The sequence below is a fragment of the Felis catus genome, chromosome A3, assembly GCF_018350175.1.
Source record: "Felis catus isolate Fca126 chromosome A3, F.catus_Fca126_mat1.0, whole genome shotgun sequence".
NCBI classification, from domain to species: Eukaryota; Metazoa; Chordata; class Mammalia; order Carnivora; family Felidae; genus Felis; species Felis catus.
In genome coordinates, this window is record NC_058370.1 from 50481002 (window position 1) to 50553090 (window position 72089).

Here is a 72089-nt window from a genome sequence, read left to right on the forward strand (position 1 = left end):
CATGGTCAAGTAATCTCGCATCAGTTCTGTGTCCCCAAATTATGGTTTCCCCACATCTGGAATTTGGAACCAGGTAGGGCAGAGCCATGGCTAAGGTTAGGGTCAGGGCCTATTAAATGATGGGGACTATCTGCCAGCAGTGCAGAGCCTTCCTTGGGGGGCTGAGGTGAGGGTGAGTTTTAGGGGGAGAGTTATACTTAGGGTTCTGTTCAGGGGCTATGCTAATAGTGTGAGTTAGGGTAAGATTCTCCCTCAGACTAAAACTCCCTTGTTCCATCCTGGTTGTTGCAAATGGCATGATTGTTTTTTCTCTGCTTGGGGCTGAATAACTTTACATCAGTCATGTGTTCCATTTCTGTTGTTACCTCCAACCTGAGATTCAGGCTTGGAAAGAGTCAAGTCCACGACTACAGTTAGCTTTAGGCACTGGGAGATGGTAGCAGCATGCCCAGCAATGGTACGTTGCACTCCACAAAGGTCTCAGAGGACAAGTGTTAGGGTGAAGTTCAGGCTTATGGATAATGTTCAGTGTTAGGGTAATAAGTACAGCACACAATTTCCAAACAAACCACCTCTCATATACCACTCAAACACACTCCACATACACACCACACACACCAAACCTAAACCACATATACAGAAGACAGATGTACCCTACAGGGGGAGAAGAAGAAGAAGAAGAAGAAGAAGGGGGGGAGTCGGAGGGAAAGGGAGAGGAGGAAATGAAGGATGAAGAGAGGGAGGAGGACGAGGAGAAGAAAGTTTAAAACTGCGTGGAAAGATCTAAAACTATAAAGAACTTATCAAGCTCAGCACCCTCAAAACAAATAATCCAATGAAGAAATGGGCAAAAGAAACACATACAGACTTTTCCAAAGAAGACATTCACATAGTAACAGACACATGAAGAGATGCTTTGCATCACTCATCACCAGGGAAACCAAAACCACAATGACATACCACCTTGTTTGAATGGCTCAAATTAATAACTTGGGCAACTGCAGATGTTAGCAAGGATGCAGAGAAAGAGGGATCCTTTTGCACTTCTGGTCGGAATGCATAATGGTGCAGCCACCCTGGAGAAGAGTATGGAGGTTCTGCAAAAAGTTAAAAATGGAAGTACCCTATGACTCAGCAATGGCACTGCAAGTAATCCAAAGGGTACAGGAGTGGTGATTTGAAGGGGCACAAGCACCTCAAAGTTTATAGCAGCCTTATGGACAATAGCCAATGTATGGAAAGAGCCCAAATATCCTCCGACTGATGAATGGATAAAGAAGATGTGATATATAATGTAAAATGTAATATTACTTGGCGATGGAAAAGAATGAAATATTGCCATTTGCAACAAGGTGGATGGAACTAGAGTGTATAATGCTAAATGAAGTGAGTCATTCAGAGAAAGACAAATATAGCATGGTTTCACTCATGTGGAATTAAGAAACATAACAGTTGAAATTAGGGGAAGGGAAGCAAAAATAAGATAAAAACAGAGTGAGACACAGCATAAGTGACTCTTAACGTAAACAAACTGAAGTTTGCTCATGGGGTTTGAATGGGGGATATGCTAAATGGGTGATAAGCTATAAGGGGACACTAGTTGCGATGAACCTTGGGAGTTATATGTAAGTGATGAATCACAATTCTATTATTGAAATCATTATTTTACTCTATGTTAACTAGCTTGAATTTAAATTTTTAAAAAGTGCATGGGAAAATATTAGAATGAAAACATAATGGTCCAAAACTGCTGGATGCAGCAAAACAAATTCTAAGGTGAAATTTTAGCAATACATGTCTACTTCTAGGTGCAAGAGAAATGTCAGGTAAGCAACCTAATCTGGAATTCCAAGAAGCTAGCAAAGGACAACCATCAAACCTAGAACCAGCAGAAAGAAGGAAATCATGAAGATTGGAGCAGGTATAAATGATAGAGAAATGAAAGAAAAAAGAGGAAAAAAAGAAAGAAGACAAAAACAATAAAAGGGATGAAAGAAAGGAGAAGCTGGCTCTTTGAAAAAAATCAATAAAAATCAAAAATCAAAAAATCTTTCCAAACTTATCACAGAAAAAAAGAAAACACTAAAATACATAAAATAACAAATGAGTAAGGAGAAATAACAACCAACACCACAGAAATACAATCTCATGAGGGGATATTATGAAAAACTACATGCCAGCGAATTGCCAACCTAGAAGAAATTATTAAATTCCTAGAAACATATAAAGGACCAAAACTGAAACAGGAGGAAACAGAGAATTGGAATAGACTGGTACCCAGTAAAGAAATCAAGTCAGTATTGATAAAGTTCCAACATGCAATATCCAGAACAAGATGGCTTCACAGACAGATTACACCAAACCCTTAAAGATTTAACACCTATTCTTCTTAAACTATTCCCAAAAATAGAAAAGGAAAGAAAACTCTGAATTCATTCTCTGAGGCCAGAATTACCCTGTTACCAAAACCAGGTAAAGACACCATTACAAAAGAGAATTATAGGCCAATATCCCTGATGGACATACATGCAAAAAATCTCAATACAAGAATAGCAAACATCATGCAACAATGCATTAAAAAATCATTAACCAAGGTCAACTGGGATTTATTCCTGGGTCACAAGTGTGGTTCAATACTCAGAAGCCAATCACTGTGATACATTATATCAATAAGAGGTAAGGAACCATAAGATCATTTCAATAGATGCAGAAAAAGCATTTGGCAACGTACACCATCCATTCATTATATATATAAAAAAAAAAACCCTTCAGCAAAGTATGTTTAGAGGGAGCATACATAACTCAACATACTAAAGACTATCTATGAAAAACATAGCTAACATCATCCTTAATAAGCAAATACTGAGGGCTTTTCCCATAAGGCAGGAAAAACACAAGGATGCCCACTCTCACCACCTGCACTCAACGTAGGACTGAAATACATAGCCAAAGAAATCAGACAACAAAAAGAAATAAAAAGAAATCCAAAGAAGTGTGGAAGAAATAATCTCTCATGTTTCCAGGATAATATATATACCAAACCCTAAAGCCTCCACAATAAAAATGGTTCAGACCTATATGTGAATTCAGTGAAGTCTCAGGATCCAAAATCATTGTACAGAAATTTGTTTCATTTCCCAAGATTAAAAATGAAGCCACAAAAAGAGAAATTAAGAAAACAATCTGATTTACAGTTGTGCTCAAAAGAATAACATTCCAAGAATAAATAACCAAACAGAAGAAAGACCTTTCCCTGAAAACCATAAAACACTGATGAAAAAAATTCAAGATGGTACAAAGAGATTTTTTTTAATGTTTTTTTTTTTTTTTGAGACAGAGAAAGATAGAGCATGAGTGGGGAGGGGCAGTTGCTTAACCAACTGAGCCACCCAGGCGTTCCAAGATTACACAAAGAGATAGAAAGACATTTGAGCTCATGGATCAGAAGAACAAATATGTTTGTAATGTCTATAGTCCCGAGGGCAATCTACTCATTTAATGCAATTCCTATCATTTTTCACAGAACTAGAACAATCGTAAAATTTCTATGGAACCATAAGAGCCCACAAACAGACAAACACTCCTGAAAGAGAAAATCAAAGCTGGATGCATGGCAATTGCAGACTTCAAATTGTATTACTGGCACAAAAATAGACACACAGATCGAGGGAACAGAAGACATCCAAATGACTAACAGACACATGAAAAGATACTCAACATCACTCATCACCAGGGAAACACAAAGGAAACCACACAATGAGATATGAACTCACACCTGGCAGAAGGGATAAAATTAATAACACAGGCAAAAACAGATGTTGGCGAGGATGTGATGAAAGGAGAACCCTTGCACCTAGGTGGTTAAGTTCCTTAAGCGTCCAACTTTGGCTCAGGTCATGATCTTGCAGTTTAGGGTTCGAACCCTTTGTGAGGCTTGGTGCTGACAGTTCAGAGCCTGGAGCCTGCTGAGGATTCTGTGTCTCCCTCTCTGCCCCTCCTCCTCTCCCCCTCTCAAAAATAAATAAAAACAATAAAAAAAGGAAGGGGAACACTTTAACACTGTTGGTAGGAATACAAACTGGTGTAGCCACTCTGGAGAACAGTATGGAGGTTCCTCAAAAAAATTAAAAATAAAACCACCCTATGACCAAACAATTGCACTACTAGGTATGTCTCCAAAGGATACAGGAGTGCTGCTTTAAAGGGGCACGTGCACTCCAAATTTATAGCAGCCTTATTAACAATAACCAAAGTAGGGAAAGAGCCCAAATGTCCATTTACTGATGAGTGGATAAAGAAGCTGTGGTACACACACACACTGGAATACTTCTAGGTGATGAAAAAGAAGGAAATCTTGCCATTTGCAACAGCATGGATGGAACCAGAGTATATTATGTTAAGTGAAATAAGTCAGTCAGAGAAAGACAAATATATATGAATTTACTCATGTGGAATTTAAGAAACACAACAGATGAACATAGAGGAAGGGAAGGAAAACATAAGATAAAAATACAGAGGGGGGCAAACCAAAAGAGACTTTAAATACAGAGAACAAACTGAAGGTTGCTGAAGGGTGTTGGGAGGGGGGATGGGCAAATGGGTGATGGGCATTAAGGAGGACATTTGTTGGGCTGAGCTCCCAGTGTTATGTGTAAGTGATGAGTCACTGGGTTCTCCTCCTGAAACCAAAATTACACTGTTAGCTAATCAACTTCAAATTAACTAAATGAGGTTTAAGAGATAGAGCAGAATAGAAAAACAGATGCACACACAAATAATGTTCTATTAGTCTTCAAGTAAGCAGGAAGGAATACCCAATATCTTTTCATGGTGCTGGGAAAAGGGGACAGCATCATGCAAAAGAATGAAAGTGAACCACTTCCTTACACCATACACATAAATAAGCATAAAATGGATGAAAACCCTAAATGTGAGACCTGAAACCAGAGAAATCCTACAACAGAACACAGGTAGTAACTTCTTTGACATCAGCCACAGCAACTTCTTTCAAGATATGTCTCCTGCGGAAAGAGAAACTAGAGCAAAAATAAACTTGGGACTATATCAAATAAAGAGCTTCTTCACAGTGAAGGAAACAACCAACACTAAAAAGCAACTTATGAAATGGGAGAAGATATTTGCAAAGGACATATCTAATAAGTTGCTGATACCCCAAATGTGTAAAGAACTGATATAAAACAAACACCGTCCCTCCCCCCAAAATAATCCAGTTACAACCTGGGCAGAAGACATGAACAGACATTTCTCCAAAGAAGATATGCAGATGGCCAACAGGCACATGAGAAATGCTTATTTATTATGAGGGAAATGCAAATCAAAACCAAAGTGAGATACTACCTCACACCTGTCAGTATGGCAAAATTCAACAACAAAAGAAGCAGTGTTGACAAGGATGTGGAGAAAAGGAACTATTCTTGGGACTGCAAAGTGGTGGGGCCACTGTGGAAAACAATATGGAAGCTCCTCTAAAAGTTAAAAATACAACTACCTTATGATCCAACAGTAGCACTACTGGGTATTTACCCAGGCTATAAAAGAACACTGATATAGGATATATGCACCTGTGTATATATTGCATGATTTGAAATAGTGGAGATACGGAAGCAGCCCAAGTAGCCATCAATGAATGGATTATATATATATATATATATATATATATATATATATATATTCCATATATATAATGGAATAGTATTCAGCCATAAGAAGGAATGAAATCTTTCCATTTTCAAAGACATGGATGGAGCTACAGAGTATGATGCTAAGTGAAATAAATCAAAAAAAGACAAATACCATAAAATAATTTCACTCATATGTGGAATTGAAGACATACACAAGCAAAGGAAAAAATAAGATAGAGAAAGAGAGCAACAGCTAGGAAACAAATTATTAACAATAGAGAACAATCTAACAGTACTAGAGGTGGATGGTGGGAGGTTGGTGAAATTGGTCATGGGGATTAAGAGGTGTACTTGTCATAATGAGCACAGGGTGATATTGTAGACCTGAAAGAAATATAGCTCTGCACATTAACTGACTAGATTTGTAGAAAAAAACAGAAAATACACTGAAAAAAAAAGAAAATTAAATGAGGACCTATCCATTCATTTACTAGGTGAATTACATGAGAACTGAGTTATGGCACTCTTGCCATTCCTGCAGTGGGTTAAGAGCTACCTTGGAGTAAGTTACAGTGTCCTCTAAGGCACAGAGCACAGAGACTCCTCCTCATGTGGCCTCCTCCTGTTCCCTTGCATATAGAAATATTTAGCTGTAATTGTGCAAGCATTGAAGAAAACTCAGGATGAAAATAATCTACGGTTAGATAAAGGAGGCTTTGCAATGAATAACAGTGGGAAATAATCCACGCTTGCCATCATGGGCCTGTACTTGTGACGCTCTTGACCCACCTCAAATACAGGTTCATTTTGTGTGAATTTCTTTACCACCCATCCTTGCTCTGTGCCCACCACTATATCTTTATTACTGACCATGACAAAACTTGACCTGTGCCATGTGGAGATAACTTCCAATGAGGAAGACAGAAGTGAAAGGGGGGGGGGCCCATGGGGTTAGGAGGGATGGTAGACAATAGCAAAGGGTCATTTAAAATAGAGACCTGCACTTCAAAGGAAACTTCTCCCAAAAGGAAAATGTAGCACATAGGTCTTGTAAAAGGAATGAAGTAGAGCTTTTGGAAAAGTATATATATATTGAACAAAAGCTGTGTGATAATGTCACCAGTGTATTTACTCCTAGAACAAAAAATTAAACCGGAATGGACCGGGTACTCTCTGGCAATTTGTCTCACCAAATTATGGCATGTTGGCAGAAAACTTCTAGGCCTCTTTAATTTTTCCAACAGCTTCTCTAATCCTGTGACAATGAAATCATTCTCTTTGGAAACTTCCATTATGTCATCTTCCTTATAGACTTCCCCTTCTTTGTTTATGAAGCAGCTTAAGCAAATCCAGGTTACAGTTGCCAGTGGCTTTCTGTATCATTTGGAAAGACAACATAAGGAAAATGAAGAAACTAAAATCCTGTCATTCAAAGCTAATCACAGCCTGTACTATTTTTCGACATTTGAGCATTTTTTTCCACAAAGTGGAATCAATGTGAATTTGGTTATTTGGTTGGGTAAACTGTTTTGTTTTTGTTTTTGTTTCTTTTTTTATTTTATTTTCATTTTAACTGAGTAAATCCTACTCCATATCTTTAAATATCCATTCATATTGGTGTTCAAATTTTTTTCCTCTACTCCTCATAGGGAATAAATTTCACCTGCTCATAATGCCCTAGATAATACACAGAAATGACAAGTAACTATTTAAGGAGTGCTCTCTAAATTCTTACTTCAAAAAATCATGAGAGCGTGGTGGCACCAGTTTATATTTCAATCCGCAGTGCAAGAGTGTTCTCCTTTCTCCATATCTCACCAACAACTGTTGTTTCTTATGTTGTTAATTATAGCCATTCTAACAGGTGTAAGGTGGTATCGCATTATGGTTTTGCTTTGCATTCCCTAATGATGAGTGTTTGAGCATCTTTTCATGTGTCTATTAGCCATCTGGAAGTCTTTGCAAAAGTGTCTCTTCGTGTCTTCTGCCCATTTCATATCTGGGTGGTTTGTTTTTTGGGTGTTGTGTTTGATAAGTCATTTCTACATTTGGGATCTTAACCTTTTATCAGATATGATGATTGCAGAGGTCTTCTCCCATTTGGTAGGCTGCTTTGAGTTTTTTTCATTGTTTCCTTCACTGTGCAGAAGCTTTTGGTCTTCATGAGAGTATTAGTCACCAAAAAGCATGGATTCTTGCCATTTGTAACTATGTGGATAGAACTAGAATGTATCACTCTAAGTAAAATGAGTCCATCTGAGAAAGACAAGGATAATATGACTTCACTCATATGTGGAATTTAACAAATGTGAAGGTGAGGAAGAAAAGAAATGATAGAGCTTAATGATAGAGAACAAACTGGGGGTTGATAGAGGGAGGTGGGAGAGATTGGGTGGATGAGTTATGGGTATTAAGGAGGGCACTTGTGATGAGCACTGAGTGTTATATGTAAGTGATGAATCACTGAATTCTAATTCTGAAACCAACATGCTAACTAACTAACATTTAAATAAAAAAAAGAGGAAATGTCTTAATAGCCACTCATTTTGTCACGGTCCATTAAAGGGTTTTGACACCATCATTTTTAAGGGGTATATCATGGTCCTGCTCCCAGAGGTTTTGTATCCTCTCTGAGGAGGTATGCCACTCAGGGCACTTAATGTCAAAATAGAGATAACACATGCCTACATGAATTACTTGTGCAAATCTCCAACCACTGTCTTTGGTTTCTAGAAGCAGACAGCTCACCATCAGAATCAAAGGTGATGGCAACTGAAATCATGGCTACAATGACCCTCCAGTAAGAGAGTTGAGGCCCCTCTAACTACTGAAACATGTGTGCCCTTATTTCTAATGCCCAACAAGGGGTCTAGTTTCAGGAGTTTGGTGAAATATTTTGGCTGGGTGAGAAATTACAACAAATCCATTGTCCTAAGTTCATTTTTCTAATGATGAGTGAGGCTGGATGTTTATCACTTACAGCCATTTCCAAAATGTAGCCACTGTTATCACTTCTGAGTGATCCTACTGAACACACTCTCCTAGACTTCCCCAGGGGACAAAGACAGTGATCCATGTCTATTCACCAAACTTCACTCCTTGTGAAACCACTAAACTGTTACTGACTTCCTTCTAGCCAACAGAACACAGTTGGAGTGATCCGTTTCAAGATTTCATGGGATAAATTCTGCCACTTTCTTCTTAGTCTTGTGTTTTCTCCATCTCTGTCTGTCTCTCTCTCCTCTCTCTCTCTCTCTCTGTCTCCCTCCCTCCCTCTGCTCTCTGTCCTCAATTGCTTTCTCTCTCCTCTACCCCTAAAATGGGGGATCACACACTACTCGGGACTACTGTATGAGACCCCTATACAGGAGAGAAAGAAACAAGTTCCCAGGTCAAAAGATTGAAACATGTTTTCAGTTCAAACTGAATTGTGACATTGCTCGTGTGAGTGAGCTTGGGTTAAATTATCAGTCCGTTGAGTCTCCATTGGCAACACAGTCCTGGCTTCATAGAGACTTTGAGTCAGTGTCATGCAGCTGTGCTGTACCTGGATTGATCTCTCATAAAAATCTGGAGCTATTAAATATTTGTAGCTTTAATATTCAAGGTATTTGGATAATATTGTTACAGAGGAATGCATAACTAACAGTCTGCTAGGTCCCAGCTCTGGTCTCTTCTTTGCCTCCTTCCTTCCTCTCCCCTCCCAGGATCCCACAGACACGTTTTCCACCTTTCGAATGTTTCTAATGGACAAACTCAATTCTGTCTCCTATTCTCTACACCAGCAATATCGTTTCCTGACACACTGCAGGCATGTGCAGTGTGGCTCCCTCTTGTCATTCTTACCTAAGCAAATGTCACCTCAGTGAGGCCTGTCATACCTTCCAGTGTCTCCCCACTCATCGTGTCCTAACAGCACACTCATTGTTTTCACGATTACAGATCTTGCCCTTTTTTTCAAATATCTTGTTTTCATACCTTTGTTCATCTCCCCTCCAGCCAGAATGAGAGCAGCGGTCAGAATCAGGAACGACTGGCCTGTCCTCAGTGATAAGAAACCTTAGGCAAGTTCCCACTCTGGTGGTGTGCTGCCACACAGCAAGTAGTTTTTGATGTTGGGGAAGAAAGGTTCTTCTGTTACTGAGAACTTGGTCCCTGGCAGGACTTTGTTGACCCAGATGGTCACTGCCTGCTCTCTACTCACCTGAAATACCTGAACTTCCTTCATCCTGAGATACTAATGGTTTGTCGGTGCAAAGTCCATACCTTGCAGAGATAAGGATAGAAAAAAGTCAACTCAATAAGTAAAAGACCAGAGCACATTTCCTGGGTGTGAACCAGGAGCTAGACAAGAGCCCCTAAACCAACATTGTTCCATCACTGAAGGAAAGGAATGGAAAAGAGTGAAAGCCCTTTTGTACACAAGACTCTTAAGAGCAGCTAAAGGATGCTCCCCTTAGATCTGGCCAACTTATGTTGGTGAGGACACCGACTTTGCCTCGGGAAAAGTGCTAGTGTGCTCATGTGAAGCTTTCTACAATTTTCCTCTGAGATGAAGACGTTTGGCCCTTGGGGCATCCCTTCAGATTCCCTTGCTCTTTCATTAGTGAGGATTTCATTAGGGGACATTCACAGACATAATCTGGGAGGATTTTCTGATTTTAGTCACGGAGTTATGACTAGTTCCCTGTTGGAAAGGCAGAGTGGTATACTACAGCTGGTTGGCTTTTCTAGTCATATATTGTTAAGGTAGCACTCATGGAAAATACATAGATCTTGTCCTGAAAATCATTTAGATACTGTAACAACCTCCCATTTTACAGTTATTCATGTCTTTTCAAGATGCTTGAAAACTTGAGAGGATCTGAGGATCTGTCCGTGGCAAAACAAACACAAAAACAGGCCTGCGTGGCCAGAAACCTGAGTTCTGTGCCACTCATGCAGAGATGAACAAGCATACAAGGAAAACTATCCTGGTGAAGAGCCAGGGGTCCCTTGGCCAAACATGTGTCACATTCACAATGACTAGACCAGAATCCCCGGTTGAGGACCCAGGATATGACTGTAAGACAATTACATGGAATGGACTGCAGGGAGGACTCAGAGTTAAAATAGAACAAAGGGGTGAAAATGGCTGGAGGGTGTGTCAGAGTTCAGCATCAGGGATAAAGATGTGATGTGACTAGCACAGTATTCCTCAGTTCTTTGATTCACTCAGGAAGGACAAACACCTGTGGGATTAGTCAAATGGTGATGTCCCCACGTTCCACCTGAAAGCTCCATCGCCAAGAGCCCTGCCTAGATTCTTCCTTCAGAAGCAGAGGGAAAGAACTGATGCTAAGTATGTGTCCTGCCATTGCCAACAGTACACAGGGCAGCAGTGATATAGCTGTAGCCAAGATGTGCTCCTGGCTGATGGGCAATTGTTTGGAAGCAGGTCTTGGTGCAGGATTCCACCCAAAGGTACTTTCTGTGCCGACCAGATCCTGGAACAATCTGCCTATGAGAAACGTGCGTTTTGTCAAAAAGAGGGGATCTCCATTAGTCAGGGGAGGGAGTCGAACTGGATACCCATATGTGTACATACCTTGCCAGCTAAGCAACACCTTGTGCTCAGGGAGAGAAGGGACATGTTTCTTCTGGGATATTAGACCAATATACCTTCAATTTCCTCAGGATCTGACTGGGAAACTGGCAACATACATATAGCCATGGCTCCTAGACACGAATGGAGACCTAGCTAGAAAAGCAGCAATGGGATGTGCATGAATATTAGCAATACTGCATCTCCCAGGGGAATTGCATCCATCAGCGAAAAAATATATTTTGTAATCAACTCTTGATGCAGACAGGAAGCCGGATCCTTTCCTAAAACTTCTGGCTCAGACTACACACAAGCATTCTTTACTGGGCACTTGCAGATGGTCTAGGATTGGTGATATCCACAAACTCTGATAACCCAAACTGCAAGGCCCATTTGGCCACTCACCAGGGTGGTACCCAACTCAGAGCTTAATAGGAAATGATATGACTTTGAGACAAGGGCTTTGAAATGATTTCAGGGAGACCCTTGTTTCCAAGGAAGATAAATTATTTATGATTCTTATAATAAACTACTAAAAACCAAGAGCTCAGGGACAGGAGCATCAACTGCCCTCTGGGACATGAGAGAGAACCCTCCACTGGCTCAAGATCTGCCTGCAAATTCACTTCCCATCCTTGTAACTGGGCCATGTATGGGACAGTCACATAGACTCAGTGTGTAAATTGAGAATAAGAAAGAAAATAAAAAATGGGGAAAAATGACTAAAGGGAAATCAAAGCTGTGCTTTCAAATGACCATGGGGGAAAGTGAGAGAAGGTGAGTCTGACCTACCCTTCCTAATGTCCCACACAGGAGGTGGCATCCACGTTAAACTCGGGTTTAGCCTACACACAAGCCTTCCCCCGGGTACCTTCACACACCCTGAAAATTGGCAGAACCACATCATGCTGAAACCAAATTGGGTAGGGCCCAATAGAATACCTCTATTCCCAAAACAAACACACCACCAACCCACCAGGATGAAAGAAGAGGATATTATTGAGACACTGTACATGAATAATGTCCATGCAAACCCTCTTTAAACAATAGGGTGGCAACGGAGACACACACTGCCAGAGATCTTCACCACACATGAGATTTGGAGAAAGTTGAGAAAAAAGTAGCCAACACAGACTCCTATCGAGCAGGTTTACACACGAGTCCTAGGTTCCTCTTGTGATCCCCACAAATCCAGTCACTCAGAGTCATAGCACCGACTTGCAAATGTGCAGTATGGACCAGCTCTTGTGACTTGTGGCACATGTTAAGCCAAAGGGGCCCTGGCATTTTGTTTTCAGGACTCCATGGGCATCCGGGGTCCTAGGCCATTCGAAGGGGTCCAGCCAAGAACTGTGTGTATGGGTGGTCGGCCAGATGCAATGGCTGGGGGTGGGGGGAGATGGCCTCCCTGCCCAGGGAACCGAAGTTTAACATGTCCCACCCAAACTGGTCACATTCTCATTGGATGGAAATGTTGAACGCACATTGGTCCAGGCTGGAGCCTTTCTCTATCCATTACTGCCCTTCAGCCTGAGTCTTCATCCAACCTTAGGAGCCACGGAGCAGACACTCACTTCAGTGGGCACCAAGGGGTGGGCTTCGGGTTGCCACTCAGTCCCGAGCCCAGTGACAGCCATGAGCATCGGCTATCCCAAAGGAGAGGCTCCTATCGCTGAGTTTGGTGAATGGCGGTTTGTAACATGAGGTGAGGAAGTGAGCAAACTTGCCTCATTGCTCTGCCTGATGGAGGGGCCTTCCACCTGAAAAGCAGACCGTTCACACAGAAGCAGGAGGCTCCAGAGGCTGGTCAGCACAGAAAGAGCCCTTTACAGGGAGAGGGCCCCAGTGCCCTTTTCCACACATCAGAGGAAGACCTGGGGGCACCTGACTACACCACTGTCACTGCTCACTCCATTCAGGGATGGGAAAAGGAAGGGCAGCAACGTCCAGGGTTCTCTAGGTCCTTCTGAAGGAAGAAGGCAGGCCTCTTGCTGAAATGGCTCCCAGTTGTGGACGCTACATGGCACTGTTGCCTAAGGCTTCTGGTGTGTCCTCTTCTTCCCTCAGCCAGGTTGCCAGGAGCTGCTTCTGGACCCTCCCTTCACCACATAATTCCCCTTTCAAACTCTTAAGAGCTCTGACCCTCTTTCTCCACCTTTACACATCTTTGCTTTCTTGTAGAAGCAAGATTCTTCCCATCATCCATTCAGAGTCATTGTCTCACGGTCATATCCTCTGCCTTTCACTTGGGAGTCTGATTCAGTCCTGGCTGGAGACTGTGGGAAAGATTTTGGCCACAGGGCTCATTACTCATCAATTAGTTGGGTTCCAGAAGTATGTGGTCACTCGGAGACCCAGGCCAATGGAAGGGTCCCCTCAAAGGGTGTTCGTTTGTCGCTTGGGCGAGAGAGATTTGGGTAGGGAGCTGGCCTTCTTCTGGGCCAAGGGCAAACGAAGTAAGACACCTCCTTTCCAAGTGGCTCCCAACTCCTACTGTGTATGCCAAACTTTGGACCCCCTTATGCCCATTGCCTTCACCTTGCTGCATTTCCGACCTTTTGTTTTCTCCCTGAGGAGCTATGGAGCTATCAGAAGCTCAGGGAGCTCAAACGGTATGCATCAAACTCCCATTCTGCTCCTGTGCTCAGTGAGAGCCCTCAGGCTCTGAACTAACAAAGGAAAGATGGCCTTTATTCCCTGGAAGATTGGTGACTGGCCTGCTCTGGTATGGAAGGGGAAAAGGAGCCAGCTTGCTTCACTATCCTGGATGACTGCGTTGTGTTCCTTGTGAGAAGCAGACGGTTTGCCCATGAGCAGTACAGACAAGGTGAGGGTCAGCCCAGGGGAAGCCCTTTCCAGGACCAGGGGATGATTTCCTTGTTCCACACTCCTGAGTAAGAGCCAGCAGAACTAAGTACCTAGCTCAGAAGTGGGGCCTCGATCAACTGACAGAACGTGTGGGAGGAACAGACATAGCCAGAAATCTCTGTCTCCTAAAATCAGAATGCAGGGCACCCAGGTGTATTCCTTCAGAGGGCTCCCATTGCCTAACCCACAAGCACTGCTTATTCTGGCTACAGCCAGGCTGGTAGGAGACTGTGCTGGGTACTTATTCTCAAAATCCTCCACATCCCATATGTGAGGAAGCACTCTGGCAGTCTGGGTCTCAAGCTCCACCACTTACCGTTGTCTTCAAAAGTGGTGCTGCATGGTGTTTATCAGAGCCAGTGCCTTTGAATAATGTCGTCCTCTTTCAGCTTCGGTGTCCAGCATAGTCCTTGTGGTTATGCTCCAGGTATTGCAATGGGCCCCACTCTCGTTTTGGTTTCAGAATTATGTGACCATCCCCAAACCTAGGGTGTATGAAGGTTCCCAGGCGGAATGCTTGTGCTCGTGGTTAGTCTCAGACAGAAGGTAGGGCAGTGGATGCTGCGTCAGGTGTGCTTACCAGGTGAGGGAAGATGGATATCTCTTCTTCGATTTGACCAGGGGCCTTTTGAATGCAGAACTTTGACATCCCCTGGTAGTCATTCTTATCCCATTTCTGCTTTTCTCTCTTGACCTCACTTCACACAGCAAGACCATGGGGCAGCGGCCCTGTAAACAAGTGAGTTGCAAGGATGCACGTGTAGGTTCCAGAACATTCCTGAGTCTAGACAGGGCTCTCAGAGTCGGATATCACTGAAGAGACCTATACGTTCTGTCCGTGAGCCCTCAGTTCAGAGCAGGCTACTGTATCATGGGAATGGGTAGCCACATGGACCCCTGATCCTGATGGAGGGACATAGCCTCAGGCAGAGGAAGAGACAGGATGTGCCTATGCAGCCTGCTCCATGACTTGACCAGAGAACTCAAAGTCTTTGGAACGTCTCCTGCACCAGGCCTTGTTCTCATCACATGATCCTCCCATGGAAGCACCTTCTTCATATCTTGGTGTCACTGGGGCCCTCTCTTGTGATACGATGGGCAGAGAAGCACACAAAAGGCCACAGTTTCCCTCTACTTCTTGAGGAGGAATGTGGGTCTCTTGTTCACAGAGCTCCGAGTGGCTCCCTTTGCACAACACCTGTAGCCAAATCCCAAAAAAGGTCTTCTGATTTGTGAGCAAGCCAGCTTGCCAATATATCGTGCTCGTCAGTTTGTTCTAAACGTTATCCCATTCTCATCCTTAATGAAGAACCCTTGCCCTAGGCCGATCAAATCTCATGATACTGCTGTTTATATGTCAAGGTATGCCTTGGGCCCCATACGTTTCAGTCTTGCACAGTAATAGATCGGTCTTGCAAAAGTCCAGTGTGGACCAGCCCGTGGGTCGTATGTTAGAGGTGGAGGTAAAGGAGCCGGCATATTTGTTTCGGGACTACATGGACATCCGGAGCGTCAGGGCAAGGTAAGGGGTCCAGCCGAGATCTGTTTGTGTGGAGGATGGGCCAAAGGTATTAGGCGCATGCTGGCCTCCATGCTGGGCCAAGGGGGGAAGGAAGTTTAACGTGTCCGGTCCACGTTGATCACATTCCCATTCGCTGGAAATGTTGCACACTTGGGTCCTGGCTGCAGCCATTCACTTTCCCTTAATGTCTTTCTGACTCGTTCTTTGTTCACCCTTATGAACCATGGAGCTGGCACTCACTCAGCAGGCACCATGGGGCGCCTGGGTGGCGCAGTCGGTAAAGCGTCCGACTTCAGCCAGGTCACGATCTTGCGGTCCGTGAGTTCGAGCCCCGCGTCAGGCTCTGGGCTGATGGCTCGGAGCCTGGAGCCTGTTTCCGATTCTGTGTCTCCCTCTCTCTCTGCCCCTCCCCCGTTCATACTCTGTCTCTCTCTATCCCAAAAATAAATAAAAACGTTGAAAAAAAAAAAAAAGAAAGGCCCCAGGTACTGGAATCTTGAAAAAGTGACTTCACTTCCTTGGTGATAGGCTTCAACAGAACTTAGAACTCTGGTAACCAGGTGCCCACATTCTAGAGATGGCCTGCTTTCCAGCTCACTTGCCCAGAGTCATTCTAGAGAACAAAATGTTCTGTTGCTGTATCCCCATTTTCAGGATATGTGGGCTTAAGAAAGCCCAGAGTGAGAAACCTTTATGTCACTGTAGACATCAGCTCAGCCCTCATCTCCGAAGCTGTTGGTCATTTGGCAGGAGGTGCTCACAGGTAACACAAGGCAGCTCAGGGCAGCCCACTGGACAGAGCATGCCACAACTCTGATCCTGCCCAGAGCAGGCCCACACCTCTTGCCCCTCATTGTGTGTGTGTGTGTGTGTGTGTGTGTGTGTGTGTGTGTGTGTGTGTGAGAGGGGGGGGGCGGAGGTGACAGAGGACGAGGGCTATGCCCTTCATGAGCAGAAGCAAGATGTCAGGTGTTGAAAGCCTAGCACATCTCTCATGTTCATACCCCAGGTCTTGGCAGGCAGGAGAAGATGATTTCTGGGGACCAAGTTCAACTACCTATATGTTAATTACAAGCCCTAGAGTTTCTTCTGGTTTCCTCCTTGCCGGGTGTCTTTACAGCTTCCCCTCTTAGCCTGTACTGTAGAGAACACAATTTCTAATGGGGATGTCCCCTTGTGGCAATGTCCAGGGAGGACCCTAAGGTCTCTTGGCCTGACTACGGGGCACTGTACTTGCAGAGCTTCATCCAGGATATCTTTGAGGAGCTGGTCCATGGCTTCAACTACTGCAGCGCCCTAGATAAGTGTCAGGTGCAGAAGGATACCAAGAATCAGCGCTGCTCTGAGGTAAGAATGGGAAGAGGGTTTTTCACACCCAGGGCCTGCACATCAATATGGGGCCAAACCTGAGGCCCTCACATCATATTTCCACATGAGCGTCCCACAGGCCCAACCACAAAATAATCTGAATATCCAAACCTCTGCCACCAGCTATGTGGTAAGGTAGGAAGACACTCTTTACATATGTTGGAATGGTAGAGAATGCATGTATTGTGTATGTATTTTATTTTTTATATTTTGATAGAGAACATATTTAATGTTTTTAATTAATCATTTTTATTTATTTATTTATTTTTTATTTTTTTTACTTTTCATGAGGCCATGAGTATCTTTGCATTTTACTGCTGTTTTATTATTTTACCTACTTGCCCCAGATATCCTGGGTAGCACTCAGCTCCACTGTCCTTGCAGAACTTCTCCAAGCCCTTACATATCATCACACAAAACAGGGTGATTTAACACAAAATTAAGGGTGGGATGAAGCCATCCTATATGTTTCTGTAATGTCCTGTCTCTCAGAACACATTAAATTATTGTAGGCCCACCAAGTCATGAGCTGTGTTCTTATATGTCTTCATAATATTCCATAAAGGAGGTTGTGTGCCACTGTTTCAGCCTTTCAAGTCTGTTGGAACTTGACAGGATTCAATTCTGTTTTCATTTCAACAGTGATGCAGGGAAAATCTTAAGTGTCCTAAAAGAATGTTTTAGGTTGCTAGATCTGCCATAACATGGAAGCACAAATTGGGTGGAAGGACTTTGATGCCTCCTGGCTGAGATACCTGCCTCTGTCTTTTAAGAGTTTCACCCAGGAAATCTTTGATGAGCTGCTCTAAGGATTAAACTCCATCTCCCTTGACAAGCAGCAGGTGCATCAGTCCAGCAACAACATCAAGTGCTGGTATAGGGTCAGAACAGGTCCAGATTCATGTCCTTTCTCGGGACCTAGAGATGATCAGGGTAAGCCCGGAACCCAGACTACAATTGACTGGCTCCCTGGGGCCTGCTGAAGAAGGTGGTTTCCCCCAGAAACTTTCTCCCTGTCAGGAACAGACCAAGTTTCATTAGCTTAGAGGAAATGCAGCCCATGCTTTTGACAATTCTCAGGACTAACCTATATGATCTTGAGCAGCATTTGAAATTCTAACCCTCCGTTTTCTCATATCTACAGTAGGGGTGTTTGCTGATGACTCACTGGCATAACGCTCTTAATATAGGCTATTAAAAGAAGTGCTATTGTTGCTCAGCTAAGAGAATGCCTGGAAGTTACCAATGGTTTATCATTTCCCCCCTAAAACCAATTGCAATTTTAAGCCTAGAACCTTATTCTGTGTGGGCACTCAAGTCCCTTCTCTTTCACAAGTTCCCAAAGGGATGGGGGTCTCTGGTCTGAGAACCAGACCCTGATCTTCCTGGTAATTCATGGCATTGTAGCTGACTACATGCCCCTCCTTGTCTACCTGGTGTTAAAAGGAATCAACCCTGTCCCTGGATGAGGCCTGTACAATGCTGAAGCTCAAGGAAGGCACAATGGAAAATTGTTTACAGTCCCTGCTACAATCACCTTTCCAGGATAGAAACACCTCAAACATCACATCCATTTTCTGCATATACCAGGTGTTCCCCATGGCCCAATTAGTCCTGGGACAGCAGTTCAAAAGGTGAGTGCCTGCCTCATACACAGCACAGGGGTGAGCCTCCCATTTACTACTTGTGTATCTTGGGAATGTTACTGCACCTCTATGAGCTTCACTTTCCTCTTCTGGAAGTGGGGTGGTAAGAGGATGAACCTCACAGTGTTAACTGTAGGAAATTATGGGAGAAAAGATGGCATGGGCTTATCTTGTGCCTGGCTCTGTAGAAAGGGCTGCTGGACATGCTGAGTATCTTTAGGTTTAATAGTTCTCTCTCTCTCCAGTGAAGAAGCTCTCAACCTCAACCCTCACAGGCCTGTGGCACTTCTGAATTTAGAAAAGCACATGGAAAGCAGAAGTTGTCCTGTTTGCAAAGGACTTCTGAGATTCTAGCTAGCTGGGCTTGGTATTTTTCCTTTATATGGCCAGACTAGGGCTTGCTGGGGGACAGGCAGAGGCACCCATGGCCCACCCAGTTATCTGAAAAGTACTGGTTGGGTTAATTCAATCAACATTATATGTTAATCGCCTAGTAATGCAGGCACTTTTCTAGTCACTAAGATAATTCAGTGAATAAAGTAGACACAATGCCTTGGTGTCAATTCTAGTCAGAGGGTAGGCAATCACTGTACACATCATAACCACTCATGTTCTTGGTTCATTATATGTGACATTTTCATGGCGTCCTCTGGGTATGAAAGGATTGTCCCTTATTTGACCATTATGACAGACTACAAGACCAAGTAAACATGAGTGGGTCTTCAGGTTCAGAAGGAGGGCCTCCTGCATCCACAGAGCAGCATAAGAGACTATAGGGGTTGTGGCTGGAGGAGGACTTTCAGAACCATGGAACTCACAGATCTCTTGATTTCCATAGGAGGGCTTATGTTTGGGGGCTTCCTGTGAAGAAGCAAATGAGTCAAAGAGAGCTGTGGATGGGGCCCCAAAACTTCTGGGAAGCAGAGCACAGTCTGGGTTCAGTTGGTGCCTAAGAGACCCATCCCTTCCACTGTTCCATCTGGCTCTGCCTGTTTCTCTCCATATCTACCTCTGCTAACCACAGCAACTAGGGCCAAGAACAGAAGGTTTAGTGAGAAGACTGCTCATAAATCGGCCTCAAACATAAGCCCTATTACTGGTCTGTACTGAGGATGGCGTTGACTATGCCCAAGGCCGTGGTGAGAAGAGTATCAGTGAAAAAACCAGACTCACACAGGTTTTCTGGATGACTAGGCCTTCCACTGCAAAGGCGGGGTTGGAAGTGGGCTGGGCCATCCTCTGGGATCCATAGAGAAATAATGATGCTGTGGGAGTACAGTGTGGAATAAAAGGCCAGGCCTCTGATGCTTCTCCACACATGACTCTTCCCAGCACCCTCTCTCCCATCTTGAGTACATGGCCTGACCAGAAATTGCAGAATACCTGGCAGTCTCTGAATTTTACCAGTTTCAAAGTAAAGACAGCCTATGTGGATATGAAGCTGCATGACTGGGACCTGAAGAACCACACCGCCCTTATCCTGGTGCATCAGGAAACTCTGGAGCCCACTGAGGCAGAGTCAGATGGTAAAGGGGATTAAAATCTGGGAAGACTAACTGGGGTGGGATTCATGGGCTGAATATTGTTTTGAAAGCAATGGTACCTGTCCTGTTTTTGGGAAGGCACCTGGAAAGTCAGTTATGTGGATGAACCTTTCTCTTTATCCTGATCCAGTGCCAGCCCCAGGGCTCCTTCCAGTTGCAGAGCCAGAAAAGGAGTCTACTATGGAACTAGAGACAGCACCAGTTATGTTTCAACCATCATCTCAAGTGTCAGAGCCAGCATCACCTCCATCAGCTGTTCCAGAACTGGAACAAGTGTTAACATCTTCTTCAGCATATGTGCCAGGTCCACAGCTGCAATCAGCTCAATCATCAGCTTTACTTAGAATTTTAACTACAGCTCTAAAAATAGAGACAGAGCCAACTCCAGCGCCAGAGCCTTCCTGCCACTGGCATGTAACCCCAAAGAACCAGCTGAATGAGGAGAAGCCCAGCCTCATGGACTTCCCTCCCAAGCTGGTGGCAGAGCAGCTAACGTACATAGATGCGGTAAGAAGCTGGGCTCTCAGGGCAGGACAGGGCAGGGCACTTTCTACATTTTTGCCGTCAGCTAACCCAGACCTGCCTTTCCCTGATGTGGACTACTATAGTCCGGGTCCAAATTTCAGCTCGACCACTTATCAACCATGTTACCCTGCCAAGGTCCTTAAATCAAGCTTTCACTGTCCAGCTGCAAACTGTAGAGATAGGCACTGATAAGAATTGATGCAGAGTTACTGTGTAGATTAAATGAGCTTAGAACAGCTAGAAAAATGGGTAGGCCCTGGTCCTTCAGGTGGAGGAAGACAGCTCACTGGGTGCAGCCAAGTCCATGGGTCACCCACCCATCTTCCTTGGAGGCTTAACACCCTGTGCACTTATTAGGCATCTGACATGTACATAACTACAAGGGGAAACAGAGAAACCTGTGGTTGTAACTGTCATGGGGGAATGTGCATCGAAAGGAGAGTAGGACCAAAGGGAAAAACAGGTGGAGTGGAAAAGGCCCCCTTGTGAGGAGTCACATTGAACTGTCATCTAGAGGCTGGGGTTAGCAAGGATGACCAGGGTCCAAATTCTCTCCTTCCTTCCCTGCCAGTATTCACTCCTAGGTCTTCCTGTACTTGACTCCCTCAGTGAAAATAGAATGGAATGAAATCCAGGGATTCCAATCAGGCTCAGGCCACATTCTCAGCTTCAGGAACTAAAGCTCTGACCTGGTAACCTCCTACCTAGGACATTAATCCTGAATGTGAAATGGCTGTCTGAACACCCCTCCCCTCCCCACCCCATTCTCTAGGAGCTGTTCAAGAAGGTGCGGCCTCATCAGTGCCTGGGCTCCATCTGGTCCAAGCAGAATAAGCCTGGTAATGAGCACCTGGCACCCACAGTCTGTGCTACCGTCACCCAATTTAACAGTGTGGTCAACTGTGTCATCACCACCTGCCTTGGAAACCCAAGAATGATAGCCCAGGACAGGGCCATGGTGGTGGAGCACTGGATAAAGGTGGCCAAGGTATTTTATGGGAGGCCAAGATGAGTCACTCTTCTGAGCCTTGGAAACTGATATTTCCTTTATCAATTCTCAGGGTTGGAGTCCCTAGTCTAAGCCCTAGGGTCTGCACAGTCCCTAGGCTCTTCCCTCCAGGGACATGCTGACCTTTACTTGCATGTCCCAATGGTGGAACGCTCAGTTCCTACCTGGCTCCTTCCTTGGAATGAGCTAAAATCTTCCCTCTCCCCAGCAGTGTTACTCTTTGGGTCTTATATGTGCCCTTCTGCAGGCACCTGGATATCTGTCATCTTGGAGGGAAATTTTAAACTGAGGGAGGCTGATACTTTAGAGCAAATAGGACTCCTGCTACCCACATGACCACTCATTCTCTTCCCTCCCCAGGCCTGTCAAATCATGCGGAACTACTCTTCACTGCATGCCATCCTCTCTGCTCTGCAGAGTGCTTCAATTTACCGTCTGAAGAAGACATGGGAGAAAGTTTCCAGGTGAGTATGCCTCTCTCCATAGAAGGATCAGGGAGGATGAGGGATTTCCCATATGCACATCTTTTCCCCCTCAGTAACTGGGACCCTCCTGGGAGGCAGCAAACCCTGGCAATAGAACCTGGGCTGGTGTATAGGTCTATAACCCACCCTGGAGAATAGTCCACCCTGACTCCAGCTATAGAAATAGTTTTTCTTAAATATCACGCACTGAGTTGACCCAAATTAAATATTATCAAATGCTTCCTTTACAGCAACAAAACTCTCTGCCCAATTGAAACCACAACTGACTGAAACAGAGTTGCTCAATTAATATGGAAATGGTGGCACTGGATGACCCACGTGAGAGCTCCCTCCATGTCCTACAAACACCTTAGTTCTCAGAGGAATCCAGAGAAAACCCTAATACTGGCAGTTTGACTTTTTGGAGTACTCAAATAAGAGGGACTTACATTCAAGCCACATTATTCCTATAATTTTTTCTGCCATTTTTTCCTCTATTCAGGAAGAGCTTTCAAAAATTTAAAAAGCTGTGCACTGAAGATAACCCACAGAGAAGGGAACTGCTCCTGAAGGTATCATGGGAGGAGGAGGTTTGGGAAGAGAGAGGGTGGGGCCTGAGGGAACAGGGTCCTGAGTGGATGAAGAAAGACTGCTGTGTAGGGGAATGACATGAAGCATTCCTTGGGGAGGTGAAGCCTTTGGTATGAATATGGTTACAGTTTGGGGTGAAGATTCCATTGGGCGTGGAGTAAGAAGGTGCTGTTCAACCAGATGCTAGAGACACCCTGTCTCTCCATATTAACAGCTAGTCCAGATGGGGACCTGTATACAGCTTGAGAGCCCAGAGGACAGCCCTCTGCTCAGTAGTGAGGTTGGGATGGATGGAGGGAAACAATAATGATAGTAATAGGACACTGAGTCCTCAGAAGACAATGTGACATAGGTGGTGTTCTCACTTTTCTCAATGAGAAAACAAGCTCAGGAAGGCCAGGCTGCAAGTTCAGCCCACTCCATTCATGGCAAGTTCAGTCCACTTCATTCATGGAGTGAATGTTGAAGCTGAGATTGTGCTAGAATCACTCACAGCATGCTTAAGGATAATATAGCATTGGTACCAGCTGACTTGGGTCAGATGTCCAGGGTCTCAAGTCAAAGATGGTGGGGGCGGGGGGGAGTGGACTGAGGATATTATGGTCTCAATGAACTTGTCCTTGACCCTGCAGGAGCGGCCATCTAAATGGGCCACCCTGATGATGAGCCTCCAGAGAGCCCAGAAAAGGCTGCAGAAGAAGGTGAGTGTTCCTGGGGAATAGAGCCTCCAGAGTGAGAGGAGAAGGGCTCCTCTCTGACAGCTGGAGGCCTCCATATCAAGACAGGTGGACCTTTCTACTCCAGCTCCTCCTCTTGTTGCCACAGCTTCCAAAACTCTTATTTTAAAGTGACTAGGAGGAGGGTCTATCCAGCTGGATGCAGAATGGATTTGTGGGTGGGGAGGGGCCTAGGACTACATACAATTTGATTTTCTAAAAGCAGGCCCTGGTGGTGATTAGGAGAAGTCTGATATTCTTGGAGGGTGAGGGTAAGGGGGAATTGAGAGGCGGCTGCTAGGGATCCTAGGCTGCTCCATGTGAGAACATGGCAACATTTATCTTAAATAGTAAAAGCTAGATTTGAATATTATTATATTAAAGCCTTCTTTTATAGCCCAAGAGTTTGGTTTGGTTCTATTACTTCCTACAGCAATTTAAATGGTGTACAGACTCTCATAGTCTTTCTTGAACTAAGAAATCTTACAGAGTCATCAGCTATTGTATGTGGGAGGAAGGAGAAGAGCCAGCCCTCCTCCCAAATTCCTCTTACTCAGAGAACAGGTTAATTTCAGTATAATGAATTTGGGTTAAAAGAAGAGACAGCCCCTCAGAATTACTGAGATTTAGAGGTTGAAGTTACTTTCACAGGAATGGCAGCAACCATTGAAATTGGATGTCCTTAAGTGTAACAATTTCCAGGACTACTACCTGCCCCAGGACAGTGGCTGCTTTCTACACTTTAAAGGAAAAGGTTTGTTTCCTGCTTCTTTTATTGAGGTGTCGTTTTTCGTTTTGGAGTTTTTTTTTTTTTTTTACCAAATATTTGAAACTTTGAGTTTTCTAGTTCAAACTCTGGAGTTGCATTAGCAAAAAAACATGTAAAGAGGTCAAACCCTACATGTGGAAAGGATAAGGACAGGAGAAGGTAATTTGCAAATTGACTAAGGGCAGGCAGGACTTTCCATTATCATTCTTCCTCTAGGCGCTCCATGTTAACACTTTACCTAGATTTAAATCCTCCAGGGATCCTTTTTAATGACCTCTGAATCCCCTCCCCTGCTTGTTTTGTATTTGGGGAAAAGATGTGTGATGTACTTTTATGGCCACAGCTGCTGAATATGGTCCCATAAACATCTATGCTAAGAGCTAGGATGTCTAGCATTCCTGCATTTCCTGATGCAGCTTTTTTTTTACATTAGTTAACATACAGTGTAGTCTTGGTTTCAGGAGTAAAACCCAGTGAATCATCTCTTACATTTGATACCCAGTGCTCATCCTGAAAAGTGCCTGCCTTAATGCCCATCACTGATTTAGCTCACCTTCAAACCCACTGTCACCCTTAACCCTCAGTTTGTTCTTTGTATTTAAGAGTCTCTTATGGTTTGTCTCCCTCTCTGTTTTTATCTTATTTTTCCTTCCCTTCCCCTATGTTCATCTGTTAAGTTTCTCAAATTCCACATATGAGTGAAATCATATAATATCTGTCTTTCTCTGACTGACTAATTTTGCTTAACATAATACCCTCCATTTCCATCTATATTGTTGCAAATGACAATATTTCATTCTTTTTTATTGCCAAGTAGAATTCTATTGTGTCTGTATGTGTGTGTGTGTCCCACAACTTTTTGTTTTAATGTTTATTTTTGAGAGACAGAGTGTGAGTGGGGGAGGGCAGAGAGAGAGGGAGACACAGAACATGAAGCAGACCCCAGGCTCTGAATTGTCAGGACAGAGCCCGATGTGGAGCTCCAACTTACAAACCGTGAGATCATGATCTGAGCCAAGGGGGAGTTTAAACAACTGAGCCACCCAGGCGCCCATTTTACATTAGTACATCTTCTTAATCCATTCGTCAGTTGATGAGTTCATGGACATTTGGATTTTTTCCATAATTTGAGTATTGTTCATGGCTCTGCTATAAACATCAGGGTGCCTGTGCCCTTTCAAATCAGCATTCCTGTATCCTTTGCATAACTTCCTAATAGTGAAATTGCTGAGTTGTAAGGTAGTTCTATTTTTAATTTTTTGAAGAATCTTCATACTGTTTTACAGAGTGACTGCACTAGTTTTCATTCCCACCAACAGTGCAATAGGGTTCCCCATTCTCCACATCTTTGCCAAATCTGTTGTTTCCTGAGTTATCAATTTTTGCCATTATGACACGTGTGAGGTCGTATCTCATTGTGGTTTTGATTTGTATTTCCCTGATGAGGAATGATGTTGAGCATCTATTCATGTGTCTGTTTGCCATCTGGATGCCTTTTGGAAAAGTGTCTATTCATGTTTTCTGCCCATTTCTTCACCGGATTATTTATTTTTTGGGTGTTGAGTTTGGTAGGTGTTTTATAGAGTTTGGATACCAATCGTTTATCTTATATGTCACTTGAAAATATCTTCTCCCATCCCTCAATTGCCTTTTAGTTTTATTGATTACTTACTTTGCTGTGCAGAAGCTTTCTATCTTGCTTGATGAGGTCCCAATAGTTACTTTTTGTTTTGTTTCTCTTGCCTTTGGAGACATGTCAAGTAAGAAGTTGCTGCAACTGAGGTCAAAGAGGTTGCTGCCTGTTTTCTCCTGTACAATTTTGATGGTTTAATGTCTCACATGCACTTTGAATTTATTTTTGTGTAAATTGGAAGTGGTTCGGGTTCATTCTTCTGCATTTTGATGTCCAGTTCTCCCAGCACCACTTTATAAAGATACCGTCTTTTTTCCATTGGATGCTCTTTCCTGCTTTGTTGCAAATTAGTTGGCCATATACTGTGGGTCCATTTATGGGTTCTCTATTCTATTCTATTGATCTATGTGCCTGTTTTTGTGTCAGTATGATACTGTCTTATGATTACAGCTTTGTAATACAAGTTAAAGTCCAGGATTTTGATGCCTCCAGCTTTGGTTTTCTTTTTTAACATTACTTCAGCTATTCAGGGGGCATTGGGGTTCCACACAAATTTTAGGATTTTTCTAGCTTGTGAGGATTGCTGATGCTATTTTGATAGGGATTGTGTTGAATGTGTAAATTGCTTTGGGTAGTTGTGACATTTTAACAATATTTGTTCTTACAATCCATGAGCATGGATTTTATTTTTCATTTCTTCTGTCTTCAATTTCTTACATAAGCCTTCTATAGTTTTCAGCATACCGATCTTTTACCTCTTCCATTACGTTGATTCCTAGATATCTTATGGTTTTTTGGAAATTGTAAATGGGATTGATTCCTTAAATATACCCTTCTATTGTTTCATTATTGGTATATACAAATGCAACCCACTTCTGTACATTGATTTCATACACTGTGTCTTTGCTGAATTCATGTACCAGCTCTAACAGGTTGTGTGTGTGTGTGTGTGTGTGTGTGTGTGTGTGTGTGTGTGTGGCATATTTTGGGTCATCCATGTACAGTATCATATCTGTGAAGAGCGAAAGTTTGACTTATTCTTTGTCAATTGGATGCCTTTTATATCATTATGTTGCCTGATTGCTTAGGCTAGAACTTCCAACACTATGTTGAACAACAATGATGAGAGTGGACATCTCTGTCATGTTCCCGATCTCAGGGGGAAAGCTGTCAGTTTTTCCCCATTGACGATGATATTAGTTGTGGGCCTTTCATATATGGCCTTTACTATCTTGAGGTGTATTCCTTCTATCCCTACTTTGCGGATTTTTATCAATGAAGAATGCCATATTTTGTCAAGTGCTTTTTCTGCATCTATTGTCAGGATCATATGACTTATCCTTCCTTCTATTAGTGTGGTGTATCACGTTGATTGATTTGCAAATATTGAACCAGCCCTGCAGCCCAAGAATGAATCCTACTTGATCATGGTGAATAATTCATTTAATATACTGTTGAAATCAATTTTCTAGTATCTTGTTGATAATTTTTGCATCCAGGTTCATCATGGATATTGGGCTATAATTCCCCTTTTTAGTGGGGTCTTTGTTTTTGGAATCAAGGTAATTCTAGCTTTATAGAATGCATTTGGAAGCTTTCATTCCATTTCTATTTTTTGGAACAGTTTGAAAACAATAGGATTAACTCTTTTTAAATGCCTGGGAGAATTCCCCTGGGAATCCATTTGGCCCAGGATTCTTATTTGTTTGGAGATTTTTGATAACTGATTCAACATCTTCATTGGTTATGGGTCTGTTCAAATGTTCTTTTGTTCCCATTTGGGTTTTTGTAGTATGTGTGTGTCTAGGAATTTTTCCATTTCCTCCAAATTGTCAGTTTGCTGGCATATAATTTTTCATGGTATTGTCCAATAATTGTTTGCATTTTTGTGGTGTTAGTTGTGATCTCTTCTCTTTCATTCATGATTTTATCTATTGGGGTCTTCTCTTTTTTCTTTTTGAGAATCCTGGCTAGGGATTTATCAATTTTGTTTCTTCTTAAAAAAAACAACAGACCTTAGTTTCATTGATCTGTTCTACTGGTTTTTTTTTTATTCTATAGTGTTTATTTCTGCTCTAATCTTTACTATTTCCCCTTATCTGCTGCTGTTGGGTTCTATTTGCTGCTGTTTTTCTAGCTCCTTTATGTGTAAGGTTAGGTTGTATATTTGGGACCTTTCTTCCTTCTTGAGATAGGCCTGAATTGCAATGTATTTTCCTTTTAGGACTACCTTTGCTGCATCCCAAAGGATTTGGACTGTCCTGTTTTCGTTTTCATTTGCTTACATTTTTAAAAATATCTTCTTTAATTTCCTGGTTGATCCATTCATTCTTTAGTAGGATGTTCTTTAACCTCATTGTATTTTCGGTTTCCCAAATTTTTTCTTGTGGTTGGTTTCAAGTTTCATAGTGTTGTGATCTGAAAATATGCATGGTATTATCTCAATCTTTTTGTACCTGGTGAGGCCTGTTTTGTGACTCAGTGTGTGATCTATTTTGGAGAATGTTCCACGTACAATCAAGAAGAATATGCGTTCTGCTACTTTAGGATATAAAGTTCTGAATATATCTTTTAAGTCCATCTTGTCCAACGTGTCATCTTTTCCTTATTGATTTTCTGCCTAGATGATCTGTCCATTGTTGTAACTGGAGTACTAAAGTCACAATAACAGTATTATTATCAGTAAGTTTGCTTATGTCTGTGATTGATTGAATTATATATTTGGGTGCTCCACTTTGGAGGCATAAATATTAACAACTGTTAGCTCTTTGTGATGGATAGACCCCTTAATTATGATATGATGCCTTCATTAATGTCTTGTTACAAGCTTTGCCTTAAAATCTAGTTTGTCTGGGGCGCCTGGGTGGCGCAGTCGGTTAAGCGTCCGACTTCAGCCAGGTCACGATCTCGCGGTCCGTGAGTTCGAGCCCCGCGTCGGGCTCTGGGCTGATGGCTCAGAGCCTGAAGCCTGTTTCTGATTCTGTGTCTCCCTCTCTCTCTGCCCCTCCCCCGTTCATGCTCTGTCTCTCTCTGTCCCCAAAATAAATAAACGTTGAAAAAAAATTTTAAAAAAAATCTAGTTTGTCTGATATAAGTATGGGTACTCCAGCTTTCTTTTGATGTCTGTTACCATGATATATGTTCTCTATCCTCTCACTTTCAATCTGCACATGTCCTGTGATCTGAAATGAGTCTTTGGGCCAACATGGCAGAGAAATAGGGGGATTCATACTTTCCACCTCTCTCAAACAAAGAGGTGCTGAAGCCAAAGCACTTTGAACTCCAGAGTCTGGTATGAAGAGACTGAATCTACCAAGAAGAAAATGGGAAAACCGGAGAAAAGATAGGTGGGTGATTGCAACCTGGGGGAGATTAAAAAAGTCCATGTGAGTCTGGAAGGTAGGGACCCCCTTCTGCGGAGAGACAAAGGGAAGAGAAAGAGCAGCTTGGGAAGTGTAGGACCGTATCTGGGCAGGAGAAAGACCTCAGTCTTAGACTGAGAGGGATCCTATCTCTAATTGCAGGGCTTTCTTCAGACTGGGGCCGGCTCCCTGTTCTTGCACCTGGGGAGGAGGGGAGCCAGCCCTGGGTGTGGTGGTAGGTCAGGGTGCATGCAGTCCACAGTGGGAGAAAGTGGTCCTCTCCCTGGAGGGCTGTGTGATAGTACAAAGCCTGTGTCTGCCACCCCTGGGCTCAGTGGCTTGGCCTAAGGTGCAGTACACAGTTGGAGAAAGCATCCCCCTCCCTGGAGTGCTGCGGGAAAAGACAAAGCCCGCGTGCTGACTGCACCCGCCACCCCCAGGTCTCAGCAGCAAGGTTGGCAGTGCAGTCTGGAGTAGGAGAAGGCAGTCCTCCCTGAAGTGTGCCAGCACAAAGACAGCCGGGACCACATATCGGGCTGCACTAAGAGGCGCTTCCCCAGTGCCAGAGTGTACAGAGTGGGACTTTGAATCCTAGCCAACCACAGAGTCAGGGGAGTTGGCAGAGTGAGAAGGACCATCCCATCTGCACCCATGGCACAGAGAGAATGACACAGTCCACTGGGTCTAACTCCGTGAAGAAGACACTGGGGGATCACCATTCCCCCTCCACCACCACCACCAAGGTGGGGCCTCAGGGATCAGTCCCGGGGCCCATAGTGGAGGTGGGTCCAGACTACACCAAATGATACCCCTTCACACTAGGTAACTATCTAATGGAGCTGGACAGACACTGTGGACAGCTCCCCCAGACCAGTGCTGCAGCACTGCCTGGATTAACTCTAGGTCACCTCTGGATATATAGATATATTCTCCCCCATCTCCCCTCCTTATCTCTTCCCTCCTCTAGGCTGGTTAGTCTTGTTTATGGTTTGTCTAAATGGATATATTTAATACATTCTCTTGATACATGTTCTACACCTCCTTCTTTACATTCCTTCCTCTCTCTCTGGAATAATCAAGCCACATAGTTTCTCTGTCTAGGTAACTTTATTTTGTTTTTTTTTTCCCTGCATCTTTCTTTATTTTCCTCTCTCTCCCTCTAGATTAAGCCTTTTAGTTTCTCTGCCTAGTCAATGTTTATGTTTTCTTCATCCCTGCTCCTGTCATTTCTCCTTGTCTGTGTTCTCCCATCAGGACTGCCTCCACCATGTTCTTTACTTGTAGTTGGTGTTTGTGGGTTTTTTGTTTTAGTTTTCAGTTTTTTAGCTTTCTTTGTTTCTGTTATTTGCTTGCATGTTTTTGTCTCCTGTTTGTCTATCTGTTTTCCTTTACAGGGCTACTCCATGTAACAAATCAAAGCGCACCTGGTGGAGGGTGAAAATATCACTAGAGTAGGGAAATAAAATAACCAACATCACAACAGAGAGCAAGTAAAAATCTCCAAAAAAAAAAAAAAAACCTCCTGAAGGGCCAGACCCTGGACAGTGTGTGACCTTCCATTTAATATTGCAGTGGTGACAGGTGCAGAGAACACACAAGCTTTTAAAATGCATAAGGAACAACAACAACAACAACAAAAACCTAGCCAAAATGACAAAACGAAAGAATTATCCTCAAAAGAAACTCCAGGAAGTAGCGACAGCTAACGAATTTATCAAAACCAATTTAAGCAATATAACTGAATATGAATTTAGAAAAATACTCATAAAATTAATTGCTGGGCTTGAAAAAAGCATACAGGACAGCAGAGAATCTATTGCTACAGAGATCAAGGGACTAAAAAATAGTGACGATGAATTTTAAAATGCTATAAGTGAGGTGCAAAATAAAGTGGAGGTGGCCACAACGTGGATTGAAGGGGTAGAGGGGAGAATAGGTGAATTAGAAGACAAAATTATGAAAAAAGAGGAAGCTGAGAAAAAAGATTAAAAAAAAATCCAGGAGTATGAGGGGAGAATTAGAAACCTAAGTGATGCAAAGAGAACACTATCAGTATCATAGGAATTCCACAAGAAGAGAGAGAGAAAGGGGCTGAAGGTGTACTTGAACAAATCATAGCTGAGAGCTTCCCTGATCAGGGGAAGGAAACAGGCAGTGAAATCCAAGAGAAACAGAGACCTCCCTTCAGACGTAACATGAATCGATCTACAAGACATATCATAATGAAACTGGCAAAATACAAAGATAGAATTCTGAAAGCAGCTAGGGATAAATGGGTCCTAACATACAAAGATAGACACATAACTGTAGTAGCAGACCTATCTACTGACACTTGGCAGGCCAGAAAGGAATGGCAGGAAATCTTCAATGTGATGAACAGAAAAATTATGCAGCCAAGAATCCTTTATCCAGCAATCCTTTATCTTAGTCTGGCATTCAGAATAGAAGGAGAGATGAAGGTTTTCCCAAACAAACAAAAACTGCAGGAATTCATCACCACTAAACCAGCCCTACAAAAGATCCTAAGGGGGATTCTGTGAGTGAAATGTTGCAAGGACCACAAAGTACCAGAGACATCACTACAAGCATGAAACCCTACAGATATCACAATGATTCTAAACCCATATCTTTCTCTTTTGTTTTAAATAATTATCATTGATTTGTATTTTTTTAATATGAAATTTATTGTCGAATTGGTTTCCATACAACACCTAGTGGTCATCCCAACAGGTGCCCTCAATACCCATCCATATCTTTCAATAATAACACTGAATGTAAATGGACTAAATGCTCGAATCAAAAGATACAGGGTATAAGAATAGATGAAAAACTAGACCCATCCATATGCTGTCTACAAGAGACTCATTTTAGACCTGAGGACAGCTTCAGATTGAAATTGAAGGGATGGAGAACTATCTATCATGCTACTGGAAGTCAAAAGATAGCTGGAGTAGCCATACTTATATCAGACAAACTAGAGTTTAAATTAAAGGCTGTAAAAACAGATGAAGAAGGATATTTCATAATAAATATAGGTTCTATCCATCAGGAAGTGCTAACAATTATAAATGTCTATGCACTGAATTTGGTAGCATGCAAATGTATAAAACAATCACAAACATAAGCAACCTTATTGATAAGAATATGGTAATTGCAGAGGACTTTAGTAATCCACTTAAAGTAATGTATATATCATCTAGACAGAGAATCAGTCAAGAAACAATGGCCCTGAATGATACATTGGACCAGGTGGACTTGACAGATATATTTAGATCTCAGCATCCCAAAGCAACACAATATACTTTCTTCTCGAGTGCACATGGAATATTCTCCAAGATAGATCATATACTGGGTCACAAAACATCCCTTAATAAATACAAAAGAATTGAGAACATATCAAGCACACTTTCAGATAATAATGCTATAAAAGTTGAAATCAACCACAGGAAAAAGTCTGGAAAACCTCCAAAAGCATGGAGTTGAAAGGACATCTTACTAAAGAATGAATGGTAAACCAGATAATTACAGAAGGAACTTAAAAATATATGGAATCAAAATAAAATGAAAATACAACAATCCAAATGCTTTGGGATACAGCAAAGGTAGTCCTGAGGAAAACACATTGCAATCCAAGCCTATCTCAAGAAACAAGAAAAATCCCAACAAGAAAAATACAAAATCTAACAGCACACCTAAAGGAAATAGAAGCAGAACATCAAATACTTCACAAAACTCAACAGAAGAAGAGAAATAATAAAGATCAGGGCAGAAATAAACAATACACAATCAAAAAAAAAAACACAGTAGAGCAGATCAATGAAAGAGTTGGTTTTTTGAAAAAAAAATTAAACAAAATTAATAAACCTCTAGCCAGGCTTCTCAGAAAGAAAAGAGAGATGAACCAAATAGATACAATCATGAATGAAAATGGAATTATTACAACCAGTCCCTCAGAAATACAAGCAATTGTCAGGGAATACTATGAAAAATTATATATCAACGAACTGGACAACTTGGAAGTAATGGACAAATTCCTAAACACCCACACACTACCAAAACTCAAACGGGCAGAAATAGAAAACTTGAACAGACCCATAACCATTGAAGAAATTGAATCAGTTATCAAACATCTCCCAACAAATAAGAGTCCAGGACCAGACAGCTTCTTTGAGGAATCCTACCAGACATTTGAAGGCAGAGATAATACCTAGCCTTCTCAAGCTGTTCGAAAAAATAGAAAGGGAAGGAAAACTTCCAGACTCATTCTATGAAGCCAGCATTACTTTGATTCCCAAACCAGATAGAGACCCACCAAAAAAAGAGAACTGCAGGCCAATATCCCTGATGAATATGGATGCAAGAATTCTCAATAAGATAATAGCAAATCGAACGCAAGAGCACATAAAAAGAATTATTCACCACGATCAAGTGGGATTCATTCCTGGGCTGCAGGGCTAGTTCAACATTTGCAAATCAATCAATGTGATACATCACATTAATACAAGAAAAGATAAGAACCATATGATCCTGTCAATAGATGCAGAAAAAGCATTTGACAAAATACAGCATCCTTTCTTGATTAAAACCCTCAAGAAAGTCGGGATAGGAGGAACATACTTCGACATCATAAAAACCATTTATAAAAAGCCCACAGCTAATATCCTCAATGGGGAAACACTGAGAGTATTCCCTCTGAGATCAGGAACATGCCAGGGATATTCACTCTCACTACTGTTGTTTAACATAGTGTTGGAAGTCCTAGCATCAGCAACCAGACAACAAAAGGAAATCAAAGGCATCAAACTTGGCAAAGATGAAGTCAAACTTTCACTTTTTGCAGACTTTCACTTTTCATAAGTGGCTTTTATGATGTTTAGGTATGTTTCTTCGATACTGACTTTCTCGATGGTTTTTATTAAGAAAGGATGCTGAATTTTGTCGAATGCTTTTTCTGCATCTATTGACAGGATCATATGGTTCTTATCTTTTCTTGTATTAATGTGATGTATCACATTGATTTGCGAATGTTGAACCAGCCCTGCAGCCAGGAATGAATCCCATATGGTCGTGGTGAATAATTCTTTTTATATGCTTCTTCATTCAATTTGCTAGTATCTTATTGGGAATTCTTGCATCCATATTCATGAAGGATATTGGCCTGTAGTTTTTTTTTTGCTGGGTCTCTATCTGGTTTGGGAATCAAAGTAATGCTGGCTTCATAGAATGAGTCTGGAAGTTTTCCTTCCCTTTCTATTTTTTGGAACAGCCTGAAAAGGATAGGTATTATCTCTGTTTTAAATGTCTTGGTAGAATTCCCCAGGGAAGCCATCTGGTCCTGGACTCTTATTTGTTGGGAGATTTTTGATAACTGATTCAATTTCTTCACTGGTTTTGGGTCTGTTCAAAATTTCTATCTCTTCCTGTTTGAGTTTTGGGCGTGCATGGGTGTTTAGGAATTTGTCCATTTCTTCCAGGTTGTCCAGTTTGTTGGCATATAATTTTTCATAGTATTCCCTGACAATTGCTTGTATTTCTGAGGGACTGGTTGTAATCATTCCATTTTCATTTGTGATTTTATCTATTTCAGTCATCTCCCTTTCTTTTTGAGAAGCCTGGCTAGCGGTTCATCAATTTTGTTTATTTTTTCAAAAAACCAACTCTTGGTTTCATTGATCTGTTCTACTGTTTTTTGGATTCTGTATTATTTCTGCCCTGATCTTTATTATTTCTCTTCTTCTGCTAGGTTGGAGGTGTCTTTGCTGCTCTGCTTATATTTCCTTTAGGTATGCTATTTGACTGTGTATTCCAGATTTTTTTTGTTTCTTGAGATAGGCCTGGATTGCAATGTATTTTCCTCTCAAGACTGCCTTTGCTGCATCCCAAAGCATTTGGATTGTTGTATTTTCATTTTCTTTTGTTTCCATATATTTTTTAATTTCTTCTCTAATTGCATGGTTGACCCATTAATTCTTTAGTAGGGTGTTCCTTAACCTCCATGCTTTTGGAGGTTTTCCAGACTTTTTCCTGTGGTTCATTTCAAGCTTCATAGCATTATGGTCTGAAAGTATGCATGGTATGATCTCAATTCTTTTATACTTATGAAGGGCTATTTTGTGACCCAGTATGTGATCTATCTTGGAGAATGTTCCATGTGCACTCGAGAAGAAAGTATATTCTGTTGCTTTGGGATGCAGAGTTCTAAATATATCTGTCAAGTCCATCGGATCCAATGTATTATTCAGGGCCCTTGTTTCTTTATTGATCCTGTGTCTAGATGATCTATCCATTGTTGTAAGTGGAGTATTAAAGTCCCCTGCAATTACCACATTCTTATCAATAAGGCTGCTTATGTTTGTGATTGTTTTATATATTTGTGGGTTCCCATATTCGACACATAGACATTTATAATTGCTAGCTCTTCCTGATGGATAGACCCTGTAATTATTATAAAATATCCTTCTTTATCTCTTGTTACAGCCTTTAATTTAAAGTCTAGTTTGTCTGATATAAGTATGGCTACTCCAGCTTTCTTTTGGCTTCCAGTAGCATGATGGTTCTCCATCCCCTCACTTTCAATCTGAAGGTGTCCTCAGGTCTATAATGAGTCTCCTGTAGACAGCAAATAGATGGGTCTTTTTTTTTATCCATTCTGATACCCTATGTCTTTTGGTTGGCGCATTTAGTCCATTTACATTCAGTGTTATTATAGAAAGATATGGATTTAGAGTCATTGTGATGTCTGTAGGTTTCATGCTTGTAGTGATGTCTCTGGTACTTTGTGGTCCTTGTAACATTTCACTCACAGAATCTCCCTTAGGATCTCTTGTAGGGCTGGTTTAGTGGTGATGAATTCCTGCAGTTTTTGTTTGTTTGGGAAAACCTTTATTTCTCCTTGTATTCTGAATGACAGACTTGCTGGATAAAGGATTCTTGGCTGCATAATTTTTCTGTTCATCACATTGAAGATTTCTTGCTGTTCCTTTCTGGCCTGCCAAGTTTCAGTAGAAAAGTCTGCTACTATTCTTATGTGTCTACCTTTGTAAGTTAGAGCCTGTTTATCCATAGCGGCTTTCAGAATTTTCTCTTTATCCTTGTATTTTGCCAGTTTCACTATGATATGCCATGCAGAAGATCAATTCAAGTTACTTCTGAAGGGAGTTCTCTGTTCCTCTTGGATTTCACTGCCTTTTTCCTTCTCCTGATCAGGGAAGCTCTTAGCTATGATTTGTTCAAGTACACCTTCAGCCCCTTTCTCTCTCTCTTCTTGTGGAATTCCTATGATACGGATATTGTTCTCTTTGATTGCAGCACTTAGGTTTCTAATTCTCCCCTCTTACTCCTGGATTTTTTATCTCTCTTTTTCTCAGCTTCCTCTTTTTTCATCATTTTGTCTTCTAATTCACCTATTCTCTCCTCTGTCTCTTCAATCTGAGCTGTGGTCACCTCCATTTTATTTTGCACCTTATTTACAGCATTTTTTAACTCCTCATGACTGTTTCTTATTCTCTTGATCTCTGTAGCAATAGATTCTCTGCTGTCCTGTATTCTTTCTTCAAGCCCTGCTATTAATTTTATGACCATTATTTTAAATTCTTGTTCCATTATATTGCTTAAATCGTTTTTGATCAAGTCGTTAGCTGTTGCTACTTCCTGGAGTTTCTTTTGAGGAGGATTCTTCCATTTCATCATTTTGGATAGTTCCTGGAGTGCCACGGAACTGCAGGGTACTTCCCCTGTGCTGTCTGGAGTAACTTGTGTTGGTGGGTGGGGCGCAGTCAGACCTGATGTCTGCCCCTAGCCCACCGCTGGGGCCACAGTCAGACTGGTGTGTACCTTATCTTCCCCTCTCCCAGGACAGGACTCACTGTGGCGTGGTGTGGCCCCTGTCTGGGCTACTTGCACACTGCCAGGCTTATGGTGTAGCGTGGATGGGATCTGGTGTATTACCTGGGGTGGATCTGCAAGGTGCACAGGGGCGGGAGGGGCAGGCTCCGCTCGCTTTGCTGATGGTGGTCCCCTGCAGGAGGGGCCCTGTAGCACTGGGAGGGAGGCAGGCCCATCGGAGGGATGGATCCACAGAAGCACAACATTGGGTGTTTGTGCGGTAGAAGCAATTTTGGTGATGGAAACTGGTTCCCTTTGGGATTTTGAATGGGGGATGGGAGAGGGAGATGCTGCTGGCCTCCAAGCTGACCTCTGTCTTCTAGGGCTCAACACCTTTCCTTCCCGGTGTCCACTTGCACTTCCACTCTCCGAGCAGAGCTATTGACTTATTCCAGATAAGTCCTGCTGGCTGTCAGAACTCATGCAGTCCTGCCCCTCTGCTTTTGCAAGTCAGTCATGGGGGCTCTGCCTTGCCGGGCCAGCTGCCCCTCCATCACCCCACCTCCTTCCCACCAATCCATGTAGTGCACACCACCTCTCCACCCTTCCTACCCTCTTCCGCAGACGTCTATGCTTGGCTCCAGAGAGTCCATTCTGCTAGCCTTCTGGAAGTTTTCTGGGTTATTTATTTAGGCAGATGTGGGTGGAATCTAAGTGATCAACAAGACGTGGTGAGCCCAGCATCCTCCTACGCTGCCATCTTAAAGCCCACACAGAAATCTTGACAATTAGGTGTATATACATAGTTGGAATACATGCATATACTTGCTTGCACAGTCTATTAAACACATTTAGTTCACACATGTAAGATTTTAATACCATTCTCTAATATGAGGAGCCAGGGTTCTTTGAAGAACTTGTTGACACTAGGACTGAGACAGTAAATAAAAAGCCAGGATGATCTTGAAGTATCAGAAAATAAGGCAGAACCAAGGGGGAAAAAATCCACAGAGATGCAAATATGTCAAAGGAAAATAAGAGTCAATGGATAATGCTTTCAATAGTCAAAGCAGGAAAGAACTGACAACCAAATACAGGAGTGTTGGACTATAACCAAAAGATTGAAATAACTACCCAGATATTTACACTGGTAAAAAGTAAATTAATTTTTTTATGAATGGGGTTAAATACCCCTCTCCAATGCAGAAGAATTACAAATAATTGATGTAAACACTCAGCTACCCATCAAGGAAATGGAGTTAACTCCCCTCTCCTAAAGTGTTGGTCTGCATATGTCTTCATCCTAAAGATACACTGTATGTACATGGGGAAAAAGTAACTTTACTGTGGGGAAACCTGACATACACTATGATAACCAGGAGACCAAAGTTAACACTAGCAGTGGTAAGGGGTCTCCAGAACATGTTCCCTTGATAAAAAGTGATGAGAGAGCACATTAACTCCATGATCTGCTTCCTCAAATTCCCAAATCCCAATATAAATGAGGAAAACACCAAGCAAAGCCCAACTCAGGACTTTCTACAAATATCTGACTAGTCCTCCTGAAAACTACCAAGGTCATTGAAAGGAGGCAAGTCTGACAAACTGTCAAAGCCAAAGCCTAAATAGACATGACTAAATGTAACATGATGCCCTGCATGGGATACCGGAGTTGGAAAAGGTAGAATGAAGTAAACCTGAATAAAATATGGGCTTAGTTAAAAATAATGTATCAGGGTGCCTGGGTGATTCAGTAAGTTAAGTGTCCTCCTCCTTATTTCAGCTCAGATCATAATCTCACGGTTTGGAAGTCCCAGCCCCATGTCTGGCTCTGTGCTGACAGTGCAGAGCCTGCTAAGAATTCTCTCTCTCCTTCTCTGCCTCTCCCCCACTCACGCTTGTGCATGCTCGTTCTCTCTCTCTCCAAATAAACTTTAAAAAATAATGTATCAATATTTGTTCATTAGCTGTGACAATTCTGAAGAAAAACAGAGAAGAGAAATTCCAAGTCAAGTAAGAGAAACCCACTGCATCACACTGGAAACCTAAAGGAGTTGGGTGATTTCCTAGTAAAAATACACCTTAACTAAACAGCTCCTAAAATAAGGAAAATATAAAGAGGTTAACTAGCTGCCCAGGGATCTCTTTCCCTGATGCTTCTCCTCTCATTGTGCTGGTGTTTCCCTCTCCAGGGACAGGGAATAGACACGGACAGTGTTGTTCCTCAGCTCCACCAAGACTTGACCATACCTACTGTCTCCCCCAGCTATGTCCCACCCAGTAAGGACACCATGCAAGAAAGTCTCAGGGATTATGGATTCTGTGTAATAAATAAATAAATAAATAAATACTTACTTTTGAAATTGTGGAAGTAAATTAATGCTTCCAAGTGGCAAGTTTAAGAGTGGGTTTGGATCTGACAAGTCCAGGGGCTCACAACCTCACAATGTGACCTGGATTCTCTCCACCCTCCATCTTGCTAAGTGCTTTTGAGGTGGCCCCATTCTTAGGCATAGCATCTCTCACTGTATCTGGAGCCTCCAACAACTCCAGGCTGAAACCCACTCAATGCAAATCTACTGGGAAGGGTTTCTCCTTCACTCAAGTTCCATGAAAAGTCATGGCTTTATATTTCTTTGGCCTGGCTTGGGTCACATTCTCATCCTTGGAACCATTAGAGCATCCTAAGGATGGAGTTGGCAAGACTTGGCTAGATCATACATTCATCTTAAAGGTAGGTAGAATGTGGGGTCTGTCCCCTGGAACTGTTGGGATGGGATGCAAATGAGATATATTTCCCAAAGGAAAGCTGAGGTGCTGGACTTGGGCATGAGAATAGATGCCAGGTTGGGAAAGCAGCAGATTCCACATCACTGATGGCTGACCACACAGCTGTGGAATCTGAAACCCAAGGAAGGAAGGGGTTCACATCAGGTCAGGGGATGCAGCCCTCCATCCAGTACTCTTGGTGGCATGGCAGCCCTCCATCCAGTACTCTTGCCATGATGGCAAGAAGCTATTTTTAATTTCTGAAAAAGTAACTTTGCTCTTGGTGGTCAAGGCTTCTCCTATCTTTGGCATCAGGTTCTCGAATCTTAGAGGCTGGGAGGCAAAGAAATCTCATTTATTTCCCTGGGAAAAAGAGCCCAGGAGAAACACCTGGCCTCTGGACACCCATTACTAAAGAACAAATTAATTCATGTTTCAGTCTCTTCTTTCTCCTTTACAAGAAGAGAGATGAAAAGCTAAGTTGGTAATGAAAATATTACTCAATGAAACAGGATGAGGCTCAAGGATTATTCCATACCATAGAATCCACAGTTATCTGGGTTTCTTAGACCACTAAGGCTGGGCTTATGGCTCTCCAAGACCATGAAGTCTCAGTGAGAAACTTCCTATTTGGAGATGTAGTCACTCTAAAAGACTGACTTTTTTTAAATGTTTATTTTTAAGAGACAATACAAGCAGGGGAGGAGCAGAGAAAGAGAGGGAGACATAGAATCTGAAGCAGGCTCCAGGCTCTGAGTTGTCAGCACAGAGCTCAACACAGGGCTCAAACCCACAAACTATGAGATCATGACCTGAGCTGAAGTCAGATGATTAACCAACTGAGCTACCCAGGCACTCCAAAGATGCAGTCACTCTGTATGTTTGATTCTTAACAAGCACAAATGTCAAAGGTTTATTACAACTGGAAGGCCAAAGGATTAGAGGGCCACAGTATTCTGTATGATTGCCATGGCCAGGGTCAGATTTAATGTTTAGAGGGTTATGACTTCTCTTGGCAGGCTAAAAGGCTATGAGAAAAGAAGCACCTATCTCAATCACAGATGTTGGGAATTGAAACATCCCAAGGGACTGTCTATGCTTCCCAGGTAGCTGTTAAATTGCCCAGTGGTATGGTCAGCTAAGTAACTGGTCATGGGGCTTGACAGTACCCGTGTTAGTCTGAGCTGGAGGACTATGGATACCTGCCAGCATAGTCAGAGGCCAAGGGCTGTACTGTCTAAAACCCTACTGTCTACTGCTGCCCGTTAGAATGGGACAAAGGATCCAGCCAGTCCAAGAGGACTCCATCAATCCTCCAGATGACTGCGTATGGAGGTTAACAGGTTTATGCAACCAGTCCTGTATAAATCCACATTTGTCTGACTCTGTTTATGTGTCAAGGCTGTGCTGAAACCTCCTCTGCTGAGGCATAGTGGGGCCAAAACCACTCTTCCCTGGTGGCAGGGTGAGAAGACTTAGGCCTTTGAAGAGAAGAAAAATTTCTCTATTTATTAAGGTCTTCCAGCTGGACTAAGTATTAAACTGACAGACAGATTAGCAGGATAAAATATTCAAAGGTTTGTTATGTGCACCCAGATACAAAATAAAGAAATTTTGACTCAAGGAAATGGCCAAGCAAGGCAGTTTGTATACTTTTTGGCAGGGAAACAATAAATTGGTGAGGAATTTACAGAATAAGAAAACTTAACTTGTGAGCCTCAATTAATAAGGGACTCTAAGCAGATTTTGGGATGCGGCAGTAAATTTGTAAAAAGTAACAAGGGTTGCTGGGAAGATAGTGGAGAAGGAAAATCCTGATTTCATCTCATCCTATGGACACACTGAGGTAACACCTACATCTGTGAAACTAACTCTGAAAACTACATGGAGACTGATGGAACATGCTTTCTACAGTTAATCACAGAAAGGAGGCCACATCACAAAGGGTAGTAAGGGTAATAACATAGTTGGGAGCCAAACCATTAGCAAAAATATCCACATATGTGGCAGGGGTGGGGAGCACCACAAGCACAAAGAAGCAAAAGGAGTCCCCACACCAGCCCCCCCCCCCAGGAATGGAGAACTTGCACTGGGAAGATGAGTCTCCATAACATTTGACTTTCAAAATGAGTGGGGCTTAACTTCTCAAATTTTTACAATCAATGTAGCTTAATTCCAAGTACTTTAAAAATCAGTGGGATTCACTCTTGGAGAACCAGAGGGCAACAGGAAACTGTGTCACCACCCTTAAAAAGCCAGCCTAACAAACAACCTGGCCTAGACAGACAAGTAGCAGTTTGAAAAGTCCCTGTGGTATATAATTTTATTTACTAATCTCAGAACATGTACTGGAGGGGAAGAGATCTTAAGGAGACTTCCCCAAGAACAAAGGAGCTGGCTAGCACCTTTTCTCTTTCCCTCCTAGGCCTAGGTACTAGAACACTGGCAGGAATAAGCTGGAACCACTCTCCACATGTCTTGTTAGCACTGAGCACCCTGACCCACATTCTCCTAAAGACTGGCCCCATCAAATCCCTTCCACTCATCAGGAATCCCTTTAATGTTTCTCCTTTCCCCATACACCCTTCACACAGCCCTGGCATGGAGCTGAGCCACTCCACAGTGACTACTGCCACCAAGAAGAAGGGACGATAACCACACACACCAGAGGACACACAAATCCAGCACTTGATCTTTAGAGCTGGCAGCAGAGAAAGTATACCCTGCCAATTGACGCCAGCAGATGGACTGGGGTCCCTGCAACTACAGCACCAGGAGTCACACTACAGTCAGAGATGCAGTCTGACTGCTGACACCACCCATTGACAAGTCCAGGGCAGCTCGAGACAAGGCCTCTTAATAGTGGAAGAGAACATGTGTGGCTTGTTAACAAGCCACATGTGTGGCTCTGGCCCAGCCTCCACACAAACACTTCTTGGCTGGACCCCTTCCAATGCACTAGGGCTCCGGATGTCCATATAGTCATGAAACCAAAATGTCATGGCCCTTTTGACTCAACCTGTTCTGCAGTCACAAGGGCTGTTCCAGATTGGACATGTGCAAGCTGAAGATACTACCCTGAAATACTGAATTTTTATGTATCCCAAGAGGATCCTGGGATAAAAAAGAAATATGGTGAAAATTGATACACAGAGGGCCAAAGTAATTCATTAAGGATGAAAATTGGGTACTATTTAGAATAAACTGACTAGCATCATATATTAGCAAGCTCACTTGGTGGGGAACCAGAAGAACCTTTTGTCGGCTTTCACAACAGGAGGACTCCAAAGGATGCCACTTGAGAGCAAGAGACCGACATTCTACCTTAAAGGAATAGAGTGAAACTTTGGCTTTTGCAGTGCTTCTGCCCATTGTTTCAGTAACAGGGGCAGCAGTGACTGAGATATGAGGAATGTACTTCCAAGTGATGATCAAGAGATGGAAACGAGGGATTTGTGCACGATTTATTCAAAGGGCTTTTTGTGTGCTGCTCAGGTCATGGAGCATACTGCATATGCACAGACTAGTTGTTCTTCAAAATGAAGCTATGTCCTACAATTAGGGGTGTGATTCCATGTGGCTACCCATTCTCTTGATTACTGCAGCCTTCTAAGCACTGAGGGCTCAAGGACAGGAGGTCTAGCTGTCTTCTGGAATAGCAGACTCTGAGAGCCCTCCATTGGCTCAGGAACTTCCTGGAGACTTACCTTCAATCCTTGGACTAGGTTGTGTACAAGACCCCATGGATTTGGAGTGTACCTGAAACCTTGTTAGAAACACAGCAATTACAAGCAATTACAAGATGAGTGAAAGTTCTGCATTCAAATGGGCACGGGTCCAGTCAAGGAAGGAGATATCTATCTTCCTTTCCTCTTCCGCACACAGGAGGTGGGATCCTACCAAAATTCTGGCTTATCCCACACACAAGCATTCTCCTTGTGTACATTCACACACCCTAAGTTTGGGGATGGCCACAGAGTTCTGAAATCAAATTGAGAAGGGCCCAATGCAATACCTATAGCACCATCACAAGGACACTACCAGACTCCCAAGAAAAAAGATGAGGATGGTACTCTATGACATTGGCGCTGAGCAGATTCCATGAAAATCCATTTTTTTAAAAAAATGGCTCATTGGTGGAAATGGAGACACACACTGACAGAGTTCTTCATCACACATGAGATTTGGAGAGTGTTGAGAATGAAGTAGCCAACACAGTCTGTTTGTCTTTTGTCCTAAGTCCATTTTTCCCCAGACCTCAACTGTGGGCCCCTCTTAGGGTCAGAGCCCAAGGTAGGGTTACGGTTAGGTCCCAGGAGGTGACAAGTTTGGAACTCTAGCAGCACAGTGGTCTCCTTGGACAGCTTCAATTTAGCGTGAAGGTCAGGCTTAGTGTTTGGGTTTAAGAGCTGGCCATGGTGTTGCCCAAGGTTGGGTTTGGCTTCAGAATCCCCCTAGTACGGCTGTATCCCTGCTTTGGACATGGCACAGTGACTTTCCAGGTTCCATGCTGAATAATCCTGCCCCAGATAGGGGCTCCAAATCTGTTCTGTTCTCAGACCTAGGAATTGGGCCTCCACAGGGAAAGGGCATTGGCTAGGGTGAGGGTTATGTCCCAGGAGATGTCAGCAGCTAAACCAACACCAGGACATTGACATCCATGGAGGGCTGTGTTGAGGATGCCTGTTAGGGTGCAGAACAGATAATAAGGTTTTGGTGCAGTGGATGCCTGATTGTGTGCTCCCAGTTTAGATTTTGGCTTCAGATTCCATTCTGAGGCCCCATGCAGGCCCTGAAAATATCATGGTTAGGTCCTGGGTCCCTGTTAGGTCCTAGGATGTGACAGGTCTGAACCCAGGCAGCATATGGGCTACCAGAAGGCAGAGTTGAGGGCGCAGTTTTGGATGTGGGTCGGGCTTAGTCTTTGGATTCAAGGGCCGGCCTATAGGGGGGAAGCCAAGCTTAGGTTTGGTCTCAGGATCTTCTTTGTGCAGCTCCATTCCTGCTTTAGAAATAGCATGGCCACTTTCCAAGTTCCATGGTGAAAAATCCTGCATCAGTTATGGGCTGCAAATCCGTTCTGTTCTCGGACCTGAGAATTGGCCCCCCCAAAGGGAACGAGCCTTGGCTAGGGTAAGGGTTAGGTTCCAGGATATTTCAGGATCTGAATGAACAGCATTCCGATGACCTCCCTGGAAGGGTGAGTTGAGGGCGACTTTAAGGATGCAAGACAGGCATAGGGTTTGGTTGCAGTGGACGCCCGATTTTGTATCCCAGGTTTAGATTTGACACTAGGTCTCCTTCTTATCTTCCATTTAGGCCCTGGAAATATTATGGTGAACTCCTGAGTTTCTTGCTAAGCAGTTTGATGCCTTGCATTGATCCTTCATCTTTTTTTTAATCTCAGACCTAGGAGGTGGGCCCTGTTCGAGCCAGAGCCATGGCTAGCATTGGTTTTGGCAACCAGGAAGTGCCAAGGACAGAACCACCCACAATACAGTGATCTCAGTGGAGGGCTGAACTGAGGGTGCATGGTCGGGTGTGGATCAGGCTTAGAGTTGGATTCAGAAGCCAGAAGATTGGGTGGGCCAGGGTTAGGTTAGGTCCTACAATCCCCTCCTGCAACTCCATCCCAGCCATGGAAATGTTATGGTGACATTCTGGCTTCTACCCTGAAAGATTCCATATTGGCCATTGGCCCCAAATCCATTCTTTTCTCAGACCTCTATGGTAGCCCCCCTTAGGGCCAAAGGCCTGCCTACGGTTAGGGTTAGGTCCTGGGAAGTGCCAGATGCTAAGACTGCAGCCGTGCAGTGATCTCCCCAGAGGGTTGAGTTGAAGACGTGTGGTAGGGTGTGGGCCAGGCCTCACTTTCCCCTTTGTGCAACTCCATCCCTCCTTGGAAATGTCATGGCCATTATTTGTTCCCTTGGGATTAACCTGCGCTGGTCACGGCCCCAAATGTGTTCTTCCTTCAGACATAAGGGGTGGCACCCCTGAGGAAAAAGCCTGGGGTAGGGTTATGGTTAGGTCTTTGGAGGTGCTAGGGCCTGAAATGACACCATTTAAGGGCTCTCCCTGGAGGGATGAGTGTCAGGTACTGTTAGGATGTGGGATACCCTTAGCATTTGTGGGCAGGTGACAGATAATTGTGTGTCCCAGGCTTAAGTTTTGTCACTGAATCCCCTTCTGCAACTCTCTTCTGACCCTGGAAATGTCATGGCCATCTCCAGTTTTCCTCGTTGCATAATTCTGTGCTGGTCATGGGACCCAAAGTGTTCTTTTATCTGCATTAGTAGGTGGGCCCCTTTCGAGCTATTTTCCAATTATCAAAGAAACCACTACACATATACCACATAAACACACTTCACATATACACTACCCACACCAAGCTTACACCACATATACAGAAGACACATGTCACTTCCTTTACACATATACTACACATATACCACACACACTGCATATATAGATACAAACATGACACAATACACATCCCTACACCACACCTATTCTGTACACAGCCCACACTTTGTACAAACACATACATCACATAACACAAGATTATCACACAATCACATCCTACATAAACCACACACACCACACAAATATCTTCCACAATTTACTACACATAATATACATATAACACACACACACATGTAACACACAAACACACTCCACATATACAGCACATACATACCATACACGCACCACACACACCACAGTTATATTACACAAACTACCCATATGCCACACCACAAAACCATACATGCACCAATGACACAACACATGTGCCATGCAGAAATCTACGTTACACGTGGACACGAATACCACAATCACAACATATACACCACACTTACAGAACACATAAAGACACAGCACCTATATATCACTAACACCCCATACACACACCACACATGCCAAACAAATGCCATACACAGACACAAACCACATATACACAACACATACCATAAATGCAGAAGAGACAAAGGTTCTCAACCACAACCATTCCAAACATATACCAAACACACCACACATGTACCCCCGGACTCATACCAAGACACCACACACACCTTGTGATTAACTGTCTGAAACTACACTTTTCAAGTGTCTTTCACATTCATCTCATAGGAAGGTTGTTGAAACATTCTTTATTAGTGTGTTTGGGAGAGCTAATATGGCAGAAGTGTATCTCATCCCTTCATATGAGATAGCTTGATAGCTAGCACATCATTCTATTACTCCAGAAATCACCCTGAAGCCTGACAGAACAAAGTCCACAACTACATGGAGAGAAGAAACCACATCAACGAAGGTAGGAAGTGCAGAGAGGTGGTTTGGGGGGAGAAACAGATAAAGGGTGCTGTAGAGGAGATGTAGCCTGCATTGGGGAAAAGGGGGACAGAGAAAGGAGCACACAGGGGAACACACAAGGTGAATATTTCCCCAAAGACACGTGAAAATTTGATCAACACTCCTCATCAGGGAAATACATATCCAAACTGCAATGAGATACCACCTCACCTCTGTTAGAAGGACTAAAATTAACAACACAAGAAACAACATGTGTTGACAAGGATGTGGAGAAAGGGAAACCCTCTGACACTGTTGGTGGGAATGCAAACTGGTACAATGACTCTGGAAAACAGTAAGAAGTTTCATAAACTGTTAAAAATAGGACTACCTTAGAGCACCTGGGTGTCTCAATCAGTTATGCATCTGACTCTTGCTATCCACTCAAGTCAGGATCTCAGGGTCATGGGATCGAGCCCTCTTTGGGCCCTACACTGACATTGTGGATCTTGCCTGAGAGTCTCTCTTCCTCTCTCTCTCTCTGCCCCTCCCCCCTTCTTTCTTAAATAAATTAATTACTTTGAAAATCGCCCTTTAAAAAGAACTATCCTATTATCCAGCAACTGCACTTCTAGATATTTACCCAAAGGATACAAAAATAACAACTTGAAGAGATACAATGTTTTTAGCTGCATGATGAACAATAGCTAAAATGGAACAGATTTAGGTATAGATATAAAGAGTGCACTTTGTAATGTGCACTGGGTATTGTATGGAAGGGTGGAATTATCGAATTCTACCCCTGAAATTAATATTACACTGTATGTTAACTAAGTGGAATTTAAATAAAAACTTTAAAAAAAATTCTATATTAGCCATAGAGAAAGGTCCTGTGCTGAAGTGCCTAAAGAATCACTGTGCTTCAAGTGACACTCTTTTTTAAAAAATATAATTTATTGTCAAATTGACTTCCATACAACACCCAGTGCTCATCCCAACAAGTGCTCTCCCCAACGCCCATCATCCATTTTCCCCCTCTCCCCCCCCCCCATCAACCTTCAATTTGTTCTCTGTATTTAAAGGTCTCTTATGGTTTGCCTCCCTCCCTCTCTGTAACTTTTTTCTCCTTCCCCTTCCCCTCCCCCATGGTCTTCTCTCAAGTTTCTCAAGATCCACATATGAATGAAACCATATGGTATCTGTCTTTCTCTGACTGACTTATTTCACCTAGAATAATACCCTCCAGTTCCATCCATGCTGCTGCAAATGGCAATATTTCATTTTTTCTCATTGCCAAGTAGTATTGCATTGTTTATAGCAGTACTTTCAACAATAGCCAAATTATGGAAAGAGCCTAAATGCCCATCAACTGATGAATGGATAAAGAAGATGTGGTTCAAGTGACATTCTTGTCCCTCATAGACATATATAGTAACACTTTCCCCACAACTTCTCTGTGTAAACACTTATGCTTTACTGCTGAAAAGTACCCTTTGTTCCAAAAGGGTTTTGAAAGCTTCTTGGGGATATGTAGTCAAAAGTATTCTTAAACCCATGTGTAGAAGTACTAGGAAATGGCCTAGCTTGAGGTGCCTAAAAGTACAGTGTGATAATGCATTCTTCACACAGCATTAAGTGTATATATAGTAGGAACTTACGTTTAAACCCTCTGTATTTGCACGAGGGAATGTCCATGTTCTTTGTTCCCAGAAAAAATGCTTTTCTTTTTCTTCTTTTTTAAAATTTTGTTTTAATGTTTATTTCTGAGACAGAGAGAGACAGAGCATGAGCAGGGGAGGGGCAGAGAGAGAGGGAGACACGGAATCAGAAGCAGTCTCCAGGCTCTGAGCTGTCAGCACAGAGCCCGACACGGGGCTCGAACTCACAAACTTTGAGATCATGACCTGAGCCGAAGTTGGTCGCTCAGACGACTGAGCCACCCAGGCACCCCCAAAAATGCTTTTCTTAAAGCATTTGTGAATTAGCTTCTCATAAATATCCAGTAAGAAGTTTGCCTTCATCCATCTGTGTAAGAACTAGGGAAGGCCTATGTACTGAACTACCTGAAATAGCTGTGTTCTAAATGAGGATTTCAAATTCCTTTTAATTACATATAAGTACAAGTGTTCTTAAACTTGTTTTTATGAATGCTACGGAAGGGACTTATATTTAACTGCCTAACTACAATGTGCTTAATACATCTTTAATTTGGTGTTTAATTTGCATCTAGTTGGGTATTTTGTTTAAAGTTTCTTTATTATCAAATGGCTATGCACTTAATTGCCACAAACACCATTGTGGCTAAGGCCATTTGAGTTAGCTTCTTAGATTCATCCAATAAGAAGTGTGCTTCAATCCTCTGAATAATCACTAGGGAATGTACAGGTGCTTTGCCTGAAACAGCCATGCACTCAGTAAAATCTCTAATATGAAAAAAAAAACATGAAATAACAAGTTTCTTTGTATAAACACCTATACCTAATGGCTTAAAACTACCCTGTTTCAAGACTGGTTAATGACTTTCAATACATGCAAATACAGTCATTGGAACACTCTATAGGAGAAAGAGGAAATGGCCAAGGGTTTAAGTGCTTAAAAGTACAGTGTTCTCCGTAGGGCTTTCACGTAGGATTTCATGTATATGTAGTTGGGCCATTTGTTTAAATACTCCATATTTGTGACAGGCTGATGGCAATGTGTTTAACTTCCTAAAAGTAAAGGCTGTATGTCAAGTGGCTTGCATAGGCCTCTTACACAGAAATGAAGTGCTTAGAGTAAAGCCCTAGAGAATGGATATGGCCTTAACTCCTTGAATCTGCAGTGTACCTAAATTCAGTTAGCATTTTTGGTCAATGTAGGATGAAGTTCTAACACCTGTGTATGCAAACTAAGGAATGGTCTGCTTAACTTTCTAAAACTACTTCGCTGAATGTGTCTTACATGTAGCTTTTCACATACATCTCACTGGAACATTTATTGAAACAGTATATATTAGCAATATAAATGGCCATGCGCTTTACCTCCTAAACACATACTGTGTTTCAAGTGGCTGTCAATTCCCTCTTTAAAGTTTTTTTTTTCATTTTTTATTACTTATTTAATTCCATTTAGTAAAAATAGAGTGTTATATTAGTTTCAAGTGTATAATCAGAGTGATTCAACAATTCCATATATATCACCCAGTGCTTCCATATATATCACCCAGTGCTTATCAATTATCAGTTATCAAAAATCTCCCATCAAACAAGAGTTCAGGACCAGATGACTTCCCAGGGGAATTATACCAAAATTTTAAAGAAGAATTAATACCAATTATTTTGAAACTGTTAAAAAAAATAGAAATGGAAGGTAAACTTACAAACTCATTCTATGAAGCCAGCATTACCTTGATTCCAAAACCAAAGACCCCTCTAAAACAGAGAATTATAGACCAAAATCCCTGATGAACATGTATGCAAAAATTCTCAACAAGATACTAGCAAATTGAATTCAACAATACATTGAAAGAATTATTCACCATAATCGAGTACTATTTATTCCTGGGCTGCAGGTTTGGTTCAATATCCACAAACCAATTAATGTGATACACCACATGAATAAAAGAAAGGACAAGAACCATATGATTGTGTCAACACATGCAGAAAAAAAAATTTGACAAAATACAGCATACTTTCTTGATAAAAACCCTCAAGAAAGTAGGGATAGAAGGAACTTACATCCACATCACAGAGGCCATATAGGAAAGACCTCAGCTAATATCATCCTTGATGGGGGAAAGCTGAGAGTTTTCCCCCTAAGGTCAGGAACATGACAGGGCTGTCCACTCTCACCACTGTTGTTCAACATAGTACTGGGATCCCTAGCGTCAGCAATCAGACAAAATTCAGAAATAAAAGGCATGCAAACTGGCAAGGAAGAAGTCAAACTTTCACTCTTCACAGATGACATGATACTCTATAGGAAAATCCAAACGACTCTACCAAAAACCTGCAAGAACTGAAATGTGAATTCACCAATGTTGCAGGATATAAAATCAAGGTACAGAAATTAGCTCCATTTCTTTACACCAATAATGAAGCAGCAGAAAGAGATATCAAAAAATTAATCCCATTTACAATTTCACCAAAAATCATAACATGCCTAGGAATAAACCTAGACAAAAAGGGAAAATACCTGTACACTGAAAACTATAGAAAGCTTATGAAGGAAATGGAAGAATTATTCCATGGAATAATGGAAATGGAAAAATTATTCCATGTCCATGGGTTGGAAGAACAAATATTGTTAAAATGTAGATACTACCCAAAGCCATCCTCACATTAAATGCAATCCCATCAAAATAACACCAGCATTCTTCACAGAGCTAGAGCAAGCAATCATAACGTTTGCATGGAAACACAAAAGAATCCAAATAGCCAAAGAAATGTTGAAAAAGGAAACCAATTTGACAATAAGTTTCATATTAAGAAAAACTACAACTATAAAACCTCCAAACAAAATAAATAAAAGCCATGACAAATTTTTTAACTCTAGGTTATAAAACCGTTTTTAAAGATATGACAGCAAAATAAATGTCCATAAAAGAATAATAAATTGGACTTTATTAAAATTAAGTCCTTTGAAAAAAACTTTAAAAAAGAATCAACAAAGTTTTTGACTGGGAGACAATTTTAGAAACATAAAGAAAGAGAGAAAGAAAGAAAGAAAGAAAGAAGACCAAAGCTGGAGGCTTCACAATGCCAGACTTTAAGCTGTATTACAAAGCTATAATAATCAACACAGTATGGTACTAGCACAAAAACAGACACATAGATAAAGGGAATACAAAAGAGAATTTAGAAATGGACCCAAAAATAAAAAGTAAATTAAACTTTGTCAAGCAGGACATTATCCAATGGAAAAAAGATGGTCTCTTTAGCAAGTGATGCTAGGAGAACCGGAGAGCAACATGCAGAAGAATGAAACTGGACCAATTTCTAACACCACACACAAAAATAAATTCAAAATGGATGAGAGACCTAAATGTGAGACAGAAACCTACAAGTAGGTTTCAAGACTGGAAATTCTACAGTAAAAACAGATAGCAACCTCTTTGACCTAGGCTGCCACAACTTGTTACTTTACATGTCTCCAGAGACAAGGGAAATAAAAGCTAAAATGAACTATTGAGATCTCATCAAGACAAAAAGCTGCTGCACAGTGAAGGCAACAATCAACAAAACTAAAAGTCAACCAACGCAATGGGAGAAAATATTTGCACATGACATCAGATAAAGGGTTAGTATCCAAAATCTCTAAAGAATTACCAAACTCAACACTCAAAAAGCAAATAATCCAGTGAAGAAATGGGCAGAAGACATGAATAGACACTTTTCCAAAGAAGACATCCAGAAGGCTACCAGACACATGAGAAGATGCTCAACATCACTCACAGAAAAAAAAAAAAAAAACAACAAATCAAAACCACAATGAGATACCACCTCACTCCTGTCAGAATGGCTAAAATTAAGAAATCAGGCCACAACAGATGATGATGAGGATGCAGACAAAGGCGAACCCTTTTGCACTATTGGTGGGAATGCAAACTGGTGCAACCATGCTGGAAAACAGCATGGAGGCTCCTTGAAACATTAACATTAGAACTACTCTCTGACCCAGCAATTGAACTAGGAATTTATCCAAAGAATAAAATAATGCTGATTCAAAAGGCACATGCACCCCGTTGTTTATAGCAGTGCTGTCAACAATAGCCAAATTATGGAAAGAGTCCACATGTTGGATGGATTAAGAAAATGTACTATAGGGGCGCCTGGGTGGCGCAGTCGGTTAAGCGTCCGACTTCAGCCAGGTCACGATCTCGCGGTCCGTGAGTTCGAGCCCCGCGTCAGGCTCTGGGCTGATGGCTCAGAGCCTGGAGCCTGTTTCCGATTCTGTGTCTCCCTCTCTCTCTGCCCCTCCCTTGTTCATGCTCTGTCTCTCTCTGTCCCAAAAATAAATAAACGTTGAAAAAAAAAAAAAAGAAAGAAAATGTACTATATGTGTGTGTGTGCATGTGTGCGTGTGTGTGTATATACATATATACACAAATATATATACATATATATATATACCAATGGAATACTACTCAGCGATCAAAAAGAATGAAGTCTTGTCATTTGCAACAACATGGATGGAGCTACAAGGTATTATGCTAAGCAAAATAAGTCAGTCAGGGAAAGACAGATATATGATATTTTACTCATATGTGGAATTTGAGAAATTAACAGATGAACATAGGGGAAGGGAAGGAAAAAGAAGATAAAAACAGAGAGGGAGGCAAAACATAAGAGACTTGTAAATTCAGAGAACATACTGAGGGCTGCTGGAGGGTGTGTGTGTAAGGGATGGCCTAAATGGATGAGTGGCACTAAGGAAGGCAGCTTCCGGGAAGAGCACTGGGTGATATCAGTGATGAATCACTGGGTTCTACTCCTGAAACCAATACTACTCTGTATTTTAACTAACTTGAATTTAAATAAACACATTACTAATTTGATAATATGATAATATAAGAGGCTTATTTGTATCTTCCTAATGCTGACTGAATATCACTGTTCTTTAAAAACTACACATTTAAAAGATATATCTATTGACTTGGAGAGAGAAAAGTTTTTTACTTTTCTTCATTGAGCAAGGAACCTAAACCAGGTGTCAGAAAACCTTGCTTGTGTTATCCTTCCAGTGATGCCCTCACTGAGCCTTAGTTCATTTACCTGTAAAATTGGGATACTAGAGGTGCTTAATATTTTCCAACAGTGTTTTTTCTTTTCAGAATTAAAAAAATTCCAGAATAGTTAAGATACAGACTTATATTCATTGCATTTATATAATTAAGTGATTCAGCAATCCTATATATTACTCAGGGTTTATCAGGGTAATTGTACTCTTAATCCCCTTACCTATTTCGCCCATCACTCAACCCACCTTCTGCTATAATCATCTATTTGTTCTGTGTAGTTAAGAGTCTGTATTTTGTTTTCTGTCTCTTTTTTGTTATTTTTGCTTTTCCCCCCTTAAATTCCACGTATGAGTCTAAGCATATGGGATTTGTCTTTCATGGTAGCTTATTTCACTTAGCATTACGTTTCTAGAACCACCAATGTTGCAAATGGCAAGATGTCATTCATTTTTAATGCTTATGTATATACTTCTTTATCCATTGTCTATCAATGGACACTTGAGCAATATTTTCCAATAGCGCTTGAAGCTTTGATACTTGATGGTTGTAAATGACCAAGTGTTGCTTAATCCATGAAAGAAATGGTGCAATTTTTTTCAAAGAACTTTTAAGTGCAGTCCTGAATCCACATCACCTGTTTAACATAATTATTGTGATGAGACCCCGTGTTGTATGAAAGTATGTAATCACAATATTGTACACTTGAAACGTATATTAGACTGTATGTTAGCTAATGGGAATTTAAATAAAAACATTAAAACTAACTAACTAATTAACTAACTAACTAACTTTTAAGACAACCTAGAAGAACTGAAAAACCAAGGGGCATAGCTCTCCTTTTAATTATTTCAGAAAAATTATCTTACAAATGTATACTTCATGGGGAGTTACCTTTTATTTGACTACAGGGGTATGATCTGCTTTTTCCATATTACCATACTTATTTTTGCCTTGTACATTTTCGTTAATCTTCAGTGTAGATTTATATTCAGCTTGAGGAGACCAAGTAAGCATAATCTAGTCTTTAATCTCAATGGCACTCATTAATTCTAAGTCACATTTTAGTGCTTTCCTCTAGACGAATTGTGTGAGTATATCACCATATCCTCTCCACTATGACTTGCAGTTTTCTTCTCCACAAGTATACACATCCCTGTGTAAGCATGAAGCAGTTAGTAACTGGCTTCTTATCAATAGAGCACAGAGTGATGAGATATCATGTCTATGTTTAAAAACCATCAAAGCTATTATGTCCCTGTTTCTCTCTCTTCATTGATTTCTTTCTCTCTCTTCCCCTTTCTCTACCTCTCTCTCCCCTCCCCTTTCCCTAACTCTCCCTCCAATTCTCTTTCTTCCTCTCTCTCTCCTTTTCTCTCCCTCTCCTTCTTCGCATGTCCCTCTCCCCTTCCTTCTCCCTCTCCATCTCTCTCTCTCTCTCTCTCTCTCTCTCTCTCCATGCCAATGTCCCCCCCTCCCTGTTTCCCTCATTTTTCAGTCCCTGGTAATGGGAAAAGGCACTGATGTTAACATTGATTCCATGGACAGGCACATATAGGACAGAAGTGAGAGAAACCACATGCTAACAGGCAGAATGGAAGTCATGCTCTGAGATCAAACTGAATCCTGACAATAGTCACATGAATGAGCTTGAGAGGAAATATTCAGTTGAGCCTCAGTTGAGACCACTGCCCCAACTTCATAGAGACCTAGAAATAGAGGGCCCAGCCTTGTTTTGCCAGGATTACTAGTTTCCAGTTTATGAGCTATTCAATATTCATGGTTTGAAGGTGCTGAGTTCTGTAGACTGTTGCAGGGAGGAATTAATTGTTAAAAGTCTACCAGACCCAAGGATGAGACCCAGCTATCCATCCCCATCTCCTTTCTCGTTTCCCAGGTCCCCTCCAGCCAAACTGAACACCTTCCTCACCTCCTTTGGTCAAATTCACTTCTGTCAGGAGCCTCTCACCCACGGTGACTTGTCCTTGACTCACTGCTCCCAGATGTGTGCAGGGCTGGCTCCCTCTTCCTATTCTGGTTCCAGTAAGAATCTCAAGTGAAGCCTTTCAAACCCTCCTACCCACTGTCTCGCCAGACCTCCCTCACTGCACCCTGCTTTGTTTTTGTCTTAATTGCTATTTTTTTTTGTCATGTTTTTGCTTTTGTATCTTTCACCCTTAGACTACGAGTTCTTGACAGGCCGAGAACACTTGTTCAATTACAGCACCACACTTAGGTGAACCAAGGTACTTGGCACTGGGTGGGTGCTCAGGGCATAGTTGCTGAATAAATTGAAAGATTGTCGAGTCCCCCTTTCCTCATTCTGACCAGCTCAGTCTGTGGAGATGGTCACTCATAATAATAGGTGCCTGATGTTTCTGAGGCAGGGGAAAGGTCATAATGACCTCTGTATGATTCTTCCCTCCAGGTGCTCTAACAAATCTGAGCACAAACACATTCAGGAGGCTGCCTTCCCTTTGGTGGCCAGCACTAGCACTTAATCTCCACAGAGGAAACTTTATTTGGGTATCCTCAAGGCAGAGTGTCTCCTGAAGACCAGTGATAAAAGAGAAGGTACTCAGTTTATGGACAAGGAAACTGAGTCCTTTCAAACTATGGTCCCCATTTTACTGTGGCCTAGCGTGGGTGCTCATCCTAGTCCTAAGAGCTGAGAATGGTGGATGATAGGACCTCAGACTCTTCTCCAGAGACTACTATGGAGATGGCCTGTTCCCCTGCGAGACTATGGGAACTTTAAGAATCCCCTTCATGCTATGGAATTTTGTACATGTTGCCAGGAGAATAAATGTCCCTGCTCCATGTCAGATGTGTCTCCAAGTCTTTCCTCCTTTTTCCCTAACACTGACAGGATATAAGCCCTTCCTTAACCACCATTCCATTATCTCCAGCTGTGCAATCTGTTTCTGTGTATGCATGCCTGTGTGCTCAGTTTAATGTGGAGAGGAGAATGATCTAAGTTGGGAGGAGTTAGGAAGGGCTCACCGGGATCCTAAAGGCCCTCTTTCCAAAGCAAACTGGATAGACAGTGTTGAATTTTGGCCTAGAAAGCCATATTCCTCATTTTTCTTCTGGACTCTGCTCACATACTGTGCCCTAAGCCAGTCTCAGCCTATTCCTTGGCGTCAGTTTTGCAAATATACAAAGGGTTGAATGTGGACTGCATAAATGCATGTATAGGGGGATATGTTCTCAGACTCCATCAACACTAGATTGGTCTGAGTAAACTGAGCAGACACAGATGCACAGGCCTTTCTAACATGGGTAAATGACAAAGGACATACAGCAGGAGTGGAAAGGACTCATGCCTGGGACTTGTGTTTAGTTTCTATGTAAAGTAAGAATAAATTTGTGTAATGTTGAAAAATATTATTTTATGCACATTGTTACAGCAGCCAACCTTAAATGATAGAAGTCTGGGGAGAAGTTAAGATGGCAGTGAAGTAGGTGGACCCTGGGCTAGTCTCATCCCTTGAACACAGATCAACATTAAATCTATTTTGAATACCTGGGAAATTGATCTAAAGGTTAAGAGAACAATATGCATAATCTGAGGGAGAGAACATGGCAGGTACAAGGTGTGGAGTGGAGATTTGGGGGAGAGAAAAGCTTCAGTGCCACAGATGGGTGGGAGCCCTTTTCACAGGAGAAGGAAAGAGGGGGAGAGAACAGTGTATTGGGTTCACACAAGAAAAGCACCCCCACCCCCAAACCATTGATCAGGGAATTGTGAAGAACTGAATATTGCAAGTTTTTGCAAACAGTGGAGCTGAAGTTCTGAGTTTTTGGAAGTCTGCATCATTTACTAGAGTAGGCCTGGGTAGGCAGTGGTACTCTTGTGGAGAAGGAGAGGAAGCCTGAGAACTGACAGCATGGCGTGGCAATCTCCTGGGTTGCACTGGGATAGAAAGGTCCCATTCCCTCAGTGCATTTACAGGAGGGTATATTGGCTCTTCAAGGACAAAAGACATGGCCGGCACCTTTGAGAGGGTATTGAATAGCAGGGGACAGAGACACATGCAGAGGGAAAATCAAGTGGTTACAGCTTTTTGCTGTGCCTCAACATAAACTCTAGACACCTTTGCAGCCCAAGGACTGCTTTTCTTGGACAGAAAAGTGCCAGTGCAACACTGCAAAGCTCTCCTCTGGAAAGGGGGAAGCAGGTTTACACCTTGCCCAGTCCTTTCAAATTTGGAATTTTGAATCCCAGCCACACACCAGAGATAAACACAGAAGAGCTATGGCACTGGCATGTCCATGGTCTGGGCACAGAAGGGTTAAGGGCAGGGATCTGAGAGAAGCCTGGGACAGAGAAGGGAAGATCGTTTATCTGTGAGGGCTACCTAAACAGTGGCAGGCACCAGGTCCCCTACCCAGGAGAAATAGAGCAGGGTAATGCCATCTTCTCCCACCCACCAGCATGGTAAGCCTTCAGTGAGTAGCACAGCACCTCCAGTTGAGGCTGGAGCTGCTTACACCAAACCCCGCCCCCTGACAGGGTCATCTTTACAAGAGCAGGTATGATCGGCAGCAGGCCTCTCCCCCAGAGGACCAACACAGCAGTACAGGCCCTTCCACGTGGATGAAATCTACTGATCATACACTGCTCCAAAGCCTTGTGGTGACTGGGTGGCTCAGTTGGTTGAGCTCAGTTGGTTCAGCTCAGGTCATGATCTCATGGCTCGTAAGTTTGAGCCCCATGTCGGGCTCTGTGCTGACAACTCAGAGCCTGGAGCCTGATTTGGATTTGGTGTCGCCCATTCTCTCTGCCCCTAACTGCTCATGCTCTATCTCCCTCACTCCCTCAAAACAAAATAAACATTAAAAAACAAACAAAAAACAAAAAATTAATGTTCCAAGGACTCAATTTCAGTGTTTTGGTTCTGGTGGAAATAGGACCAGGCATTTTTTTTTTCTTGAAAAAAAAATTGCAGTTCTTTTGTTTTCTTATTCGTTTTTTTTTTTTTTTTAATTTCCTATATCTCATTGTTTTTGAAAAGGCTACTTTTCCTTTCTTTCTTTCTTCCTTTTTTTCCTTCTTCTCCTTTTTGGCTTTCTTTTCCTTTGGAATTAGGCTTACAGTTTTTTGTTTGTATGTTTGTTTTTCTATTTTTGTTCCTTTACGTTTTTTTTCTGTTTTTTTTTTCTTTTTGGATGAGGCTTTAATTTGTTTTTAATCGGGCTTATTATCTATTTTAAATTGGGCTTAATGTTTATTTCTGAGCGAGTGAGCGTGAGAGAGATGGGGGGGAGGGGCAGAGAGAGAGAGAGAGAGAGAGAGAGATAGACAACACAGAATCCAAAAGAGTCTCCAGGCTGTGAAATATCAGCACAGGGCTAACCCAGGGCTCAAACCTAAGAACCAGGAGATCATGACCTGAGCTGAAGTTGAACACTTAACTGACTGAGCCACCAAGGAGCTCCAAATCAGGCTTATTTAAAAAGAACAAATCAAAGCACATCTAGTCAAAGTTCCAAACACTTCCCACTGCAAGCAAGGAGGAACTCTGCAGAGGACTGAGCTGGAGGAAAGAGCAGCCAAATCACAACAGCAGAGTGCACACAGCATATACCATAAACACGTCTCGAAGTGCCAGGCCCTTGACAGTGTATAATCCCTTATTAATATAGTGTTTCGCCAAGAATGAAAAACATAGCAAGCTTTCACAACACGACAAAGACTGGAACCTAGACAAAATGACAAGACAGAGGAATTCTCTCCTCAAGATCAAGAAGAAACCACACCCAGGATTTTGCTCAAAACAGATATAAGTAATATATCTGAAGAATAATTTAGAAGAGCTGACATAAGAATGCCTGCTGGACTTGAAAAAAACCATAGAAGACTTCAGAGAAACCTGTGCTGCAGAAATAAAACACCTAAAAAGTAGTCAGGCTGAAATTATACATGCCAAAACTGAGATGCAAAATTGACTCATTGTAATTACAATGAAGATGGAAGAAGCAGAGGATAAAATAGGTGGCATAGAGGATAAAATTTTGGGGGGCTCCTGGGTGGCGCAGTCGGTTAAGCGTCCGACTTCAGCCAGGTCACGATCTCGCGGTCCGTGAGTTCGAGCCCCGCGTCGGGCTCTGGGCTGATGGCTCAGAGCCTGGAGCCTGTTTCCGATTCTGTGTCTCCCTCTCTCTCTGCCCCTCCCCCATTCATGCTTTGTATCTCTCTGTCCCAAAAATAAATAAACGTTGAAAAAAAAATTTAAAAAAAATTTTGGAAAATAATGAAGTTGAGAAGGAGAGGGAAAGAAAACCATTGGGTCACAGATATAGACTAAGAGAAATAAGCAATTCTATAAAGTGTAATAATACCTTTATCATAGGAGTGTCAGAAGAATGGGGAAAAGGGACAGCAAGTTTATTTGAGAAAAATTGAGGCTTTTAAGATAAAATTGAAATTAATGAAAAATGAGGCGGTGAGCGTATGAGAAGATGGAGGGGGGGAGAAAAGTAGCGGATATGAAAAAGTGCAGAGGTGACTCAGGGCGGAAAAAACAGGCTAAAAAAAGAAAAGGGTGGGAACAGAGAGAGGGGAAGGACCAGAAGGAGCTCCAAATCAGGCTTATTAAAAAGGAAACAATTCAAAGAAGAGTCTAAGGTTCAAATTAGATCAACAGTAAGAATCAGAGAAAAAAGGGGAGTGGATAAAGTGAGAAGGGGATCTGAAAGGCGAGAAAGCTGAGGAAGCAATATGAGACAAAAGAAAGGAGAGGAAACTAGTGAAAAGCACTCTATGAACATTAGTGTAAAAGGAATCCAAAAAGGGAAGGAAAGAGGGTTAGAGGGGGGGGGAGAAAATTAAAAGAAAGGGAGAAGAAGTAAATGAAGGAAAAATAGCAACACTGAAAGAACAAGGGAAAAAAAATAGAAAAAAGCGAAGGATATTAAAGAGAGAATAAGAAGAATAAACATAGAAGAAAAAACAACAAGGGAAGGAAAAAAAACCAAAAAAGGGGAGATAGAAGAAAAAATAAGAAAAAAGTGAAGGACTTGAAAATTGAAACCAAAAAAATATAAAGAATAAGAAGAAAAAAGACAAAGAATGAGAAAAAAACCATAAGAAACATTCAGGAGAAACCTGTGCTGCAGAAATAAAACACCTAAAAGAGAGCTGAAATTATACATGAAAAAAAAGAAAAAAACAATGAAAAAAAGAAGAAAGAAAAAGAGGTAGGCAATAGAAAGGAAAAAAAATTTTGTCTGGGTGGTTAAGCTGGTCCGAAGAGAAATTTCAGATAAAAAAAAATGGGCGTGGGAAAATGGTGAAAAAAAAAAAAGAAAAATGAGATGGATAAAATGAAAAAATTGGAAATGATAAAGGAAGATTTTAAGAAAAATTGGGAAAAAAAAGAAAATGAAGAAAAGAAAAATAAATATTTAGAAAAAGTGTAAAGAAAAAAAATTCTATAAAGAAGGAAAAATTATAGGAGTGTCAGAGGATAAAAAGTAGCAAGATAATAATTATAGCCGAGGCCTTCCCCCAATCTGGGGAAGGGAGCAGCCATTCAAGCCCAAGGAGGCACAGTGAACTCCCCTCAATATCAATAAAAGAGGTCCACACAAAAATATATCATAGTGAAACTTGCAAAATACAAAGAAAAAGAGAATTCTGAAGGAAGCTAAAGAAAAAAGGTCCTTAACCTATAAGGGTAGATATATAAGGTTAACAGCAGACCTGTCTATAGAAACTTGGCAGGCCATACGGGTGGCCCAGTATGATATAATTTAATGTGCTAAACGGGGAAAATTTGCAGCCAAGAATACTTTATCAAGCAAGGCTGTCATTCAGAATAGAAGGAGAGAGAAAGAGTTTCCAAGACAAGTAAAAACTAAAGGAGTTATTGAGCACCAAACCAGCTCTGCAAGAATTGTTAAAGGGGACACTTTGAGTGGGAAAGAGAGGCCAAAGGCAACAAAGACTAGAAAGGAACAGAGACATTCTACAGGAACAGCAACATTACAGGTAATACAATGACACTGAATTCATATCTATCAATAATTATTTGAATGTAAATGGGCTAAATGCTCCAATCAAAAGACATAGCATATCAGAATGGATAAAAAAAATCAAGAACCATTGAAATGGTGCCTATAAAAGACTCGTTTTCGACCCAAAGACACATTGAGATAGAAGGTGAAGGGGTGGAGGGCCATCTGTCATGCTAATGGACATCAAAGGAAAGCTGGAGTAGCAATACATATATCAGACAAACTAGATTTTAAATGAAAGATTGTAATAAGTGATGAAGAAAGTCCTAATCGCTTCTCGGCCTTTTGGCTAAGATCAAGTGTAGAAAGTCTTATGTCATAATAAAGAAGTCTATCAAAGAAGAAGACCTAACAATGGTTAATATTTTTGCCCCCAGCTAGGTACAGCCAATTATATAAACCAATTAATAACAAACTTAAAGAAACATATTGATAATAATACAATAATAGTAAAGGACTTCAACACCCCACTTACATCAAAAGATAGATCATCTTAGCAGAAGATCAACAAAGAAACAATGGCTTTGAACGACACACTAGACCACATGGACTTAACAGATATATTCAGAGCATTTCACCCTAAAGCAGCAAAACACACACTCTTTTTGAATGCACATGGAACATTCTCCAGAGTAGATTATACTAGGTCACAAATCAGCCCTCTTATATTCAGACCACAGTGCTATGAAACCTGAAGTCAACCGAAGGAAAAAAAATGGGAAAGACCACCAATACATGGAGATTAAAGAACATCTGACTAAAGAATACATTGGTCAACCAGGAAATTAAAGAGTAATAAATAAAAGAATCAATTTAAAAAATACATGGAAGCCAATGAAAATGAAAACATGACAGTCCAAAACCTTTACTATGTGGCCAGGCGGTAATAAGAGGGAAGTATATAACAATCCAGGCATTCCTCAAGAAAGAAGGAAAGTCTCATGTACACAACCAAATCTCACACATCAAAGAGTTGGAAAAAGAAGAGCAAATAAAGCTCAATGCCAGCAGAAGAAGGGAAATAATAAAGATTAGAGTAGAAATAAATGATATAAAGTTTAAAAAAGTAGAAAAGATTAATGACACTAGGAGCTTGTTCTTTGAAAGAGTTAACAAAATTGATAAATACCAAGCCAAAGCTATCAAAAAAAAAAAAAAAAAGAGAGGGTAAAGGAACCAAATAAATAAAATCTTGAATGAAAAAAGAGAGATCACAACCAACACTGCAGAAATACAATTACAAGAAAATATTATGAACAACTATATGCTAAAAAAGTGGACAATCTGCAAGAAATGGATGAATTTCAAGAACTTGTAAACTACCAAAACTGAAACAGGAAGAAATAGAAAATATGAACAGATACATAACCAGTAAAGAAATTGAATCAGTAGTCTCAAATTTCCCAACACACAAAATTCCAGGGCTGGATGGAATCTGAGCACAATTCTATAAAAAATTTTTTGGCATTTATTTTTTATTATTTTTAATTTTTTAAATATAATTTATTGTGAAACTGGTTTCCATCAGTGCTCATCCCAAAGATAGATGGTATCTTTCTCTGCCTGGCTTATTTCACTTAGCATAATACCCTCCAGTTCCATCCACATTGCTGCAAATGGCTAAGTTTCATTCTTTCTCATTGTCAAGTAGTATTCCATTGTGTATATAATCCACATCTTCTTTATCCATTCATCAGTTGATGGACATGTAGGCTCTTTCCATAGTTTGGCTATTGTTGAAAGTGCTGCTATAAACAGTGGGATACAAATGCCCCTCTGCATCAGTACTCCTGTATCCCTTGGGCAAATTCCTAGCAGTGCTATTGCTGGGTCATAGGGTAGTTCTATTTTTAATTTTTTGAGGAATCTCCACAACGTTTTCCAGAGTAGCTGTACCAGTTTGCATTCCCACCAGCAGTGCAAGAGGGTTCCCATTTCTCCACATCCTCACCAGCATCTATAGTCTCCTGATTTACAAAACATTTAAAGAATTAATACTTCTTCTTTTGAAACTGTTCTAAAAAATTAAAACGGAAGGAAAACTGTTAAACTCATTCTACAAGGCCAGCATAACCTTGTTTCCAAAAGCAGACAAAGATCTCACTAAAAAGGAGAATGACAGACCAATATCTCTGATGGACATGGATGCAAAAATTTTCAACAAAAGCTAGCAAAGCAGATTCAACAGTATGTTAAAAGTAGTATTCAACATGATTCAGTGGTATTTATTCCCGGGCTGTGGGGCTGGCTCAAAATCCACAATCCAACCAATGGGATACATGTCATTAATAAAAGAAAGGATAAGAACCATATGATCCTCTGAATAGACAAAGAATAGGCATCTGACAAAATACAGCATCTTTTTTGTGATAAAAACTCTCAAGAAAGTAAGGATAGAAGGAACATACCTCACCATCATTAAGGCCATGTAGGAAAGAAGCCAGCATCCTGTAGGAAGGATGAGTTAATATCATCCTTAGTGGGTAAAAACAGTTTTCCCCTAAGGTCAGGAACACAACAGTATGCCTATTCTCACCACTGTTGTTCAAAATAGCACATGAAGTTCTAGCCTTAGCATCCAGAAAGCAAAAAGAGGAAAAAAAATCCAAATTCACAAGAAGAAGTCAAGCTTTCATTCTCTGCAGACGACATGATACTGTCGTCTGGAAAAGACTCCACCAAAAAAATTGCTATAATTGATACATGAATTTAGGAAAGTTGCAGGATATAAAATCAATGTACAGAAATCTGTAATATTTCTACACACCAGAAATGAAGCAGCAGAAAGAGAAATCAAGGAATCAATCTCATTTACAATTGCACCAAAAATCATGAGATACCTAGGAATAAACCTAACCAGAGAGGTAAAGATCTGTACTCTGAAAACTATAGAACACTTACAAAAGAAATTGATGAAGACACAAATTAATGGAAAAACATTTTCTGCTCATTGATTCAAAGAAAAAACATTGTTAAAATGTCTATGCTACCCACAGCAATCTACACATTTAATAATACCAGCATTTTTCACAGAGCTCAGATAAAAAATTCTAAAATTGTAGGGAACTAGAAAACACCATGAATAGCCAAAGTAATGTTGAAAAACACAAGGAAAGTGGGAAGCATCACAATTCCAGACTTCAAACTGTATTACATATCTGTGATGACAGTATGGTACTGGCACAAAAACAGATAAATAGATCGAAGGGACAGAATAGAAAACCTACAACCACAAGATGGACCCACAACTATATAGTCAACTAATCTTCAACAAAGCAGGAAAGAATACTTAATGGAAAAAAGTCAGTCTCTTCAACAAATGGTGTTGGGAAAACTGGACAGCAACGTGCAGAAGAATGAAACCTGGACCACTTTCTTAACACCATACACAAAAATAAATTAAAATAGATGAAAGACATAAATATGAGACAAGACACCATCAAAACCCAGAGTAAAATATAGGCTGCAACCTCTTTGACCTCAGCCAGAACAGCTTCTTACTAGACACATCTCCAAAGGCGAGAGAAACATAAACAAATGTGGACTATTGGGACTTCATCAAGATAAGAAGTTTCTGCAGAGTGAAGGAAACAATCAACAAAACTAGAAGGCAACTGATGGAATTGGAGAAGATATTTAAAATGATGTACCAGATAAAGAACTGGTATTCAAATCCATAAAGAACTTATCAAACTTAACACCCAAAAAACAACTAATCCTGTTAAGAAACGGGGAGAAGTTATGAACAGACATTCCTCCAAGAAAGACATAAAAATGGCTAACAGACACGTGAAAAAATGCTCAACATCACTCATCATCATGGAAATACAAATCAAAACCATGGATAGAGCCCAAAGTCCATTGATGAATGGATAAAGATTTGGTATATACATGCATATATATATATATTTATATTTATATATATTTATAAATATATATATATATTTATATATATCTAAATATGTATATATTTAGATGTATCTAAATATGTATATATTTAGATATATATATAATGGAATATTGGTGATTACAAAGAACGAAGTATTTCCATTTGCAACAACGTGGATGGAACTAGAGTGTATTATGCTAAGTGAATAAGTCAGAGAAAAATAAATATCATATGATTTCACTGATATGGGGAATTTAAGAAACAAAACAGATGAACATAGGAGAAAGGAAGGAAAAATAAGATGAAAACTGAGAAGGAGGCCAACAATAAAGGACTCTTAAATACAGAGAACATACTGAGGGCTCCTGGAGGGAGGTGGGGGGGTGGCCTAAATGAGTGATGTACATTAAGGAGGGCACTTGTTAGGATGAGCACTGGGTGTTATATGTAAGTGATGAATCACAAAATTCTCCTAAAGCCAATACTACACTATATGGTAACTGACTTGAATTTAAATAAAATGTTTGAAAGAAAATAAAAAAGAAAGAAGTCTGGGTATTCAAGGTATATCATATTTAAATATAATGATACCATAATGATATGTTAATATACCATAATTTTGTTGTTAGATATTTCTCAACTGGTATGATTACAGACCACTTTCTTGCACATAAAAATGCAATTGGATAGAGTGGTCATAAGCATCATGTTCTTCCCTATCTCATTAACTTCTGATAAGACTTGTTAGGTGAGAGAAAACGCAATTCAATTCCCTCCCTGATGAGCTCAGAGGCATACCAGCTGTATTCCACTGCTTGGAAGTAAATGTCCCTGCACTACAATTTCCATATGAGCATGAGCAAAAAAAAAAAAAAATTCTTCATTTCTGCCTTAGTTATCTGTGATTTTAATCAAGGTCACATAGCAGTTTATCAAGGAGGACCTTTTCCTGAAAGAGCTGAAGCCCTCTCTAACCGTCTGAACATCTAGTGGAGAATTTAATGGTTGAAATGGGTGGATCTTTTGTAGGGACTTGAAACTTGATTCTGTCACTGTGGCATGGCATAGTGATGATGTTTTTGAGATGAATTAAAACCCTGATGTCTTTTTTCTTCTCCAAGCCATTAATTACTTCAAGGGCATGTCCCAGGCAGGAGAGTGGGCATGAATGAAGCACAGCAACACCAGTGTCTTCCAGAGGCTGGGGCACTGAGATTTGTAGTAACTTAGCATTTTGGCCAGGAGGGGAGCAAGTCCACCTGCAGGTGAACCCCAAGGGTCTTGTGCTGCCCTCATTAGCCAGCAGGAGGCACACAATTCCACCATTTCTGAGCTGCCCAGAGCTCAGGAGGTCAATAGAAGGGTCAGTGAGAAAGAGCTTCCTTCCCTCAGCACAGTGACTTAGGAGACAACACTCTGGTTTGGGGATGATGTGGGACAGAGTCCCCATGAGAAGAACTCTGTATCCTAGCTCCTGGGGCTGAGGAGAGGCCGTGCCATCAGGGTGTCCAGAAAATTTTCCCTCTGTAGCCAGCACTGAGCCTGTATTATCTGGACCCTTCTTACATCCTTTATTCGCCACTTTCTCAGGTAATACTTGAACAAAAGTTATTTTACAACAGGATCTGTTCTTAAACGGGCTTGGTGGGCAAAGTCATGCTGTCATGTTTGCTGTGGACTAAAACTTAATTTGTGAGAGAAATTCCTGCACAGATTCAGAGTCAGGGAAACAAATGTATAACTATGAAAGAAATATACAGCTGCCAGGAGCACCAGCCCAATATGATGGGACACACAGGATGTGCATGGCCAACATATACAAAATCTTTAGATGAATGGGGAAAAAGAGTTTACAATTATGTACATACTTGCGTTTATGTTAATGCTTAATTTTTCATCTAACGTGAAAGTATGTCAAAATGTAGAAAAGGTAAAGAGGTGTGTAAAACTCCATTATTTTAAGATTCAGTGTTTTCAGTTTTGCAAAATCAGAATTTATTATAATTCTACTTTTCTGCTATAAATTAAGCAAAGGTCTATATACTTAAAATATACTTCTGTGCTTGTTTTCAAATGAGAATACTGTGTTTTTTGATATTTTATCCTAACAGTGACATTGTGAAATGTTTTTAAACACTAGTTCACTGGAAAATCTTTTTCAGGACTGTAATGTGAAAAACATTGTTAAAAATGATAATAAATCCAGGTGACACCAAATTTTGTGTAAGAATGTAATAAGAAAATCTCATGTATCAGTTCTAGAATATTCGATGCAATGGCAATTTTTAAAATACCAGCCATTGCATGCTGCTTAAAACCATTTGAGATGAAACATTTTTAAACTTAAAACTTCAGAATAGTAAAGAGCCCATGAAATGGCTGCTTTTTAAAATTAGATGTATTCACTGCAAACAAATTATATCCTATTAAAAATGTAAAATCTGAAGGCAGTTAGTTTGGTATTAAATTTTTATTCAAAAGCTGAAATTAGGGTATGTATATTATATCTGATATAAGTCATTTTCCCATAAGAGTTGATATTTTTAGCCATAGATTATCCACTGTCCCTTGCTTTAATTTTCCTGTTTCTTTTCTTTTTTTTTTAATTTTTTTTAACGTTTATTTAATTTTGAGACAGAGAGAGACAGAGCATGAACGGGGGAGGGGCAGAGAGAGAGACACACAGAATCGGAAGCAGGCTCCAGGCTCTGAGCCATCAGCCCAGAGCCCGACGCGGGGCTCGAACTCACGGTCTGTGAGATCGTGACCTGAGCTGAAGTCGGACGCTCAACCGACTGAGCCACCCAGGCGCCCCTTTCCTGTTTATTTTCTAAATCAGGAAGTATATTCCTATGATTTGTGGAGGCATTGTTTTTCTCACATGTTTCAAAGTTACTTTTTTACTTTGTAAGCATGGGTTGAGGCTTTTTAATAAACAAGCATCTTTGCATATCATGATGAGTTTTCATTGGAGAGCTTTCTTAACCATTTCCACTTGAGCCTAACATCATACCATTAAAAAAAAAACACAAAAAAATTTAATCTATATATGCTAAGATGCATCTGACTACAGCATAGTGTATTTCATAATTTGACTTTACATTATAAAATATAATCATACATTTTATTTTATATTACCATACACTAATACATTATATATCTGTACATATATATCTGCTAGTTGACATGAATTTGCATTGGGTGGTGGCTGATTGCATTTGATCTTGTCGCCAACTGGATACTCATATGTGTGTCTAAAGTACTTTTTAGAACAGACGTCTACTCATGGAGTTCACAAAGCCTCTTATCTACGGTAGGATATTTAAAGGACATCTTACTTTATTTCACGGGAGCAGAAATTTTGTCTAAGATTATGAGCTGATCAAGGCACAAATTTGGCACTACCATATTCAATGGAGGACTAATGGCTTCTCTCTCCTTGTACAACTGCCATCGATGCTTCTGCATAATTATTGTGAACTTAAGTGTTTTTATGTCAACATTATCTGTATCCCATTTACTAATAGTTATCTAAGCTACAATATATACATTTTTTTCTTTCATTTCATTACAATCAGTAAATCTTTGTGGTGATGGCAGTGTTTTTAACATGAACATTGTCATCTGACATCTTTGTTCATAATGAGCTACTTGTACAGTCAAAAGTTATGAAAAAGTATGATTTTCATATTCTCAAATGTATATCAGCTTTATGCACTTTTCTTTGAATCATTCCACATGTCTCTTGTGTTCTATTAAACTCATAGAAAGAGATCACTTTTTATCTTTCCCAACAGGGGCAAGACCAAGTAAAATGCCACAAAAAAGAACATGACTGGCTTGTTTATGAAAGGATAAATATCATATGGCCTGTTAGAATTGATAAGAAAAGATGATTAATAAATGCAACACTTAGGCACAAAAGAAAGATAATTATATGAGGTGACAGAGGTGTTAGCCAATCTTATTGTGCTAGTCATCTCAAAACATATACATGTATCAAATCATCATGTTGTAAAACTTATATTTCCCAATGATATATGCCAATTATATCTCAGTAAAACTGGGAAGAAAAGGATTTCAGGATTGCAACAGCACAGTATGCAAATAAGCACAAACTTTTCTAAGCAAAAACCATTGTGAGACAACACTAGTGTTACACCCAGGAAGCCGTGAAGCGGGCCCTGGTTCTATCTGCAAATACGTCCCAAACATCTGACCACTTGTCACCATCTCTACTGCTAACAAACAGCCCAATTTCCCCTCTAGGTTACTACGCCAGTCTCTTAAGTAATCTCTTGCTTCTGCCTCTGCCTTTCCAGTTGATTGGTAGCATAGAAATCAGATTAATTCTGATGATAGACCTCCTCTTCTGAAAATCCTCCAATGATTTTCCTTTCACTCCAAGAAAAGTCAAAGTCCTTGCCATGGCTGACAAATCTGTTTACACTCCAAGTGCTGTCTCCTTGCTCACTTAGCTTCACCCACACAGCATTCCAATGGACAATTAACAAGCCACACATGTGGCTTCTTTTTTAGAGAAACGACTCAGATAACGGGCCACTTTCCTCTTAGTCCCCCAAAGGAGGAGGGAACAATCATCAATGACAAGGGCAGCTGTGGAAACAACACCCAGAGTCGGCTTCACAGTCAGGAAGGGACACTATTTCTCCCCCTCATGCTTTCAGGGACTCCACACTTAGAGAAATTTCTCTAGTGACAAACTTTAGAAACAATCCCTGAAAGTACAGTCTTCACATTTCCAATCATTGAAAAATCCATGGTCCTACCAACACATCCCAGTTCTATCTAAAATTCCCTCCAATGTGATATCCTTAAATATAAAAAAGATTAGGGGCGCCTGGGTGCCTCAGTCGGTTAGACATCCGACTTCAGCTCAGGTCGTGATCTCACAGTTTGTGAGTTTGAGCCCCGCGTCGGGCTCTGTGCTGACAACTCAGAGCCTGGAGCCTGCTTCAGATTCTGTGTCTCCGTCTCTCTCTGCGCCTCCCCTGCTCGTGCTCTCTCTCTCTCTCTCATTCTCTCTCAAAAATAAATAAATATTTTTAAAAAAATTTTTAAATAAAATTAAAAAATTAGCAACAAGGGAAAAGAATGAAGATATAACATGAACCCAAGAATTCAGCAACTTCATAATTCGTTACTGGATTATCAAGGGTTGAAATTTTTTTTTTTTAGTTTAATAATAGGAGAAACAAACTTCTTATCCCAGAAATTAGTTACACTACAGGTCTGTGGTTTGGAATGTTAAATTATCCATTTAAAACAGAAAGTCAATTTATATTTCTCAGAAACAATTATGACTTAATTGCTGTTATCAACCTAATAAATTACTAGGTGATTTCCACAAACTGGTTATACACTCAAATTTCATGTGTGATGAAAGAACAATTGTATCAGTATTCTGCAAATATGAAAAGGAAATTAGCTCATTGGCCACAAGGGAAAGGCACACACCTTGAGTGTAAACTCATCTATCTTTTTCTGTCTTTAAGCAGGCAAATTAAAATGGGAAAGAAACAGTTTGTGTCTCACAGGAATAATGTGTAATATGTTAATTGCTTTTCAAATACCATAGCATGGTTCAAAAAATATTCTTTGTGTCTAATGAGAATGTCATGTACTCTCGTGAACTCTGTATTTTAATGTACATCTACTGGCAACAAGTTCAATTACATAGGTTCTTTTTATAACACAAGAAAACAGATACCTGAAAAGGGTTAACCCAACCCAGAAGATCATGAATTTCCCTTGGAACATAACAATGGCCATGAAGACATGGGACATCTATTGTAGAGAATATGCTATGGCAATAGTCCAGAAAGCTAAGAAGAAATTTTAAGTGGATAAATCATAGCCACTAAGATCAAAACAGTGAGCATACTCATTTCAGTACCCATTCAAGAAACATTTATGTCATGTCTGTGTGCTAACTGCGCAGATGAAAATATAAATGAGACCTGGTTTTTAATTTCCTGGTGCTCACATTTGGAAACATGAAACCAGAGACATAGTAACATACTTAATATTAATATGCACCAAGTATAATACTAACATCAAAGTAATAGTGGTTTCATTGTTTAGAGAATTAACTTCAAAAACGAAGCTACTCAAAGACGGATGAATATAAATATATTAGGTTAAAAAGAGAAGGAAGTTCAGACAGAGAAAATACCATGAGCGGCAGCACATAAACGAAATAGCCACTCTACATCTGACAACAAACAATTGTAGCAGAACATGGAATGGAAGGCAAAGAAAAGTAGGATAGGAAATGAGAGAGGTCGTCAGGGGCCTACTGAAATAATTTGAT

General features: G+C 41.2%; 1 protein-coding gene and 1 non-coding gene across 3 annotated transcripts; one reads left to right on the top strand and one right to left on the bottom strand.

The window, feature by feature from the left end:
• The first annotated feature begins 16156 nt into the window (after positions 1 to 16156).
• On the top strand, positions 16157 to 40514 carry LOC105260261 (ral guanine nucleotide dissociation stimulator-like). Of its 2 annotated transcripts, XM_045053965.1 has the most exons (11): positions 16157 to 16379; positions 16856 to 16963; positions 18431 to 18618; positions 19963 to 20156; positions 20305 to 20681; positions 21472 to 21687; positions 22069 to 22172; positions 22675 to 22744; positions 23396 to 23464; positions 24131 to 24233; positions 39260 to 40514. In XM_045053965.1, the coding sequence occupies exons 1-11, from the start codon at positions 16194 to 16196 to the stop codon at positions 39349 to 39351; spliced, it is 1707 nt and encodes a 568-aa protein (XP_044909900.1). In that variant the 5' UTR covers positions 16157 to 16193; the 3' UTR covers positions 39352 to 40514. The 2 variants fall into 2 exon arrangements, 1 of the variants encoding a protein (XP_044909900.1); XR_006595428.1 differs by lacking the exons at positions 24131 to 24233; positions 39260 to 40514 and adding an exon at positions 22424 to 22511 and having other exon boundaries at positions 16158 to 16379; positions 23396 to 23467.
• A 29787-nt stretch (positions 40515 to 70301) lies between these two features.
• LOC111559998 lies at positions 70302 to 70510 on the bottom strand. The gene has a single exon (XR_002741447.2). It is a non-coding gene; the product is annotated as a small nucleolar RNA U3 (small nucleolar RNA).
• Between the last annotated feature and the right edge of the window lie 1579 nt (positions 70511 to 72089).

Excerpts from the sequence above, each read along its gene's own strand:
- LOC105260261 (XM_045053965.1), top strand. The coding sequence starts at position 16,194 with ATGGCCTGCTTTCCAGCTCACTTGCCCAGAGTCATTCTAGAGAACAAA. Across the intron at positions 21,688-22,068 it reads ACTGGATAAAGGTGGCCAAG|GCCTGTCAAATCATGCGGAA; the intron begins GTATTTTATGGG and ends TTCCCTCCCCAG. Across the intron at positions 22,173-22,674 it reads ACATGGGAGAAAGTTTCCAG|GAAGAGCTTTCAAAAATTTA; the intron begins GTGAGTATGCCT and ends TCCTCTATTCAG.